Genomic DNA, 72,089 nt, shown 5'->3' on the forward strand with positions numbered 1-72,089 from the left:
AATCAACTCCTAACATTTGACGCATTGGAAGATTTTTTTTTCTCAACAAACCTGATCTATTGCACAAGGGATGAGACAGGGTATGTCAGATCTGCCATTAAAGATCTCTGGAAAGGAGGAGCTGAAGCTCGGAGAAGCTTGGATAGCGGGGAAACTTATCTTCCCAATGCAGTCACTGTCACCAAAACCAAAGATTCCCTTCACTTGATTGTAAGTCACCAGCTTCTGTACCCGGCACATGTTTCTGTAGAAAGCTGGACTATTCCTGGAAATTAAAGAATTCTGTGTATATGACAGTAACCTCAGACCATAATTTTACTGCAAGAATAATTTACCATTTTAAATATTAATATTATTGCAATACATGTATTAGGCTTAACATTTATTGAAGTTCCTTATCATTTACCTTAAATATTCATACCATCAAGCAAAAATCAACTTTTCATAAAGTGGAAGTACATATATTGACATTAATTTCTAAATGTTATAGTATTGCTTAATTGTGAAACATCGGGGCTTACGATATAAAGTCTAAATCACTGAAAATGAATGTCTTCTCAATATCAAATCCACAGGCTATAATATCCTTTGCATTCTCAATGGCCATATGATTAGCCTGTTCAAGAGTAAGGTCCTTCCACAAGTATTTCTCATCATCTGTCAGCTGTATAACTAGTGGTACATCAAATGTGTCTTGCAACCACCTGTAATCAGGAATAGGTAGTAATCATTAGTAATTATGACATGTACATATACATATAGCCTGACATAGTCATTTATAGAGGTTTACTTTGAAAGATTAGTAAAACAAAAAAAAAAATTATGACAAAATCTAATAGAAAAGCAATTTTTTTTTTAAGAAAGTACTACATGTAAATCATTACTTTTTCTAACAAATATTGTTTTCAGAAATAACCCTGGTGATCTCTTATTTTACAAAATATGATCTGAATGTGATTTCTGAAGATTGCAATATTTTTTTACTTTGTTAAAATCATCTAATTTTTTTTTGCCTCAATATAAGCAGAGACTTAAATAACAGAGATTCCCAACTGTTCGAAACTCACAATTTCTCAGAGGCTTATAGTTAACTTTTTTCAAACCTTGCACTGTTTTTAAAAATCACATAAATTCTTAAAATAATAAAGGAAAAGAAAGTAGAATCTTTTTTTTCATATCAACAAATTATTCGGAAAGTAGAATCTTTTTATTCATATCAACAAATTATTCGGAATGACACTGTCATGATAGTGTAACCTGAAGTGGTCACCCATCCAAGTGTTATACAGGCTCGCCATTGCTAAACTTGCCTGAAATAGAGGGAAACTCTACCGATCACTAAAAGAGCTAGCTGACTAGCGAGGCAGTATAAGTTCCCTATATACTGTCTGCTACAGTAGCTCAGTCGGTAGAGCGCTCGCTCCATAATCAGAAGGTTGCGGGATCAAATCCCAGCCTTAACTAAATATACATGTTATGTGGAGTTGCAAATCTCTGTTACAAAATTTATGTTTTTATAAAATATATGTCAAGTTGCTTTATATCAAATACATGTATCATTAAAGTTTAGTGCATATTAACTTCAATCTGATGAAAAAAATGTTGGGGAACTAAATATTTTGTAATAAATATGTTTACGTAATACATGTATTTCAATCAAAGTTACATAAAAACTGTTTCTTACTTGGTGAAGATAAATGGAATAAGATGACCCATATGCATTGCATCAGAGGAAGGCCCTCTTCCTGTATATAGATAGAAGGGCTTCTTTTGTTCATACATGTCTAGGATAGAGTGCATATCCCTGAAAATATACAAAAAATATTTTTAAAAAACCCATTTTTTCATCACATCATAAATTAATTAAATAAAAAAGTACAACATATTTTGAAATACATTACAAATCATATTTACACAATTAAGGCTCCTATAAACAACCAATATGATTAATCAGTTGAATAAATACGTTTCAGTAACTACAGTTGAACTTTGGTATCTGGAACATAATACAGTTAAACTTCGTTATCTCGAAGTTGAAGGGACCGTTGATGAACTTCGAGATATCCGGGGGTTCGACATATCGAGGATTATAATTCTAATGAACTTCAAATAAACTTAGTGCAGTGAACATACACTTAATAGTAGAAACATGTCAAATTCCTTCTTGTTTGAAATTCTGTATACGATTTCTTTAATATACATGTACATGTAATTAGCATTAAAAACATTTTTGCATCCTCTTTATAATTCACAAAATAAAAACTTTGTATAATATGTACAGAAGTATAATCCTTAAACCAACCCGGCAAGTCAACCGCTAGCATCGTTTACCATGTATACATAACCGGATATCGTCTATGCATTGTAAATTTAAAACCGGTCGCTGTCAGAATAACGCAAACGAAATATACATTTTTTTTATTGGAAAAACATGTTCATACATGTATAATCATTTAAATAAAATATTTTACCATAATAAAATCAAATGCAAAAGAAGAAACACGCACTTTTGTCTAACTACAGATGAACACTGAATCACAGGACACTATAGCAGAAGCTTGCTCACATGATTGTGTAAATTCTGTGCGCTCATATAGGAAAAATAAATTCTTATTGCATTAATTACAGAATTTTGTTTCACTTTCATGTTTATAATTTTCGCTTTCATATGCATAAACTATGCAAGCGCGCATATTACACATAGCATTAAATAGTAATTATCAAGATAAACGTACCCCAGCCACGAAAGAATTAACGTGTCATCCACGCGTATGCATAAGACTAATACACACAACCTTTGGCTTGCATAATTAAAATCAAGGTAAGCCATACATACACCTCAAATAATTATCGCGCTATTATCTGTTGATCACAGGAACACAGGTAACCCGTGCGTGACAGATGGGTGGCTGTTGTCAATAGAGCGTTCAGTTTACCTAACGGACTTGATCATCAGAGCGGAAAATTATCCTGACTTCGAGATAACGCATGTGATTTTAATGAATGGGTACACAATTTTACTTCGAGATAACCGGGGTATTCGACATTACCGTGTTCGAGATAGAGGGGTTTATTTTAATCATTTATAAAGCAAATTTCGTCGGGACCGCGGTCTTACTTCGATATATCCAGGGGATTCGAGATATCCGTGTTCGAGATTTCGAAGTTTAGCTGTAGCTTAAATATCATGGATATGTCAAAGTGAGATTTGCAAGTCCCAGCAACTTTCTCTATGCATTTAAGCCTCAATATTTCAAACTCCCAGTTATCTTCAAGTTTTTCTTTGCCCAAATAAGTCCAAAATAATGATATTTGAGTGACTGCATTAATCGAACAAACCTCTGAGAGAAGAACTTCCCCCTCCTGAGGAGATGGTGTACAGGCTTTCCTGTGACCCTCTCCATTCTCTCTATCAAGGCATCATCTATTTTGGTGCTTCCAAACCTTTCTGATGAAAATAATATAATTTTAAATTAAGAAGGTATAAACACAAATGAATAATAAGGTATAACATTACAATCAAATCTAAAGTGGAACACACATTATGACAATATTATTGCAAATGCAAATAAATCATTAGGATTCCTTAAACGTAATCTGAAAATTTCAAATACAGAAGTAAAATCCAGAGCCTATCAAGCAATAGTGTGCCCTAAAGTCAAGTATTGTTGTAGTGTTTGGGATCCACATACGACACTGTATAGACAAAAACTTGAAATGGTTCAAAGAAGGGCGGCTCGCTATGTACATAACAATTACCACAATACCAGTAGCGTTACAGACATGATTAGTACACTACAGTGGCCAACACTAGCTGAGCGACGCCTCAAAACCAGATTAATAATGTTTTACAAGATAGTTAATCAACTTGTTACTATACCCACAGACATACTCATACCTACAGATGCAAGAACCAGACAAAATCACACACAAACATACATACATTTACAATCAACAAAAGAAACATACAAATGGTCCTTTTTTCCACAAACTATAATACAATGGATTTGCTTCCCCAGTCTGTTGTCCAAGCCACTAAAGTAGAAATTTTTAGAGAACAGCTAACCCCAGCTGTTCTCAACACTATCACGTAAAAAGTAACATTTCTTTTAATCACAAATGTAAATAAAAGCAGTTTTTTTTTTCTTTATATTAAGTTTGCTTAAGTCACGCATGCACACCAGCAAGTAATCTTCAGCGCTCTGAAGTTTTGTTGTAAATAGAAGAAGGAAGAAGAATACTAAAAATGTACATCACTTTTAATATACATGTAATAATTACTTTTAAATCAAAAATTCAAATGTTTTTATTAGATAAGTTGTGTATGTGTGTGTGTGGGGGGGGGGGATGCGTAAATATATTGATAAAACTCTTTTATATATTAATTTAAACATATTACAATAAATCCCAATCTTTATACAAAATGCCTACTTATCAACTTGTCATAGTCCACCCCGGTTGCAGAGGTTGAAACCACTTCCCATGGATTCACGATGAAGTCGTCATCGCCAGTCCCTAATTTGTCTTCTTCTTTAATTGACATATTCTCCATTTCTTGTGCTATATCAGTCATATTTCCGCAATTTCACACCGTATGTTTGAAGGCTATACTTTTCACACGTGTTGCATCACGTACTTTCAATTTCGAGACTGAAAATGGTTTGACTAATGCACGATATTGCTATTAATGATAGGTATAAAAGATTGATGAAATAAATAAGAATTCTGGCTGTGTGATTATTTACATTCTTATTATATATATTTTTTGTATTAAGCAGAAGAAATAAAATAATGAAATATCTTTCTTTTTTCCTTCAAAATAATTTTTACTAGTATTAGCCTTCCCAGCATTCTGTGCGACCTTACAATATGTCTGCGCCCATGTTTTGTTGATGTTTTATCAAGCCGGTGCCCTGAGTATAGTTGTATATTGTTGTTTGGACTTATCCTTTTAAGAAATAGGTTCATGTAAGGTAACAAATGTTCTATGTTAGAGTTCCAGCAGGAGTACTGTAATTACTTCAAAAGATACACTAGTTTTGGTCCATTTTTTCTATAAGACTAGATTATTCTAAGATACACAATTCTGTTTATTGGTTTCTGATTTAGACAAACGGTGTTGCGATGGTTATTAAAAATAGAAATATCTTTGAAATTCTTTTAAAACGATACTCCTCCTCCTATAGTCTTGACTTAATGCACAAGTAGTCTGTACCAAGATACATAACTTAAAAATTAATTCAAATTATGTTGTTCAGCAATATCATCTTCCTCTGAAAATATTTTTTAATCATGTTATTTAGTACATATAATGAAAATTAAAACCGTAAACTTTATTTTTTAAAAATTACTCTCTGCAATACTGGAAATAGTTGCTCTCCTTAGCAATACTTGAAAGGGTTATTCCCCCTTTGTTGCTTCTCCTGTAAATAAATATATACCAGTATCTTGTATTAGCAGGGATTGAATCTCAATCTAGTACAGTTGAACTAAATGAACTTTGGTATCTCAATCATCAATATCTTAAATACCATGGATATATCTAAGTAATTTAGAAGTCTCAACCACATATTCCTTTAGCATTTTACTCTTGATAGATCTTGAATCCTCGGATATCTCAAAGTTTTTTTCTTGGTCCCATGGAGTTTGAGATATCAAGGTTTGACTGTATTTCTAAATTTTTTGAGCATTGTAACAATTATGTTGCTAATTTACTCTGGTGTTCTGTCTTGCATTGAAACAATATCAAGGCTGTAATAATATAATTTTCCACAAGAGATGTTTGAAAGTGTAAGCTTTCCAAAACACAACAAGTTTTAATACTGACATTTGACTAAAACTGTCTATTGAATTCATCAGCCAATTTTTGATTTATTTTGGAATATGGTGGAAAAAAGGAAAGAAAACATTGTGTCATTCTGAACTACTATAGTAACTCCTAGCAAAGCTACATGTAAGGCTGGTAGATGTGCTACTGTTACCTTGTGTAAAGAATACTAGCTTTGAACAAATGATAACTGTAGGAGCAAGTAAAATGTAAAATGTCACCTCCTATGAAAAAGGACACACAGTAAACTGCAAATTTACAATATATGTAAAGGCACAATAGGATCATATCAATAATATCAATACTTGCATTCCCTCCCCTTAAAAAAAATCTAGTTTTTAATGTTTTGTTGTGCATAGAAATTTTAGAAAGCATCATACTTAAAGGTAAATATGTGTTATAATCAGAAGGAATAGATAAGGCCATCATTAAAAAATTGTTTGGTTGTCCCCTTCCAACCAACTGGCTAAATTGACCCAACTCAAAACTTTTTTTAGCTCACTTTGTCAAAGTTAAGATGAGCTTATGCTATACCCCCCCGGCATTGGCATCAGTGTCCCGGTTAAAGTTTATTCCCAAGTATCGGTAAGCCCTACCTGGACCAAACTTGGATGGTGCATCTAGGGATGGACACTTATACACTTGCTTAGGATGCTGGATCTTGCCCACATTTTCCAGATGAGTGACCAGGTTAAAGTTTTTTGAGCAGTTTCATTCCCAAGGAACTATAAGACCTACCTGGATAAAACTTGTATGGATGAAGCATCTAGGGATGGACACTACCAGACTTGCTTTGGATGCTGGGTCTGACCTTTATTTTCCAGTTGAGTGACCAGGTTCGTTTTTTGAGCAGGTCCATTCCCAAGTAACTATAAGCCCTACCAGGACCAAACTTGCATGGATGATGCATCTAGGGATGAACACTACCAGACTTGCTTTCGGATACGGGTCTGACGTATATTTTCCAGATGAGTAACCAGGTTAAAATTTTTGGAGCAGGTCCATTCCCAAGTACCTACAAGCCCTACCTTGATAAAACTTGCTTGGATCATGCATCTAGTGATGGGAACACAAACCAATCTGCTTCGGATGCTGGATCTGACCTACATTTTGAAGATGAGTGACAAGGTTAAAGTTTTTGGAGCAGGTCCATTCCAAAGGAACTATAAGACCTACCTGGACCAAACTTGTATGGATAATGCAGGGTGAGCACTACCAGACTTTCTTCAGATGCTGGATCTGACCTACTTTTTCCTGATGAATGATCAGAATAAAATTTTTGGTGCAGGTCCATTCCCAAGTAACTTTAAGACCTTTCTGAACCAAATTTACATGGTGCATCAATCTAGGGATGCACACTACCTAATCTGCTTCAGATGCTGAGTGAATATTTGCCCTACATGGCATGGATGATGTATCTAGAAATGGACACTAACAGACTTGCTTCCAATACATCTGACCTAACAGTGTATTTTCCAAATGACTAACCAGGGTATTGTTTTTGGAGTAGCTCTGTATATGGCCTGTTATTAAGGGACTTGCATGGATGATGCATCAAGGGATGGACATTACTAGACTTGTTTCGGATGTTGGAACTAACCTATAATTTATGGATGAGTGAACAGATAAAAGTTTTTGGAGCAGGTCCATTCCCAAGTAAGTATATGTCCTACTTAAATCAAACTTTTTTAACTTGCATGGATATTGCTATCAGGATGCACACAAACTAGAAAAAAATTTGTTGTGAGATTTCCCTTACTTATGGATATCATCAAGGTGAGCTTCATAATCTTTGATTACCTATGTTTTTAACCTCCAGGAAACAATATTTTTTTATGCATTCAAGAAAACAGATTTTGAAAATTCAGCATTGATGTTAAAATTTTCTTGGGGAAAAAATTTCCCACTTACCTACAGACCCAATGTTTTCATCCTTAGTCAGGAGAGGGAAAACAAACATTATTTTAAAGTTGGCCAAAGGTAACTTTGTAAATGCCTGTGTCATTCAGACAATTATAGAATTTATTTTGTCGAAGGGATTACAAAAGATGATGAAAAAATTTACATTTTGCTGAATAGATATGTTTGAGGTCATTTATTATGGTAGATCTATTTTTGCCGATCTTTATGTTTTAGTATTTTCTTTAAGATATGCATGATAGAGGTATTAAAAAATATGTCATATACTTTTAGTTAGGAAATTTTTTTTATCCTTATGTAGGTAAACTTTGCTAAATTGGTCATTTATGGAAATGTCCATATTTCAAATAGCACATATTTTGGGTGGGCAAAAAATAAAAATATGTCTAAAATTTAGACTATTGGGTGAAAAAATTAACACATTTTAATTTGATTAGCACAGATTTTTCTATTGTCTTTTAAAGATATACACGCTATAACTTGCGTCACTTAAAAATAAAGTTGGAAATTTATTTATTTCGTTTACCAAATAAAGTTACGAAAATATTGTAAATTACACAATTGGAAATGAACGCTTTATAAAGATCTCAAATTATAATTATTTATTATCCTACTAGGAAAATAATGCCTCTTTTTAAATTTCATGCATCATGTGACACCGTCGCTACTTTTAGATTGATAAACAAAAATGGCGTCAAGAAAATGAGGTAGGCCGTTTGGTATACAAAATAACTTTTGATATGGATGGCATACATTTTATGCTTAAAGATACTTATCTTTGAAAACAACCAGTATTAACCATCTACTCTGTAATGACAGATATTAACTTTTATTCAAAATCATAGTCAAAATGCAACATACCTCGTTGTCTATGATTTCCCGCGGACATGCGTGTCTATATACTGTTTACGCACTTCCTTCATCAATATTCATGAATAGGCTGAATTTTTAATTGCAGATCTTGCTTATTTGTTTTGTTATTACAATAACTTATTTAGTAAAACTTTGTGGAAAGTAATTATTTTTAATTACATATCATGTTTCTCTAATCATTTAATCACTTTGTTTCACATAAAAAATCGCATTTATATAGCGTGTATATCTTTAAATGGTAATTTTCATGAACAAATGGCCTAAAATTGATTGTTTTAAAGATTACACAAATTCTATGTTTTGAGGTCAATTATCATGGTAGGTAATTTTTCCGAGCATGTTGTTTTAGTATTTTTTTTAAACCTATGATGGAGGTTTCAAATATAATAGGAATATGAAAAACAATGACATATCTTAAGAGATACATGTATATTACTCAGAATTTAGGCAAAATTTGCTAATTCGGCCATTTATGGAAATTCCTTATTTCAGGTGGTCCATTGGGGGTGGGGGTGGGGGCCAACAAATTAAGATTTCATTGTTAGATTTTTTGTGTTAAAAAATTATATATTCTAATTATATTAGCACAGATTTTCCACTCATCTTCTGAAACTGTAGTAATTTTTATGAAAAAAATTACCTAAATTGATTTTTTTAAAGATCAAATATGAGGTCTGATAGCAAAATGATAGGTGGCACTTCATATGACACCACACCTTCAAATATCAAAAATTATTTTGTATTCGGAATTCTTATGCCTAGTATCAATATGTATGTTATTTATGTAAAATATCAATGATTTTGCTGAAATATATGCTTGTGGACAGTTTTGCATGATTTTATCTGAGACAAGTTCTTCAGATGTACCAGTTTGCACAGCCAGTTGTTTACAATATGTAGGCCTTTTTCGGAGTAATTTGTGTGATGATTGCTATTTGCTATAGTGTCTTCATTGCAATTTCAGACATAGACAATGAATTAGCTAAATCCTTTGTTTAAGTTGTACTGTCAGTAATATTTATCATTTTAAGTAATGTAAAACTTTTTATATATTTGTATTTTTAGAATAATTCAATGGACCTGCTAAAGAGCTACTCTGATGAAAGTGAAACAGAAGACGAAGGAGAGGAAAAGCATGGTGAGGAAAATTCTGAGAACAAAAGCAACTGTAACAAGACAAAGTCAGACAGTGCTGAACAGTCCAATGTTGTTGATTTCTTTGGTTTAAATGATAATTCTGATGAGGAGTCTCAAGAGCCCCCACTAAAGAAAACCAGGAAGTACCAACTAGGGTCACAAAAGGGCACAGATAGTTACGTGGAAGTTCCTGATAGTAATTTCTGGAAAAACTTTACTCCTCAAGAAAATCCAGATGATCATAATAGTTTTTTGGAGAAAAGAAATGTTGAGAAAAGTGTACATGCAGAAAACCATCAAATAAGGACGCAGAGAGGGCAAGTTTATCATCAAACCCAGGTACATCCGAGATCTTCTTGCCAGACAAACAGGGGTAAAGTATCGGGTTATAGAACAAAAGGACATGATCATTGTACTGCCCCTAGTGATCTTACTAGTCAAACTTTTATCAGAACTCACCAGTCTCAACAGAGTTTCAGTTCCAGCATTGAATCACAAACACAAAGGCAACTTTTCTATGTACATTCAAAGATAGCACCTCATTTGATGAAAAGCAATATGAATAACAGGTATCCACATCAGGTGGAGAAAGAACTAGAGGACCATACACAGACGGTAAACAGGGTGATGTGGAATAATCCACCTTACAGCCACCTGTTCCTGTCTGCTTCTATGGATGGAACTGTCAGGATCTGGAATATCTGGACTCAACTGTCACCTTGTGTTAAGCTTCTCAATATCCATAAAAAAGCAGTAAAAGATGCTGTCTGGAGCCTGGATGGAAGACATATTCTCAGCTGTAGCTATGACAAGACTGCAAAGTGGATAGATTTGGAAAAAGGTCTGTATAATAATAGGAATTGTTAATTTACCTATGCTATTTTGTTGATAAGGTTCATATATTTGGTTTATAGTTAGTCTTTAATACAAATTACTAAAAGTTCTGAGAAATTCTAAAACAGGCAGTCAAAACCTTTGAACTTTTGTATTAAAACATGACTTATTGCTAATATATTTTATTTACAGGTTCAGTATTGTCCACATTTAACAACACCTCCTTTGTCACAAGTTGTAAAGTTCACCCCAATGACCCTAACCTCAGCATCACAGGATGTCAGAATGGAATTCACTGCTGGGACACCAGAAGCAGTCAGTCCCCTTGTAGAACATACACATATAAGGATTCCTTTGGCCAGGTATGTTTTTCAGCAAGTCATCATGGAATTTTAACGAATGCTACTGTCTCCCTCCATAATACAGGTTTTTTTTTGTACTATTTTCTTCTTTTGACCAAACATCAGTAGTTTTTTTCTTTCAAAGATGGACTTAATAACTGGAAACAAGAGAATGTATTTTGAAAGAAGTGCATTTATGGTTTTTAGCACACTTGAGACTAAGGCTCAAGTGAGATTTTCTAATCAAAATTTGTCCATCGTCTGTCATTGTTATAAACTTTTCTCAAGTTCATCTTCTTTTCAAGAACCACTGGACCAATTTTAACTAAGCTTGGCACAGAGAATCCTTGGGTGAAGAGGATTCAAAAATATTCAAATGAAGGGCCATGCCCTCTTTCAAGGGGATAAACTGTAAACATACTTTTTTCCTCAGGGTCATAATTCTATCATCTTTGCTAGCCAAGGGTTTATTGGGAGCGAGTGGACTGAGAACCCTTGGCTAGCAAAGATGAACTCTATGGAATCACAATTTCTGTTCAATCTGTGAGTAGAAAATTATGCGGATTTATTTGATTGCCCTTGTTTGTCTTATATGCACTTTACGCCATGACTTATTTCTCCCGAAAATCTGTGACCACGTAGATAACGTAAATTAATCCCATGTGGAAAAAAAACATGTCTATAGTAATTACAAATTAATGAAAATTTAATGACATCTTTCAACGTCTTCTTCTCAAGAACCAATGGGCCAAATAAGTTGAAACTTATGTGGAAGCACTATTACATAGTGTAAATCTAAAGGCATTAATCATATTTATATCCTTAGGCAGTGTAGATTCAAGTATATTCAAATCATATTCTCTGGGGGTAGGGTGTGGCTACAATGGGCAATCAAAGTTTAATATAGGAATATTTAGGAAAAATCTGTGAAAATCTTCTCAAAAATATCAAAGGCATGATTAGTCACATTTATTTGAAGGCATCCTCAGGTAGTAAAGATTCAAATTTGTTCAAATCATGACCCTTGGGGGTAGGGTGGGGCCATAATGGGTGATCAAAGTACATAGGAAAATATACATGTACTGGGAAATCTTCTTAAGAACAGCAAATGCATGATTAGTCATATTTATATGGAATCATCCTCAGGCAGGTAGATTCAAGTTTATTAAAATCATGAACCCATGGGGGTAGGGTAGGGCCACAATGGACAATTGAAGTTTTACATAGAAATATACAGGGAAAAAAATCTGCTTATGAAGAACAACATAGCCCTGTGACTCAGAACAACATGTCCATAGTGACTCAGGTGACTATTGTGGCCCATGGGCCTCTTCTTTAATTGGCAATTGATTGCTCAGAATTGGAAGAGGTTTTGTAGTTTTTTGAATGTTCTTGCTTTACAATTATAAATTAATATTTCAGGTTCAGGACCTTCTTTTCAACAGAGATGGAAACACATTTTTCTCAGCAGGAAGTGAAATTACACAAGACTCAGCAGATAGAAATATCATGGCCTGGGATTTCAGGTCAAGCAGTGTCTTATCCAACCAGATCTATCAAGTAAACTGCTTTCACATTCTGAAGTTTAATTGAAAGGCTTTTATGAATGATTTTTGTTATACAAAATGCTGAATATTACAGCCTTGCCTCTTAGAGTTCAAAATACAGTGTATAGTTTATATACAGGATCTCCAATGGTTTATGGTTGGATATGACTTTTATCCAGCAAGTTGTGTTTTTTAGCCACAAGTCTTAGCAAGCAGGTTGTTTTTTTTTTTTATCCACAAGCCTGAACAAGAAGATAGAAAACACACAAGTTGGATAAAAATCATATCCAACCACAAACCATGGGAGATTCTTTGTATCGCATTTTACACTGCTTTTATATATGAATCCTCATTTATAGTACTGTAGATCACTAAATTTTCATGACACCTGATTTTCGTTAGATTGGGGTTTTTTTTTGGTATTTAAAAGCAAAACAAAATTTTCAACAATTTGGTTATTGCTCTAGATATAATCTTTAATAATAGAATTATAAGCAAGAATGAAATTTTCATGACTATACATTCTCACATAATTAAGAGAAAGTAAAGTTCTTGCAAGTAAGTGATTTTCAAATGCTAACTTAATATGCCTTCACTTTTAGGCAAAAAAGATCATTGTGATTTCACAACTGTTGAATACATATATCAAAAAAGTATTACATGAGAAAAGGTGGTATCCACTGGATATTAAGGGAGGCATGTGATAGAGAATTATGAAATTATGAAAGGAAGTCAATAGTCAAAAGTGTAATGTCACAAGGTCATTCTCTGTAAATGTATTTTATGTGCACCTTGTGTGAAGCAATACCTATGTAAAATACCAAAATCTTGCCTCTCACAGTTGGAAAAATAGTAGGTAAACGCTTGGCAGATTGCTAGACAAATGTCAAGAAAAAGGATCATTAAGTGTTGTTCTGCTTTGCAGGTGACACAAATGTGAATCAAATGAGAAAAATCAGTGATTTTTAGAAATGATAGTCTCTACCACTCTAAAGCTGCAATACACATTCAGTAGTGTTATCAGTCACTACTGTCAGACATTCAAAACCTCATATATCTTCAAGATGATACAACTTTGAACCTGTAGCTGATTATCCAGAAAATAAATTATTTCTTTGAGCTGCACTGTAATGTTATAATTTAACAAAGCTTTTTATTAATAGAGTATACATTGAATCTAGCTGCAGAATTGTACCTCTCTGGGACAGAAAATTATGACAGACATACCAGATTCTGTCCATGTCCTAGAGAGCTACGTTTCTGCAGGTACATTGAATCTATCAATGTCAGCCCAAAAACTACCCAAAGTTCAGATACCTTACTTTCAAAGTCCATAAATTTATAGAAAAAAAAAATCTTACTTCATAAATCTTAATGTTCAGTTACAAAGTTTGACTAACAATCTCTATTGTTAATGCCTTTATAGGAGAGGTACAGCTGTACTAGACTGAAGCTTCATCCAACATCTGGTCATTTCCTGGCACAGTCACATGGAAACTACATTGCCATGTTCTCTGTTAATCGGCCATATAAGATGAACAAAGCAAAACGTTTTGAGGGTCACAAGGTGGGTACAGGTGTACTATAATTTCAATTTGGTACATACGTGTAAAACATACTATACAAAATATTACCCCACAACACTGCAAACCAAGCTGATTGCCCATTCTGTTTACTTTCTTGCAAGAAATGCTTTGAAAATATCTAGCATGATAGGGCATAGAAAAAAATCATTAATATGCTATCTATCAGTATTTCCATATAATAAGAACTATATATCATTTGGATTAATTTCGAATTCTATTTCAGTTGTCTGGTTACTCATTAGGATTTGATATTTCTCCTGATGGATCTCTGGTTTTAAGTGGAGATGGTAATGGACAGCTATTCTGCTATAACTACCAATCTGGGAAGATCATCCAGAAGACTCCTACAAGTATGGATATACTCATGGATGTCAGCTTCAATCCAGTTCTGCCTTCCACTGTTGTGGTCTGTGGATGGAACGGAAAAATCCAAGTTCTGAATTAGAATCCAAATCTGAATTGTTTGGAATAATAACATATAACAGTACCTGATTTGTTACCCGTTTTTGGATAATTCTTGGAGGAGCAGCAGAGGAGGTGTGTTATTTGAGGTTGCCAGTGGCATCTCTACATTTATGGAATGGAAAACAAGCATCATATGAAATCACCAATTGTAAAGTAAGACTGGTCACTGCTTTATATAATACTGCATAATAACAGAAAGAGGACAACAAACATTGCAGAAGCTCCTAATTCCTTGAAATGAAAAGGTAACTAAATTTGTGTTCAAAAATATCATAAAGCACAGTATCTTTAATGATCTAGGTATCAGAGGTGCCAGTACTTTTCATTGATTGAAACTGACACGGACATTAACATTGCAATTTCTTTATTTAATAGCATAATTAAGTACAACTTTGGCACATAAAAAAAACACTTAGGATTTACCCCAAGGAAATTTTGGTTTAAAAAATATGGTAACAAAAATGAATACCGGTATATGACATCAACAATTTTAACTTCCATCATCATGAACCAAGGTCCAATCTGAATTAATATTACTTTTGTACTAATAAAAATGTTTTTGTAAAATCTTGTGATAAAGTTCAAACAAATTCCACCATATATGGTTTTTAGAAGAGCTACATTCTTTTTTTAATTATCAAAACTAGTACCCCTTAACCTTCATATAAAATCAAACTACTTTTATATACATATCATTTGGTAACTATTAAACCAATCCTGATTTGAACAAATCTACTCCTAGTCATCAACTGGTTTTGTATACATTGATTATCTACCTAGGTGTTTTATTTTCATAATGAAAAGTGTCTTTACTCTTGCATGACTGTTAAAGAGTCTTGCTTTATGTGTTACTATGTAAGGCACTCCATAGGAATGAAGTACACTGTACTGTAAATAAATCACAATGAATAACAGGTTATGTACTAAGATATGTATATCTTAACTCTATCTATGGCTCCTTTGTAAAATTTTCCAGACATAAAATTTTACATGGTAAAAATATTCCATCATGATTAAAATGTCATTTCTTTTGAAACCCAGAAAAATTAATCAAAATTGCATTATGCTGCACTAATGTATTAAAAATCTATGTTGAAACCCATGTACCCAATGTATTGACTTTGTAAACAACTTTAAAAAAAATTTCTATTCATCCTCATTAGTAACTTCTGTTTAACTTTCTCTTTAAGATAAAGTATATAAATTAAAAAGATAATAGCTTCACACTTCATCCAGAAATTTCATAAAAATGTTGAAATGGCAACAAAGGCACATCAACAATGTAAAAATATGATACAATGTCTAAAATGCATGTATATCTGTATTGAAAGCAGATCGAAAGTTATTCACATAGCTTTACCCATTAAAAGTCTTAAATACAGTTTTTTAAAAAAAAGTTCTCTTGCTTTTTTAAAATATGGTTTCCAACCTCTGATCATAATCTGTTGTTCTGCAACATTATATTATAACTTCAAAACAACAAAAATATATGGTTAAAGGATATTTAAACACCAGATTAACCTTCCTGGTTGGTCGGATATCTTGTGAAAATAATGCCAGGAATTTGACCTCGCTTTACTCCTGTGCCATTGCCCATTTCCTGCGAGTCAAGAAAGCTGAAAACAATGTCATGGCAAGTTACATTTGTCACTCCCTCCTCACTCCAGTATGTCTTTGCCCCTTTCATTTGTAAGTGGATACAATATCTCTTATTTGCTTGAGCGGTTGCAGGCTTTCTGAAGAAGACCTGGTAGGATGTCCTGTCAGGTGTTGTGGACAACTTGGTGTGAAAGTCTGCAATCACTTCATCTGTGTCATGTTTCCTCAGCCATGCAGATAGCTTGTAGTTAGACTTTTCCTGTCTCCCACCATATACTTCAATGCCATGTATTTCTATCTTTTTGGACACACGGAAGTCTAGCTTTTCAACTTCCCCAGTTCTCCATCTGAAGTTTTCACTGTTTGCTTTCTCTACAGCTCCTAATCGTGAGCATGTGATGAAGAATGGTTTTCTTTGATTTGTCACAAATTTGGTATCTGATAATTCTTTCTTGCTTCCTGCCATGTATGTGTACAAATCAATTTTTTCTTTTTCAGACAAAAGGTTGCATGTTTTGGCCACATTGTCGGCAAAAAATGTGAGATCCATGATGGGAAACCGAATCAAGTAAAACAGGTCACCAAGGACAACTCTCTGGTTCTCTTCAGTGTCTGCTAGTCCTTGGCGACTGCATTCCCTCTTAGCCCAGTTTGACATGCACTCCAAGATGTGATCTTCATCCACTGGAAGATCATCTCTTCCAATGATCCTAGTTACACACTGTCTACAAAGTTGTGTAAAAGCCTCAGACTGAAGACTCTCAAAGGCATGTTTAGTGATATAGTCGAGGCACATTTTGAAGAGTTCATCTTCATCAAAGATGTGTGCATTTTCTGCTATGACGCAAACATTTTCTGGACTTATGTTCTTCTCCAGAAAATTTCGACATTCCACAGTAACCTTGGAGATTCCATATTTACGAGCAGCATACAGAATGTGTGTAACATTGTCCTCTGTGATTAAAATTTCCTCACAGTACATAAACCTATTGATTTAAAATATACAAAATATAATAATTTCTTGAAACGTTGAAATCATTCATCATGGCACTATTTTTAAAGCATTTACAATTTTCTAAAATTGTGCAAAAATCATTTTATATATATTGGAGAGTAATAAAAAATATTTCTTAATCATACTGTAAATACCTTAGAATTTGTTCAAAAATGTCTTTTTCAATGTCAGGAATTTCAATAGCTTTGTCACTTTTATCAAATGGTCCATACAGCATTGCAAAGAACACACTACTTCGGCTAGCCAGCATGTATCTGTGAGCATGAACTTCTTCTTTAGACTTCCCCAAAAGAAAAGTTATATCACAGCCAATTTTGTTGTGCAGCATGTACTTGTTGCTTTCAGGTATGCTAAGATCTGACTGCCAGTCCCCTATACTCACCAGATCCATTCCTCTCTTTTACAATGCCCACTGTAAAAGATGCAAATTACTAAAATTTCTTTAAAACCTTTGGAATTAAATACAACTCGGTTAGCATGAATTCAATAATAAGGCATGAGGCCACATTGAATGTTGATTGTTTTGCCTCATAAATTAAAACGTCTGTTAAACGTCAGCTGCAGTTGGAACCAAATAATCACAATTTATTGCTTATTTTTGCGCGAATTCGATGATCTGCTCTATCTTTTGGGTTTATTATTTTCTTATATTTAGCATTTACCTTTAAATACTTAATGATATGCAGTTTTTATCCTCTAAATATGAGAAACTATAGTTTGTTTACGTTTTTGAGGGATGAACAGGCATTCATTAGCTCGTTCGTGAAATACTCTTATGTCGATGGTAATTTGATCCTCAAATAGGTTTTGACAATAGACATCAGAGTTCAAGTAGTAAGTACTTAAAAAATAGTTAATAAAAGATTTGAAGGCACAATTGCACAATTAATTATTTATAGTATCAGAGACCTATTTATATAATGACCAAATTGGAATAAGAAATTTACTTGCAATATATTCGAATCAGTGTGACCAAATAAGCAGGTGGTGCAATATCGCCACGCTTTCCTGGAACTGGACGTGCGTAAACCAATCAGAAGAAAATGATTATTCTAGGTCACGTGACACATTTACAGTACTTTGGACACTGACCATTATCTTGATGTAATCCGTTAATCCTCTCTGTTTATTAGCAAGTAAAAAAATGAAGGACTGACAAATTGGTTTGTTGATACGTATATTATAACATGATCCAAGAATACAAGGACTCATCGCCCATCAACAGATTTTCCAAACACAAATTTTATCACTAAGTAAATGCAAAAGATTAAACTCTTCTCTTGGTTACATTTCAAGATTGCTATTTGGAAAAAAAATATACATAAAACTAAGCTTCATGAGGCTCTAATTTTATTTTATTTTAAAGCAGAGTTACACTTAAACGATAACATTTTTTCGGGGGGGGGGGGTCCACATTTTTTGACAAGCAAAAACACTGGCGGATACAGGATTCTTGAAAGGGGACCAGTTTTGGGTTGGGGTGGGGCCCAAGGGGCGAAGCCCTCGAAAGCTTTCGGGTAAAAACTTAATGCAATATCCCGCAGCAAAAAAATTGATTTATTAATCTTATGTATATTTTTGGATACGAAAGGGGGAGCTGGGCCTACCTCTTTATAATCTACCAATGAAAAAAAAACACGTAAACAACTTTCCCAAATCTGAAAAAAAAAAAAAAAAAACTATTGGGGTGGGGTGGGGAGGTACAATGTTGACACTTTCCATAGTCAATTTTCTTCTTCATATATATATATATATATATATATATATATATATATATATATATATATATATATATAGTGAAATTGTAGTAAAAGTCCACGGTATAGGTAGGTTATAAATTAAAATAAAATCCAAGATAAACAAACAAGTTCACATTTAATTATTACACTAAGCGCTTTCGCCGTGAGGCTCTTCAGAGTGTAACAAAGTTTATAAAAACAATACAACTTGGTTGTTATGACGTCGTTATTGTGACGTCATAAAGGCAGCATTATATATTGGCGCAGGTAAATGTCATTAGGGCGCCAAAAGTAGAGAATTGAACATATGTACATTGTGATGAAATAGACTGCTAATTTTAAGCTATAATGTTCAATTTACATTTAGTTTAGGTTTAAATAATTTAACAAAGTAATCTTCCTTGGCTCTCCGTAATTGTTCATTATTTTCTAGAACTTTATAAAAAGGAAATATTAAAAAGTTTCCATTCGCACATGAATCAAAATGTTCACTGCATGGCGTATTCCTGACAGAAGGGTCCCGTATTTGTTGTTTATGGACTCTTATGCGGTCAGCTAGTTTGTTACCGGTCTGTCCAATGTAGTTTTCCCCGCATGAAGTACAAGTCATACAGTATATTAAATTTTTAGATTTGCATGACATATTCGCATTTACGGTAAATGTTTTACCACATTTAAAAGTAAACGTCTCTCCTGTTTTTAAATAAGGACAGGTTCCACATAGGGGGTCCATACATTTGGCCACTGTGCGTATGTCTTCATTTGACGAAAATTTGGCTCTTGTAAGGAGTTTCTTCAGGTTTGGGGGTTGTCGCCGGCTATAGATTATGTTCTTCAGGTCAATTAATTCCTTTAGATTTTGGGATTGTTGTAGAATGGGGAAGCACTGTTTTACGGAATTATACATATTAAGGTTCCGGGGGTTATGTGTAACGACAAGCGGGATTTCTTTATTGTTTTCCTGGGCCCCTGCTCTTGTAGAACTCCGGAGATCTGTAGTTGGTATTGACTTGGCCCTTTCAATAGCGACGTCTATTAGATCATTGGGATATTTTTGTCTAAGTAAAAAAGTTTTCAATTCCTGTAGACGGCTGTTTCTTCTGGTTTCATCTATGACAATGGTACAAACACGTCTTGCCATATTAAAAGGTATGTTACGTTTTACGTGTGAAGGATGGCAGGAATTAAATACAAGGTATTGGTGGGAATCCGTTTTCTTGTAGTATAAATCTGTTATGATTTTACGACCCTCCTTAATTATAAGGATATCTAAAAAAGGTAGTTCCAATCCGCTTTTTTCCACCGTAAATTTAATAGACGGGTGTAGATTGTTAAGAATTGAATGAAATTCTTGTAAATCTTCATTAGATCTGTTCCAGAAAATGAAACAATCATCTAAATATCGCTTCCAATTAAAGCGTATATATTGGGCAAACTGATTTCCAAATCTTCTGTCTGTTTCACTGATCAATTTTTCTTCTAAAAACCCAAGTACTAGGGTGGCATAGGTTGGGGCAACTTTTGTGCCCATCGCTGTTCCTTTTATTTGTAGAAAATTTCTGCTGTCAAAAACAAAATGGTTATTTTCTAATACTATTTTTAATCCTTCTAGGATAAAGTCTTTGGAAAATCTTTCATTTATTTCACTGCGGTATTTATCGATCCAAAAAGCGATTGCTTCCAGTCCAAGTGTATGTGGTATGTTAGTATAGAGGCTCGTTACATCAAAACTAACCATCTCTGTATTTATTTCAACTGTATCTGGGATGTGGCCAAGAAAATCCATATCATCCCTTACATAACTTGGTACAAGTTGGCATAGAGGCTTTAGAAGTATATCCAACAAGTTACTAATCCTGTGCGTGGGGCATGCAGGGCCAGCTACAATTGGTCTAAGCTTTAAATCTGTTGGTCGAGGTAATTTTATATATAAAGCGTTTTTACCTTCGAGTCCGTCCTGTATTTCTTTGGATTTGTGGATCTTTGGTAAACCATAAAAGTTACTAGATTTATTTTCGAAATTTGTTAAATAATCCACTTCTTTCACGGTTAAATTATCCGCAAATTTAGAAGTTAATTTCTTAATCTTGCATATGGTTTTACTGTCCTCATTAGAAACTAATTCTTTGTAAAAGTTGGTGTCCATAAGTTGGTCTAAAACCATTTCTCTGTAATGATCCATATCCATAATGACAATTGCTCCCCCTTTATCTGCTTCCTTTATAACAATAGAATTATCACTTGCGAGGCTTTTGATAGCTTCTCGTTCCAGTCTATTGATATTATCTTTAATACGGGTATTCATACAGAAGTCATTATTTCTTGCGGAACTTTGTAAACATTTAATAAATTCATCTAAATGTTTATCTCTATTAGGTGGTGGTTTGAAGTTACTTTTATTTCTTACAAGAGATTCGTCTATATTTTCTTCATTTTGAAAATATTCTCTAAGTCTAAGTTTTCGACAAAACTCCTCGGTATCTTTTATGAGATCCACATTATCCTGTTTTGGCGTGGGTGTGAATTTTAAACCCTTTTCTAGAATAACAACCAAGTTGTATTGTTTTTATAAACTTTGTTACACTCTGAAGAGCCTCACGGCGAAAGCGCTTAGTGTAATAATTAAATGTGAACTTGTTTGTTTATCTTGGATTTTATTTTAATTTATATATATATATATATATATATATATATATATATATATATATATATATATATATATATATATATATATATATATAACTCTCTTTTCCATTTCAATAGAGATCCGTGTTTCCCCCGTGGGGAGGGTTGCAAAGTCATTTTTTCGTCATTTTTACATACAAATTAATAACTCTCAATTCCTCCCAATCCCCCTCTAGATCCGAGCATGTCAGGGCCACAGCATACCGGTATTGCAGGCGGGAGGATTTAAACAAAAATTGCCTAATCCCCCCCCCCCCCGCTTTTGAAATTGGCACAAATTAAAACCATTCAAGACTCCGATTTATCAATATAATTTTTGGTCATACATGTAGGTCAAGCGGATAGGGAGAAAAGTTTTTGGCCTTTAAATACAAATATTGAGGCCCAACCCTTGCGTTAATCGTAATTTGCGAGCCCTTACTGGTTTATAGCAACTTTTTATATTTAATAGAGAATATTACATATTAAAATCCATATCATTATGTCCTATCAGCCCGAGTGGCCCCATATCAGCTCGAGGGCCGAAGGCGTAAGGGCTAATATGGAGCCCAAGGGCTGATATGACATATGATATGGATTTTAGTATGTAATATTGTTTTTATTATAATATATAAAATATTTACGAGTATTATGCGAGTCCACTCAAAGTTATTTACGAATTTAATGATTCGTGCTTTTTCAGTTTTTTTTCCTTTAAAAACTTATCGAACCAATTTTAGGTCATTTTAAAACTAATCAAATTTAAGTCAACAAATTTTAGTACATGAATTGTATAGCATATATATTTCAATTAAATTACAACCGAACCGATACGTGATATGGGTTTTCGGGCCGGTCTTTGATAGAGGTTTTGTGTCGTCACTCGTATCCCACAGTGCGGAATCGGTGTAAATGATAAAGTACGTATCTTAACACTTAGTAGCATTTTCAATGACTTTTATATATTAATGGCGTTTTTTTCTTCCCAATCTCCCGTATTCATGTTTAACCTTTTTTCTATACATCCAGTGAAGAAAGGGCTTGGGCGGGCGTTATGTTGAAATTGATAAAGAAATTAAACGAAGACGTCATATATTTCGAATACATGTATATCTTAAAATGATAACATGGACTCAAGTCGATTTGATAGGGACGGGGAGGAGACGTCCACGATGTAAACAATTTACCTATTAATTCATAAAAGTATTGAAAAAATACAATAAAATCAATATCTAAGGAGCAAATCTACCAATTTTAGCGGCGAGGGTTTACATTGACTCTTCGATTCACCGTCTCTAGCATTACCTCTACTTCTATAGAAACTCATTTAAAATATAAAAAACATAAATTCCGATTATTGTTAAAGATTTATTACCAAGAATACATATTCTCTATCTGAAACACGGAAAAAACGTATGGTAAAAGTATTAATATAAATAAAACAAAAATAAAAGATTAATAAAATTAACACAAAATAAAAAATGGCAAAAAAGTTATTTAGGACAAAACAAAACAAAAAATGCAACAAAAGATGTAACAGAAGGAAAAACAACAACAAAAAGCCCTGGAAAAAAGTCTCAAAGTGCAAACAAAAAAAATAAAATAAATAACGATAAAAAATAAAAAGAAGATGGTAAGTAATTGACCTTCATTAAGTACAAAGAACGCACCACAAAATAATACAACTTTGATAAAAATCAGTTCATATAAAAGTTTCGATGCAATCAGAAATTTTTGCTGCGGGCAAGTATCAAATAAATGTGTATAGCCGTCATCCGTGTATAAATGCTTAGTCTGTATGCAGTATCACTTTTGGCATTTGTGACAGTCTACACGCTTGTAGCATACTCCTCGACGATGAGTTGAACAGAAACAAATGGCGTTGCTATAGAAATATCAAGGAAGTTAAAAAAGAACTGACCATATTACTAGTAGAAATGCTAACTTTCCCCCACCTGTGTTATAACAAAAGTTTGCCTTTTCTATCCCATTTGTAAACAAAAATTGCATCTGTTATTGCTCAATATAAACATCTGTATATAAATGTAAACTGTCGGAATTAATAAATTAATCTGCGTATAAAACTTGGTTTTGAATAATTGTCGATCTATCACGCAAATATAACGGTTAACTTTGCGTGTCTCTAAGCACTTTGTTATTTAACAGAAAAGGTAAATTTTGTCCAAGTAATTTGGCATCAATTGACACCTAGCACCTTTCAAACTAGAAAATCGATACCGGCAGGTGCGTGGCAGAGTGTGGGAATTTGGCGGGGTTTTTCTGTCGGAATGTCACGAGGTTTTGTGATGTAAATTACACACTTGAAAATGTCAATACATGTCGCAGCATCGAAGTTCATTGCAGTGTTAAATCTCGCTCCTTTCGTACAATTCCAGCAGTGTCGGTTTAAATTGCTTGGTTGCATAATACTTGGCGAGGACAAGTGAGGACAAGGATGAAATTATTTGTAAAGTTGGTCGGCAAAGTGGTCGAGGGTCCAAGCAGGCGGCAGCCAAGTCTTTAAGTTGCATAGAATAATAGCCGAATTCTCCGATGCAACATTTATTTTCTTGGGTAGTTTGAGCAATTTGAGACGTCATTTCATGGAGGATTAGACCTAATCCCCACACTGTACTCTCTGGCCCGACGTATCCCCAGCTCAAAACCTCAGGGGGTACATAGGTAATGGAAGAAGGAGTTTGAAATTGAAAGTTTGACCCACTTTTCACCGGCAAATAGAGCAGCATGTTTTCTATTAAAATCCTGCCACGTTCGCCGATAACAATGTGGCGAGGTTGACACAGTTCCCACGGGTATACCCCATGGTTCCCCAAGTATATCAGAACGTCTGATAGCTGCAAAATGGTCTCCCAAATCAAAACCTCTGGAATGTGTCGTCCTTGAAGACGTACTTTGAAAAGAAGTTCTTCCAAATTTATGACTGAAAAATCGAAAATATGGAATATCCGATTGCTCTCGATCGCGCACATTTTCAGGTGACAGGTCATTAAATTTTTATGCCTGAAGGTGGCCCACATTTCCCGCGTTTTTGCATTGGTCATTTGTTTTGACCCGGATCCATTGCATAATGAACATATTTCATCCTCTTTTTCTGATTTCATCAATATATTTGTCCCTGAGAAAGTACACTTCCCTGGATAAATCTGATGAACTTTGTGATGCACATGATTTGGAAAATTGAAATTGTATTCAACAAACAAATCATCCAGAGTAAAGTCCGTTGGAATGTGAAACGTGCATAGAAATTCTTTGATCACATTTGGCAAAGGAAGAGTTGACACTTTATGAATATTGTCTATACCAATCCGTTGTAAAATCTTGTGTCTACAAGCATTCTGCAACGATGTCACACCAGTTTTAGTTGTTACGCCGAGCGCGTGTGCCCTTCTATCTGCTTTCATTGTCGTTACTAAAGTGATACCGATAAGTGAACTGACTGCTAAAATTAGCGACGTTTAGCGCCATTTTCGCACCAGCCAATTGCCGATAAGCAAAAGGGATTCCTTGCATGACGCATATAATGTAGGGGTTTTCCAATTTTTCCCATGGTTCCACATAATAATATTGAAAAATTATTATGAATGTAAACTATGGCTGCTAAGCATGAACAGAAAGGGAAATGGTCGGTTATTTGGCCGAAAAAGAGGTGAAAACAAGAACAAAGGACCTCAACGACAAAGAGTGCCGTTCTACAGACGAAACATCGGCATAGCAGCTAGCCCGTTGCTGTTTATTTTCGGTTTGATTCGGCAACTTGCCTTTCAACTCTGGTTGGTACTTACATTGGTTGTATGCAAGTCTCGAGATTTGACGCGAGGGCAGTGCTATCGCCGTTTGAGAGCTGACGTCTCGGTGGACGCCGAAGCAGCTATGACGTCACCATCCAGAGCCAAGTCGCCCTCCCCTGCAGGACCTTCTCTGAGTCAGCAAAAACATTATCATAGAAAAGCGTTTGAATACATCTCAAAGGCGCTAAAAATAGATGAAGAAGATGCAGGTTATCCATCATTTAGTTTCAGTACCTCAAATTATAAAACGGCGGAAAAATAATAATCATAAGTCTCCCTGCACTGAATACAGAAACCATTGCTTTTAGATCTTATCTCTTGCATGATAACATGTATCATATAACACAAGCTTATTTAATCTAATTACCATTACAAATGGTTTGATAGATAGACTGTTACATTTATTTTGTTTGGTCTTTGATGTCATAATTGGTTTATCTTAGGCACCATGTATTGCTTGTGTAAGAAATATTCCATGTTAACAGTATTAAGTTTTCTTCATGTCTGGGTAACTTTTGTTTGTTTTATAGGGAGGAAGGATCAAGCAATTGAGATGTACAAGAAAGGCATTGATGCTCTCCAGAAAGGCATCGCTATAGAGGTTGCTAATGGCCAGGGTAATGATTTAACTTCTTTATCAATGACATCAAACCATTCTAGTGAACCAGGGCAACAATTCATACCTTCTCCAACTCCTCCGTTTCTTTAGTACTCTTTTTTTCACGATCCCACCTCTATGTATCTAAGCACTCATAAATTTATCATTGCACTTATTTTTCGTGCCCTGCCATGGATAGCATATAGTGTTTGTCATGTCTGTCTTCTGTCCTTATGTCCTTAAGTCTGTCCTTTCTTCACACTTTCTGTTTAGCTCAATTTCAAAGAAACTATTCAAGATATTTTTATCAAACTTCAAATGCTGAATTGCTGATACATATTGATGACAGCTATTCAGTATCATCAACACTTTTTGACCTTGACCTTTTTGAAAATTTGTGTTTAGCTCAGTTTCAAAGAAACTATTCAAGATGATTTTATCAAACTTCAGGTGCTGATACATGTTATATAGTGAAAACTATTTAACTTCATCAACTTTTTTTTGAGCTTGATTTTCCCTTTGACCTTGAACTCACTTTTCTTAAAGTTGTGTTTAGCTAAGTTTCAAAGAAACTATTCAAGATGTTTTTATCAAACTTGATTCATGTTGGTGAAATCTAATCAACTTCATCCACTTTTTGGACTTTGTCCTTTCCTTTGACTTTGACCTCACTTTTCTTAAATTAGTGTTTAGCTAATTTTCAAAGAAACTCTTCAAAATATTTTTATCAAACTTCATATGCTGATACATGTTGGTGAGAACTATTCAACTTCATCAACATTTTTTTTTACCTTGACCTTTCCCTGCAGCTTGACCTTACTTTTCTTAAATTTGTGTTTTCCTCAGTTTCAAAGAAACTATGGAAGATGTTTTAATCAAGCTTCATATGCTTATACATATTGATGAAAGCTATTCAATTTCATCAACATTTTAAACATTGACCTTTCATTTGACTTCATTTTTCTCAATTTTGTGTTTAGCTCAGTTTTAAAGAAACAAATCAAGATATTTTTATCTGATACATTTTGGTGAGTGCTATTGACCTATATCAACATTTATTTGACATAGGCCTTCCTCTTGACCTTGACCTCTTTTTCCTTAAATTTGCATGTAGCTTATCTTCAAAGAAACTATTCAAGATATTTTATGCACTGATACATTAATTGGTGAGAATTTATCAACTATGTTCAATTTTTTTTTACCTTGACCTTCACAATGATAATTTATTGTGTCTAAAACTCAGTTTTGAAGAAACTATTCAAAATATTTTCATCAAACTTCATGCGATCTATGTGAGCAGATCAAAGAATCTGATTTTAATCAGATTGACAGTAATACAAATTTTCATGTTCCATCACTAATGAACCCTAAGTGGGGCATTCTTGTCCTATGAACATATTTCTAGTTGTACATCAAATTGTCTTTTTACATTTATACATATTCTTTGTTTTAAAAGTAGACAATTCAGTCTCACTGACAATGTTAATTTGTTAGTTAAAATAAATGCTCAAATCAAAATTAAACTTTCTGAAACTCTGGAATCCCCCCCCCCCAAAAAAAATCTTAATCAAGGGAAGCATATTTACTCTTCATATTGCACGGCTTCTCTGTTTTCCTTGATCTTAATTAACTCAGTTATATCATGCCATTGAAAAAGACTGACATGAATGAATTTGATTGATTGAATAAGCCATCATTGGCAGGTGACTCCTGGGACAAGGCGAGGAGACTACAGGAGAAAATGATCACTAATCTAGTCATGGCCAGGGACAGACTCGAGGTGTTAGGTAAGAAATATTTCTGAAGAATATTTAAATTTTAAATCTGTTCTGTTACATTTTCCCTTCATTTTTAGGTTAATTAATCAAAGAGTAGAAGAGCTTATGCATTGCAGAAATTTTAATTTGTCTGTTGTCCATCTGTCTGTCTGTCCAAATCCATCATTTTTTTTTTGTTTGAAATGCTTATTCTCTTACTGTTTTATCTGATTTGAAAACAATTTCAAATACATGTAGGCTTGATTAAAATACACGTATCTGTTAAATTTTATCATACCTGTATTTTTTGAAGAAAGTTTGAATGTACTGTAACCTCTGTCTTTCTCACTTGTCATTGGAATTCCTCACTGTTTCTTGCACTGGGACTCTCTACATTTTGCTTTTGAAGAATTTCATTCTGTGTAGAAATAGTTGAGCTAAGTTTGCAGATTTCAGATGAAATGTGTTTTGGACAGCTGTACCAATAATTTTAAGAATTTATTGATCAATCTTCAAATCTGGATGAGTGGATTTAAGACAAGATTTTTTTAGTAGACTTTATCATGGGAAAGTGAGCATAAAAGACATCACTGCCAATATCTTATACTAGTAGCTGATTTAGCTAATGTTCAAAACATGCTCTTTGTACTGTATAAATGTAGACTATATTATGATTAATGATTTGGTCAATCAAATGAATTCCAGTGACTGGTGTGTTTTGCTTCAAAGCTTTTTATTTTGCCAATGCTGATAAATAAGTTTAAAATGCATATGTGTTAGATGTTTTATTTAGACTAAGTGTAGAATAGCATGCATTTCTCTTCTTTTTTAAAAGTCTTCTCTTTTTGGTTCAAATTTTGCTCTTATTTTCCTTACTTCTGTTACCTTACTGTGTTGTTTTTGTGTAGAAAAAGCATTACTCCTCTCTGTACAAGAGAATATTGTGTCCAATACTCCTGAAAGATTAGACCCCAACGCAAATATCCGTGAGCGGCGTCCAGTCCCCAGGGACACTGATGCCCAAAGTGATAGAGCAAAACCATCCTCCACATCCGGGGAGGTAACCAAGAGAAAGGTCTCTGACCGCAGGGAAGAGGCAGCAGGTACCTACTCACCAAAAATTACCCATTGACAGGGCCAAAGTTTTTTTTTTTGTATTTGTGTCGAATATTTAGATTGGCGTAATGTTTAGTGTTATTGAATAAAATATTTATACTCTCTCTTTAAAGCTGAACACGATTTATAAAAGGAATTGAGTTATCTTGTCCACCATATTAGTTTTCCTCAAGGCTGTCATTTTCCAACTGCTATATAAGCCTCAGCTTTGTTCACGGTTCAATGTATTTTGCTTCACGAATTCTACCTGAGCACACGTCTCCTTCATTATCATTGTGATATACTTGGGCACAACAAAAATGACTTCTGTATGCCTCTGCCATGTCAGGAAAAAGTTTTCAAAAGATATTCGATATCACTGTACAGGTCAGTGCATTACAGAGTGAAATAAACAGAAATATACCTTCAAAGAAATAAAACGTAAACAAAAAGGACAACTACATACCGCAGTGACCATGCAGCTAAAAGCAATCAGATGTAATGAATGCAAATGGTGTATATACCCCAGTGCTGATATAGGAGATGGGGAAACTAATATGGTGTATGCCTATTTATGAGTCATGTTCAGCTTTAATGTAGTGCTAACAATCCATGCACCTGTATTTGTATATTTAGTAAAACTATTTTTAAATACCACATTTGTTATCAATTTTCACAAATGTGCAAATAATGTAAATTCATTTTTTGTCAGGGTTCATGGAAAATAAGAAACAAAACATTATAAAAAATTTAATGCACCCTATAGTCTGATCACAGACAAAGTGATATTTTACATGTTATATTTGTTGCATCACTATGAGCTCTCATAACTTAAATATAGATATTATGAAAAGTACAATTTTTTTTTCTTTTGATGAAATCGTTAAGCAAAAGATTAAAACTTTTGGTTATACATGTACACATATAAAAATTATTTCTATGTAAGAATTTTACACAAACTTGCACTATGCTTGAAAATTAAAAAATAACGTTTTATTTTTCAGTGAACAGCAAATTTAACAAGCCAATAAGACAGAAACCTATGGCCATTCACAAAAGCAATTCCATTCCCAGAACAAACCCAGGAGGACAAAACAAAATAAACAGTCCGGCAGCAGCCAGAGAGTATTATAAACAGACACCACGACTCAATGTAAGTAATAGTCACAGCCAGAGAGTATTATAATAGACACCATGACTCAATGTAAGTAATAGTCACAGCCAGAGAGTATTATACACAGACACCACGACTCAATGTAAGTAATAGTCACAGCCAGAGAGTATTATTAACAGAAACCATGACTCAATGTAAGTAATAGTCACAGCCAGAGAGTATTATTAACAGACACCACGACTCAATGTAAGTAATAGTCACGGCCAGAGAGTATTATAAAGAGACCCCACAACTCAATGTAAGTAATAGTCACAGCCAGAGAGTGTTATAAACAGACACCATGACTCAATGTAAGTAATACATTGGCTCCCGTTTTATCCAGTAGTCAAGTTGTCAGTGTAATTTTATCAGAATAGCCGATTATTAGAATAGCCTATTGCTCCATACCGAGTCCAAAGATAGATGTATAGAGCTACATGAATTGATAATACATCGTAGCAAATTTCAAACCACGGCTCAATGAAAGTAATAGTCACAGCCAGAGAGTGTTATAAACAGACACCACGACTCAATGTAAGTAATAGTCACAGCCAGAGAGTGTTATAAACAGACACCACGACTCAATGTAAGTAATAGTCAGGGTCAGAGAGTATTATAAACAGACACCACTGCTCAATGTAAGTAATAGTCACAGCCAGAGAGTGTTATAAACAGACACCATGACTCAATGTAAGTAATAGTCAGGGTCAGAGAGTATTATAAACAGACACCACAACTCAATGTAAGTAATAGTCACAGCCAGAGAGTGTTATAAACAGACACCATGACTCAATGTAAGTAATAGTCAGGGTCAGAGAGTTTTATAAACAGACACCACGGCTCAATGTAAGTAATAGTCAGGGCCAGAGAGTATTATAAACAGACACCACAACTCAATGTAAGTAATAGTCACAGCCAGAGAGTTTTATAAACAGACACCATGACTCAATGTAAGTAATAGTCAGGGCCAGAGAGTATTATAAACAGACACCACAACTCAGTGTAAGTAATACTCACAGCCAGAGAGTGTTATAAACAGACACCATGACTCAATTTAATTTCAAGGCCAGAGAGTATTATTAACAGACACCCCAACTCAATGTAAGTTAGAGTCAAGGCCAGAGAGTATTATAAGTCAAGGCCAGAGAGTATTATAAACAGACACCATGACTCAATGTAAGTAACAGTCACAGCCAGAGAGTATTATACACAGACACCACGACTCAATGTAAGTAATAGTCACGGCCAGAGAGTATTATTAACAGACACCACAATTCAATGTAAGTTAGATTCAAGGCCAGAGAGTATTATAAACAGACAGATTATCATTTTCTTATTTTTATGATTTCATCTGAACTCAAATACACAAGACAGCTTATGATAATTATTCCTTTTTGTTCTTCTTGAACCAATCTTTCTCTGACCCAGTCTTGTTCACACTTGACACAGTCTGGTTCACACTTGAACCAGTCTTTCTCACACTTGACCCAGTCTTGTTCACACTTGACACAGTCTGGTTCACACTTGACCCAGTCTTGCTCACACTTGGCCCAGTCTTGTTCACACTTGACCTCACCTTGCTCACATTTCACTTATAGACAACATCTCTGGGTAACTTGAGCAAAATTCCAACTCAAATGTAAATGTCACAAGGTTTTTTGCTCTTGGCACTGTCTTTTTCTTCTTTTTTTGTTTTTAAATGAATACTGACCATTTATGTGTTAAGTAGTGAACTCTGAACTTATACGTTGTTTTCATGTTCTTCAGGCACCAGGAAATAAGAAAAGACCAGATTTGTCCAAGATTAAATTAAAGAATGTTGACAAAAACATAGCAGAGACAATTCTGAATGAGATTTTGGATACAGGACCTACTGTCACATTTAAAGATATTTGTAAGTAAGATGACAAGTGTCAAGGAATATTGTGTAACATGCCATAGAAAACCAAGAATGTATGACATAAAGGTGTAATTAAGAAAGCTGCCAAACAAAGGGTTGGTGGTGTAATTATAGCAAGATCATGTGACATTACAAGTTGTATCCTTATATAAGGCAGTGCATCTACAGAGTCTCTTTCCCACTAACTTCAGCTGAGGTTCCTCCTTTCTAGAACCTGTCTGATCAAGGAGGTGAATACACCTTGTAGAATGGAAATAGACAGTAGTCTAATTAGAAGAAAAAAGTTTTAGTTTTAGTCATGTTCAATTTTACAGCACAAGAACCTTGGTGTTAAAATGAAGTTCTACTTCAAAGCAATTTCAGAACAAAGGAATTATCTCTATTTCTGATTTTCATACTAAGTATTTACAATGGATGAATTTCTTTGACAGCTGGACAAGAGGCATCCAAAGAAGCCTTACAAGAGATAGTCATCCTACCGGCCTTAAGACCAGAGGTAACACTACATACCGGTACATTTTTATAGTAGATTGCTAGAGCACAGAATTTGTCCAGCAGTGAAAGAGAGATATCAAAAATGATTAAAATTTAAATTTGTTGACATTTTAACGTGTACTTTTTTTGTACCTCTTAACATTTTTATTACAGTTATTTACAGGACTTAGAGCTCCTGCTCGTGGCCTCCTGTTGTTTGGTCCACCAGGAAATGGTAAAACTATGCTGGTAGGTTGATGTCTTTTTGTAAATGTATTTCCCTCAAAGAATTACATATATACTTGGTAAGGTTTTGGGAAAAGAATTGTTTAAAAAAGATGCTTAAAATTAGTAAAGTAATTTCTGATATGATGGTTGGTATTATGTTGTGTTTAAAGTCATTTTGGCTTCTTTTTTCAGGCAAAGGCTGTTGCCAATGAATCCAATGCAACATTTTTCAATATTAGTGCCTCAAGCCTTACTTCAAAATGGGTAGGTATTGAGTTCACACAAAATGACTAGGACAGTAGGACTGCTTCTGTAGACTTTAATATCTCATCATGATCCAGTGGTTAACAATGATAGGATTTTTTCCATTTCCCTTGTCTTTATGATATCTGTAACCTACAAATCATTTAATTCAACAAATAATGAATGTTCATGACTTCTTTGTTTTAATTTTTGTAGGTTGGTGAAGGAGAAAAACTTGTCAGAGCAATGTTTGTAATTGCAAAAGAGCTTCAGCCTTCAGTTGTGTTCATGGGTAAGTGATCTCTAAAGCATGATATACATGTATATACAGTCAAGCCCCCCAAAAAAAGAGAGAGATATATGAGGATTCAGGATACATAGGTTAAAATACATAAAGAAAAGGTATTTGGGACTTCCACTTCATTTGACAAATCTTGGTATTCAAAATACATGTCTCCAAGTTTAAGATTCTGAAGTTCAGTTGTACTTTTGATCTGCTAAAAATTGTTATCTAGAAAATTCAGATTCTGTCTGAATTATATAATTCATCTTGCAATTATTTCTTTGACATTTTAGATGAGATTGATTCATTGTTGTGTGAAAGAAGAGAAGGTGAAAATGATGCTAGTCGCAGATTAAAGACAGAATTCCTTGTGCAGTTTGATGGGGTAAGAATTCAAAATCACTGAGAAAACTCATGGTGCATGATTAAGAGACTAGATGAAATAGCTGATTTTGTTCACTTATTTCCCAGGTGTCAGGGAGTGCTGATGACAAAGTACTTATTATGGGCGCAACTAATAGACCTCAAGAACTGGATAATGCTGTTTTAAGGTAAAGCTCTCGTGTAATTAAAAAACTATATTTAATAAATGTTAAGCATTTCTATATTCATAAAGCCTTTATAATAAATACTGTGGAAACATTAGATTTCAAGGTGACTCAATATTCATGGCATGTGTGGGTACCCCTTATCCACAAATTAACATCCTTCATGAACTAATAAACTAGGGTTTCAGGGTCATCTTTCCTTTTGTAGATCTGAGTGAATACACAAAATAACGTCCTCACGAACTTGTAAAATTTGAGCAATTCATAAAAATTGACACTCACGAATTCTAATGATTCCACAGTAAAAGCTACATGCTTTGCACAAATATTCATGTTTCCCATTTTATCTTAACAGGAGATTTGCTAAAAGAGTTTATGTAAAGATGCCTGAAAAAGAAACCAGAAAAGATATGTTGAGTCATCTTCTGTCCAAACATGGCAACCCCCTTTCTAGTCAGGAATTGGATAATATTGCACAGTCAGTTTTATCTCTCGCATATTAATCTTAAATAAAGAGTCAATTTTATTTATCTAGATATGTGTATTACAGTTTTCTAACAGGATTGATTTTCTTCAGATTGACAGAAGGCTATTCAGGCAGTGATCTTAATGCTTTGGCAAAAGATGCGGCACTTGGTCCAATAAGAGGTAAAATGACTATTGATTTGTGTAATCAAAAGAAACCATACACACTTTTCTGATGCTTGACATACCTTTGTAATGGAAGTAAAATTGTGCATGGTTTTTTCTTCTTCTTCAAGATTTATCAGCAAAAGAAGTGAAGACTGTGGATGCAAATCAAGTAAGTCTAAAGAAAAGATTCAGAGGAAATTGAATTCATTGTAGTTTGAAATTTTTGTTGCCTAATTCTGTTTTCTAAACGTATACATTAATGACAGAATTTAATTGAGGCAAGTGTTTTTTTTTTTGTTTTTTTTTCTCGATAAATAATATTTATATCTATGATACATTTATATAGCATTTAAATATTTGTTAGTAACTAAGGTAGATGTATTTTGAATGTCTGCACACAGGTACGACATATTACAGAAAATGACTTTTTTGAGGCCCTCAAAAGAATTCGAAGAAGTGTTGCACAGGAAAGTTTACAACAGTATGAGACCTGGAATTTTGAATATGGAGCCGTTGGTGTATAAAGCATGTATAAATTTAATTTAAAATTTACATTCCAGACATCAGAAACCTTTTTCTACATTTTCATTTGTATCATTGAAGTTGTAACTCAATAGGTACTAGCTAATAATTCAAGATTTTTTTAACAAGCCAATAATTTCCTATGCATATACATGTTATGCACTATGAAGTGCTTTAATATATGTACATCATGTTTATGACATCCTGTTTGTTAATTTTAATATTTGTAAAATACAGTTTGTCTTATAAGGGCATTAACCTTAATGGTGAAAGAATTGATTCAGACACTCAGTTGATAAGTGTACAAAGTACCAATAATTGGCTTCAGTGGCCCTTTTCACAAAAATCTTAAGATTTTGCATAAAAATGTCTTATACAGTAAATAAAAATCCTAAATGCTTTTCATGAATGCATTCATAATAGGTTGAACTTTTGAATTTTGTTTATGATAAACTTTTTTCTGTCAGAGATCACAATATGCTCTATAATCCTTTAAAAAAAGTGGGTGAGAGTGAAAATGAATCGAAAGTTTACAAATCTGGTAACAAAACAGATCATGGATCACAGGTATGGAATGCAGTCAGTGGAATCATCAAACGTGTAGGAAATCTGATGTCACAATTACAAAAATAGGGCATAAGGACAATTTAAGAGAAAATGTCAGTTTAAGAATTTTCCAGAATAATTTCATTTAATGTGAAATAATATATAAAATACCGTTAAAGTGTGCATAAAAAATTTCAATTACATGTACAGGTAAAGCAGGTATTTTGGTTTTTTTATCCATATATATGTATTTTACATCATATACAGCTCTAAAATAGATGTAGTTATGAGAGAGTTAGAGCTCTTGCAAAGTCACAACAAATTTTTACACATAAGAATCTCCCTAAGATTAAAGAATTTTATTTTTTTTAAAAAAAACCCAAATCTGATGTTGTCTCTTACAATGAGAATTAATCATAAGATTTTTGTGAAAAGAAGGCTACTTGTGGAAATGTTATTTTCTCATTTTTTAAAGTTCTGAATGTAACAGTGTACAATATGGAAGTAGAATACTTCCGAACATCTAGTTCTTTGATGTTGTCAATTTATCTCCATATGTAAAATCTTTGTAAAGAACTGCATGTATAAAAGTGATGCTTTGTAAAATGCATGACTGCTGATTATGGTAATTCTTTGAAAATTGTTTCATAGTCAAGAAAGTTTACTTGTTTCAGTTTGTTATGGTTTTGAAGCATTTACATATAGAATAAATTGTTATATGTTCTTCAAGATTTTTTTCTCATTTTGTTTTAGTAGCTTTATACATTGCATGTATTATCATTTCATTATTTAAAATGATGGCCACACTAAAACAATGTTATCTGTGATGAAGAGAGGAAACCAATTTCCCTCATAAATACTCACCAGTAAAATGATATCGTTATTATATCATTACAATAGATATTAACATACATTTTATGGTCTTGCTGATTTTGTTTTCAATTCAGTTTGAAGTTTAGAAAAGCAATAAAGTGATGCCTGTAAGGATTATCCCCCCCCCCCCCCCCCATTGAAAAAAAAAATGTATACCTGACTTACAGGTGTGGAATACAGTTGTACTGAAATAGCCACAGAGATAAAATAGAGGTACTACGAGCTAGCTCACAAAATTATATTCCCCGCTGCAATTTTAAAAAAGTGCCCACATAATTTTCTAAAAGTAACCTTTAACTTAAAATTACAATCTGGTCATAAGTAATCTTTACTTGAAGTATGGCCTAATGCTTCTCCATTGGAAAGTTGTGGACTGAACACAAATTTTACACTTTTTAACCTGTGTCAAGTATCAGCTTCCAATTTTTCTCCATTAGAGAGTCATGGTCCAAAAAATAAATGATACACTTGTTCTGCTAATGACCTTTAATTTACCCAATGAAGTTGGTCAAAGCCATGAAACACCCTCAGGCCATGAACAATGTCTATTTTATATATTGATTTTCAGTGTCTCTCCATTACAAGATATGGTCAGAGAGTTACAGGAAATTACACATTTTTCAACCTGAACCTGACGAAATAACCTTTTTTAAAGTCATGACATAAGCATTCTTTGTATGAGATGTGAATCCAATATTCCTACTTTAGAAAGTTATGGTTGGACACAAATTTTTAACTTTTTCTGCCAGTAACTTTGAACATGCTAAAATGACCTTGAGTCAAGATCATGACACCTTCAGGTCATAAGCACTCTTTGTGTCAAGAATGAGCTTTTGATGTTTCTCCATACAGAGTTGGGGTCTGAACACGATTGCACAGACAGATAGACAGACAAGGTGATTCCTATATATCCCCCCTACTTTGTTTGAGGGGGTATAATTTTTTTTAGAGTTGTATTATTTAAATTGGTTAACATGGATGCAAGTCACAGGCACTTGTTTCTGTAATAATTTTTTTTACACATAGTATAATTGCACTTGTGTCTGTAATAAATATTTTAACCCACAGTATAATTATATTGTGGGTTAAAAAATTATTACAGAAACAGGTGCCTGTGATGCAAGTACATGTATTTCAAAAGTAGTGTTAAACATTGAATATTCATGTTGTTCTTTTCTTGGCAAAATCAAGGTGATTTGGGTGAGTAATGTGGCTCATAGGTCTTTTGTTTAAAACAGTGTAGTCTAGTGGCCTTGATATGTCTGCAGTCATGATTATTTTATGAAAGGCAGCATTCTTATTTGTGTCTTGGTAGTTTAGATTTTTTATTGGCCTATTAATTGATCATTTTTCCTTACATGGTAAAACTTTGTTACAGGAAAGTCATGAGGACTTGTGAATTTACTTTGCTTTATCCATAATATATATTCAAAATACATATAGGAATTTGTTAAAGTGCACATGTATATTGCAGTACATGTATATGTTTTCCTTCTTATGACTACCAAATATGTTCATGAAAATGTAAAAAACAAGGCTTATATTTGGGAACTAAAGTTTTCAGCTGAATTAAATTTCAAATATAAATACATGTGTACTTATGAAAAATAATGTGAGTTCAATATTTTAATTTTTGTGGTCTTCATCATAAAAGATGCAAGTCTCATTATTTTTAACCTATATGGGGACACAAAATCAATTCAGTTTATCCATAAATTAGCTATATATCAGAGTTTGCTATAGCCATAAAATTTTACAAGGAATTGTTAAGAATTTTGCCAGGAACCACCAAAAATTACCCTATAGCTGTAAATTTGCTATATTTGTGTCCATACTAAATACTTTTAATTACTGTATTGGCATCCATATCATTATTTGATGAATTGGTCACACTAATAACTTACTTAAATTACATCAAAATATTTTTACTAACACTGTCTACCCAGATATCTATGAATTTACTTATATTTGGTGCCATTTCATTTGATTGTGCATGTTTAAATGCAACCTGGCACATGTACATGAATCTATTAAAACATACAACATAGTGAAAATATGTACCGGTATGCATAGTGCACTGAACATAATCTCACTTTATATTTAAAAAATGTATATGCTACATGTAGCAGAATTAATCATCATTTCCTATACTCTGGCATACTGTACTTTTTTCTGCATGGGATTAATTTTTTCTGTGTATGCGGACACAGATTTTCTGTGGAAAACTTATAATAGCATACTTATAAATTGCATTTAAGAAATGCAATAGCAAATTAAGAAAACCGCATAATTTACAGTCCACACATGGAACAGAAATTTGATTCCTCTGAATACTTTGTGGAAAAAAGTAGGTTTACAATATTTCTTACCCATTAATTCACATACACTAAGTCTACTTTGGTATCTCGAACACTGATATCTCGAATATAATACCATTGATAAGTCAACTGATTTGGAAGTCCCAACTACTTATTCTTTAAGTATTTTACCCTCAATATCTCAAATCATCAGATATCTTGAAGTTTTTGCTTGGTCCTGTTCGAGATAACGAGGTTTGACTCTAGTTACTGTATTAAATATATGTCAACCTTTTGTATTATACAATAAGTATTACATGTACATGTATTATAATTGTGATTTAATAAATAATACATTAACAACTTTGAATTTTAAGTTTTATTAGCTCTTCTGAGCCAAAGGCTCAAAGAGCAAATGCTATGGCCATTTTGTGCGGTGTGCGTAAACTTTTTAGAATATGGGCCATAACTCCAGAACCCCTTGGCCAATTATTGTCAAATTTGTCACAGGGTATCCTTGGCCCAAGGGCTCCCTTTTATACTAAAACTAGGGTTGTGACCCTTAAACAAGGGGAGATAATTAGGAAAATAGAAACAAAAGTACTGGTTACTAAAAAATCTTCTCAAGAACCACTGGGCAGATTATCACCAAACTTACACAAAAGGATAAGGATATGTTGTAGATTAAAATTTGCATGGGGATTTACCCTGGGGCAAAGGGCGTGGTCTCAAGATCACTTCAAAGTTGACCAAAAATTACATTTTATTAAAATGTTGATATTTTGCTTACTATCAGGACTAGGATCATCAAATCTTGTCAATTGATGCATCTAAGGACCTCATATCATGTTAACTCAAAAGTAGGTCATGGTGACCTACTTTTTAAATTTTGCGGCTATTCTTAGAGGCATATTTCGAACAATTTAAGGCCTATGATCATCAAACTTTGTCAGTTGATGTATCTTGGGTCATCGAAGTACGTCAACTAAAAAGTAAGTCACCTCAACCTACTTTTTGAACTTTATGGCTAATCTTTTTCAAAACAATTAAGGTCATTAATTCAAATACCGAGACGTTTAGAATCATTAAATCTTGTAAGATGATGCATCTTGGGGCCATAAAACATATTTATTAAAAAAGTAGGTCACAGTGACCTACTTTTTGAACTTTGTTGGCATTCCATTTCAAAGCGTTTTAGAGGCATAATTTGGACATTTTAAGGCCTATGATCATAAAACTTTGTAGTTGATGCATCATGGGTCCTCAAAAAAGGTCAACTGAAAAGTAGGTCACCTTGACCTACTTTTCAATTTATATGACTATTATTAAATATTTCAGGTACTAATTGGCTTAGAATCATCAAACTTTGTCAGTTGATGCATCTTGGGTCTTTGGAGTAGGTCGACTGCAAAGTAGGTCACGGTGACCTACTTTTGAAAATTTATGTCTTTAATTAAATCTTTGGAGAAGGTCAACTAAAAAGTAGGTCACTGTGACCTTCTTTTGAAAATTCATGGCTTTAATTAAATATTTCAGGTACTAATTGGCTTAGAATCATCAAACTTTGTCAGTTGATGCATCTTGGGTCTTTGGAGTAGGTGGACTGCAAAGTAGGTCATGGTGACCTACTTTTGAAAATTTATGTCTTTAATTAAATCTTTGGAGAAGGTCAACTAAAAAGTAGGTCACCGTGACCTTCTTTTGAAAATTTATGGCTTTAATTAAATATTTCAGGTACTAATTGGCTTAGAATCATCAAACTTTGTCAGTTGATGCATCTTGGGTCCTTGGAGTACAACAAATGACAAGTAGGTCACTTTGACCTACTTTTAAAATTTTATGGTTATAATTTTGAAAAATATTTTAGGTATTAATTGGCTTAGAGTCATCAAACTTAGTTGATGGGTCCTCAGAGAATGACAAGTGATAAGTAGGTCACCATGACCAACTCTCAGGTACTAATTGGCTTAGAATCATCTTGGGTTCTCAGAGTGTGAATTGGAATTTCAAGGGTTTAACTAAATATACAGGATACTTAGAGGCTTCAAATAGAAGTGATAGGTTGTACAGTTTATCAGAAGAGCGATTCAAGGTCCTTGGGCCTCTTGTTTTTCATTCCAGACACTTGGCTACAAAATTTCTAAGAGACTCCAAAATTATATAATGCAGTCACTGTATGTTAATTATGACCTTCAAATTTGTTTAAACTTCTTTTTCACTGTCAGTATAAAATGTATAGGAATAGGATTTGTAGCAAGCTTTTAGGGCTATTTAGTAAAATTTAAATGAGGTGGGTGGAATGTCAGTATTTTTTTTTCTGTTGATGGGTGGTTGTTCATTTCTCTTTTTCCTAGGGGATGTGTGCAGATGATTTATTTATTTGCTCTTAAGTCCATTCACCTTTGACCTAAACATTGAACAAACATAAAGTGAAACAAATTAAAGACTAATTGCAACATTGAATTTGATTTTGTTTCCTTTTATAAACATGCAAGAATTATCAATCCAGGAATAATTAAGGGCTTTCTTCAAGCAAATTGTATAGAGATTATTTTCTAGCCAAAACCTTTGCAATGGATGAGTTCATTGGCAGTAAAGGACTGAACCCTAAAATTATTTTCATTATTATTATTATTCTTTTTTATGATAAAGACCATGGATCAGCTGCATCATTCATTAGTGCTTAACAGACTCTGTATGGAACCAAAGAAAATTACAGCTGAAAAGACCATGTTATCCTAAAATAAATGTGATTCATGTGTCTGCAGTACATGATCATCTGATACCAACTAACAATTTATTCTCTCATATGACCAAAAAAAATTATAATCTTGGGAAATAATTATTTCACTTGCAAGAAGATTGTAACATTAAACTTGAATTAAAATACTTTCTAATAGAACTTTATCATTCTTTATAGGTGATGGGGAAGGGTAACACAGAATTGAATACTTTTGGGAGTGGGGTTCTTCTTTATTCTAGTGGGTAACAAGGGGGAGAGGTAAAACATACTAGTGACATTCAACCCAACTTGATAAATTATTAGTACTGGAATAGCCCTAAAAATAATTCAAAATTTCATTAAGCAAAGATTTTAATAAAGAATCCAGCACCAACTTGTATGAATTCACACAGAATTCAAAAGTCTGTTTGGATTACAATGTACTTGGTAACTATTCAGCTTTTTCATGTTCCAGCTTAATATCTTTGACAATAATATTAATCTAGTATGATCAGTATGATATAAAAAAAAATCTGACCTTTATTAAACTCACACAGTTTATTAAATAATTAGTACAGGTACTAATATATAGCATTTTTAAACTATCAAGACTTTCATTAAGCAAAAGAAAGAATCTAGCTTTGTATGAATTTATACAGAGTTGAAAAACTGCAACTTTTTAATTGGGTAATGTTCCAGCTTACTTAGTAGTTTTATCTCTCAACAGAAAATGAATGAATGCCAACAGTTTGCAATTTTTGTTATTTGTTTTGAAGTAGGAATGTGCAGTCTGCGGATGTTCTTGATTTTTATTTTATATTAACACATTTGATATTTTATCTACAAAAGTACACATTCATGACTTGAAAAGGCACAGTTAGTCTAATGAAAAAAAAATTCTATATGCCACAAGATTTAGCAAGGAAGTAGCTGCACCGATCATTTGTGGTATGGCTAAAGTCATATTGCAATAAGCAAAAGTTCTCCCTGGGCAAACATGCTAAGATAGTATCTTTCAACCTTTGAAATATATTTTGTTAAATACAAATATATTCTCTGTAAATCTCAAAGTAAATGAATGCTTTGCTTATTATACTATGTTCACCTTAGTCTAGCTGAAGAGAACAAGATTAATGTCCATATATGGCTAACTAGTGGAAAGTTGATTGCATATAAAAAAAAAAATTCAAAATATCTACTCTTGCTTAAGGTCAAGATCTAGTAAATGAGTTTAGACTTTCTTCTTGGTGCTAGATTCATTATGATGTCATAATTGAATTAAACTTAATTTTTCCCGTACTTTACAGCTTCAATAGAATTATGAAGAAAATAAAGCACTTTCATGGATTTCAATTTGAAATCATGTCAAATGTAACCCCGATACTCTTATTCCATTTAATATCATTTTAAAGTAGAGATCAAGAAGATATGAAAACCGTTTTCTGAGAGACTGTAGGCAATATTGATACATTTCCTTTGTCCGAGATGGAGAGAAGTCCCATTTTTATACCAGACTTTCTTCATTTTTCATTGAAAATGGGCAGTTTTTCCGATGAGTTTACCCTAAAATTATGTCCGGATACACCTAATTTTACCAAGCTATATTCGTAAAGGATCATTAAAAGAATGTGTATCTCAAATTTGAGAAATCTATGGGCACCTTTCATTCACTAGATCTTGACCTTAAAAATAAACACAAATTAAAAAAAATAATAAAAAGGCAATATCTATGAATTTATGTATAAATGAACTCTAGAGAGTAATGAATGGAAGAATGCTTAAGCGTAAAATGAGAATGCTCTGGAAAGTGGTTCCACACTGATTTTGTAAATACATGTATAAAAGATTATTGAAACATATAACATGAATATCTAAGACAACAATACACAAAGTATTTTTCATCTAGTCCATATTTCACAGATCAATCATGAATGGAATAAAATTCTTCCTAGCAAAATGACACTAATTTATAAATCCTTTCTATAAACAGATGTTACTGACAATAAAATGCAGGTATATATACATTGCACACATTAAACTATATTAAACAGTTTATCAAGGGATTAATATAGCATACAATTTATGTTACATGCATACTTTGACACCTGTGTTGGATAACAGTATCCAAATCCCTTCTAAAAAATGTGAGCAGAATAATAGAAATTACAAAATACATACACTATCATGTGTATAAGCATTACATTTCAACTGCACTAGTAAGAAATGCATTCCTACAAAATGTTTAAAATAGATTTTGGCAAAATGTTAGGGCACAAAGAAATAGCAAAATATATGAACTTCCACATGTGAATAAGCAAAAAAAAAATGGAATTCAAATTAAGTTAACATTGAATTGAACATCTATTATTTCTTCTAAGGAAACCTCCTTCAATTAAGGTGTTAATGTTTTTCTCAAATGCCATTTGTTCCAAAATGAACTATGATATGTAGGGAAAAATTCAATAAAAGTTTGTTTTTTTTGCATTTTAATTGTCAAATGATTTTTTTATTAATATGTAACATGGTTGCATACCATGTTTGGTGAATCAATAAATGGTATAAAATTGTGTTAAATATTCCCCATGATAAATCTCAGTGTTGCACATACACAGATCACTTCAATTTCAAACTCTGAGTCATCCTGATATAGCTTAGTCTCTGCTTCTTATGCTTCAGACTAGTAAAATACAATCTCTCACTCTCTTGAAGATCGAAGTACTGATGCAATTCCAGTCCATATGCATTCAGTCTTTTGAGTTCACTGAAGCGTTGCCGAATGTTCAAATGGCTGATTTCTTCCCAGAGGGATAAGTCAGAGATCATCTGGTCCACACCCTATTGAGAATATAAAATTTATAGAAATATTATGAAATCAAAGGATTAAATGCACTATTGGACATATTTTACCTCATGATGAATGTGAATTATTTTTTAAGAAAATATTCATTCAGGCTTGGGCTTTTAAAAAATATGTCATTTTAATTGTTATGATATTCCTTTGCCAGCTAGGCCACAATATTGTCACCATACAATGTATTCTCTTGAAAGAAAGCATTTATAAAACATTCAGGTGAAAATAACAGGCAAAAATGTCCCAAGTGAAGAGTATGTGTTTAAATATGCAAGTTAAGTCACATCCTGTCTAACTTTCTTCTCAGTAGATAATAGGAATTTTTATGCCCCCGGATCGAAAGATCCCGGGGGTATATTGTTTTTGTCCTGTCTGTCTGTTTGTCTGTTTATCTGTTTGTCTGTTTGTCTGTTTATCTGTTTGTCTGTTTGTCCGTTTGTCTGTTTGTCTGTCTGTCTGTTGTCAACTTTAACCTTGCCCATAACTTTTGATTGGTTGGAGCTATGACTTTCATATTTCACATGTGTATTCCTTGTGACAAGACCTTTCTTTGGGTACCATCATATTTGACCTTTTGACACTGACCTTGGAGTTTGACCTACTTTTGCAAAATTTTATGAGACTTTAACCTTGGCCATAACTTCTGAACAGTTGGTGCTTGGGGTTTCAAACTTCACATGTGTATTCTTTGTGACAAGGCCTTCCTTTGGATACCAACAACTTTGACCTTTTGACCTTGACCTTGGAGTTTGACCTACTTTTGAAAAACTTTAACCTTGGCCATAACTTTTGAATAGTTGGTGCTTAGGGTTTCAAACTTCACATGTGGTTTCCTTGTGACAAGACCTTCCCCTGGATATCAACCACTTTGACCCTTTGACCTTGACCTAGGAGTTTGACCTACTTTTGAAAAACTTTAACCTTGGCCATAACTTTTGAACAGTTGGTGCTTAGGGTTTCAAACTTCACATGTGTATTCCTTGTGACAAGACCTTCCCCTGAATATCAACCACTTTGACCCTTTGACCTTGACCTAGGAGTTTGACCTACTTTTGAAAAATTTTAACCTTGGCCATAACTTTTGAATGGTTAGAGCTAGGGCTTTCATACTTCACATATGTAATCCTTGCGACAAGACCTTCCTTTGGATATCAACCACCACTTTGACCTTATGACCTTGACCTAGGAGTTTGACCTACTTTTGAAAAACTTTAACCTTGGCCATAACTTTTGAATGGTTGATGCTAGGGCTTTCATACTTCACATATGTAATCCTTGTGACAAGACCTTCCTTTGGGTACCAACCACTTTGACCCTTTGACCTTGACCTAGGAGTTTGACCTACTTTTGAAAAACTTTAAACTTGGCCATAACTTTTAAATGGTTGGTGCTAGGGCTTTCATACTTCACAAATGTAATCCTTGTGACAAGATCTTCCTTTGGACACCAACCACTTTGACCTTGACGTTTGACTTTTATTTAAAAAACTTTAACCTTCGCCATAACTTTTGAACAGTTGTATCTAGGTCTTTCAAATTTCACAGGTGTATTCCTCGAGACAAGACCTTTCTTTGGGTATCAACATTTCTTATCTTTTGGCCTGGATTTTGAGTTGCATTTGAAGAAACTTTAACCTTTGCCATAAGCTGCCATACGGGGGCATCAGTGTTTCACAAACACATCTTGTTTTCCATTGTATTTTATAAAGTAGGTCTTGCACAAAAACAACAGAAAAATAACTGAAACATATTACAAAATCTGTTCAGAATGCATCTAATACAGCAAACATGGGAAGTCCTCTTGAAAATTTGTACATTTTGAAATGTACCAAAACAAAATTACAGTGGAAATACATGTATATACAGTCAAACCTTGTTACCAGTACCTCAATATTGATGGGACATAGAAAAGCTTAGAGATATCTAAGGATTCAAAAGATTGGGTTTAAAAATACATCAAGAAAAAGTTGTCAGGATTTCCAGCTCACTTCAACATATCCATTTCATTTGAGATATCAATATTTGAGAAAATGAGGTTTAACTGTACTTCTCATCTGAACCAATCCTCATTTAATCTTATGAATACAGAATAGTCTACCCCCCTTCCATCAATTTTCTGATAAGGTGTGAGCACATTACTTTGGTACTTAAGAGCATTCAAAATTACTCTGACATTTGGCCACAATTAAAATATTGTTGGTTTGGCGTTGCCAATTTAGTCTTTATACGTTTGGGTCGGTAGGTAGGGAAAATATTTTTTTATTTATTTCAGAAATGGTACATGTTGTTAGTATTCGAACATCATGGGTTTCTGATAGTTTAACAACAACCACAGTCCAAATTGATTCTCAGTTTTGTCATTGATTTTCAAACCCTATTAATTTTAAACCTTTAATATACATAGTATTAAAAATCACTGACATTAAATTAGTGTAAATTCGAATCATGTGCACGAATCCAAGCATGGCAGCTAGACTAGCAAATCGGACAGGACATTGTACCATGAAATTTCTATTTTGAACTGGTATATCTTATTCATCAGTTTACTTTTAAAACCACATTACCACAGAGAGTCATCCCATCAACTTCTGTTATACCGAGTTTACATTTTACCCCTTTCAACAGCCATGTTTGGATTCGTGATACGCATTTATTCAACATCACATAGATGCTTATAAATGAAAACTGTTTGATCAGTCAAGTGTTTACATGATTCTTTCCCATTCTGTATATATTACGCAGACGTACAAACACCTTAATCTGGATGAATATAACGAAATAAAAATTACGATCAGTATCTGTTGAAAAAATTCTTCGGACCGCAACGATTTATGCGAGTGGCCAGCAACGCCAAACAAAGCTAATTTTATTTTTGGCCTTAAAATAAAGTTTTACAATTCTTCAATTTACCTGAAGGACTGCAGTATCTAGAATGATTGACAGCAACTCCCAGAATTCCTTGTCAATGTCGGTGTACAGGAAGTTGTATGAATCAGCCTTCAGATATCTGAACATGGCCTCATTTAGTGAGAGAGTCTGTACATTAGTAACAAAGTTTCTGAAATACAAGCGAAACTTGGTATGACTGTTATGATTAAAAAAAAATTCAACACTGACAGTGCATCCATACTTCCATATCAGCAGTCTTGTTTAAAGTTGTCATTTTGTAAGTTCTGTGGTCGATACAATGACCTTGTCAGCAAATACAATTTATCGTAAAGTTAAATGCTGACTGACATTTTTCATACTAACTGTTAAGCCATTATTTACACACTGAATTGTCAACGGATATTTCCGTTATCACCCGATCATGACAAGGAGCACACGGCGGGTGTGACTGGTTGACAGGGGATGCTCACTCCTCCATGGCACCTGATCCCACCTCTGATGTTTTAGAGGTCTGTGTTTGCTCTGCTCCAAAATTTTTATTGTATAATGGACTTTTGAGCTTGAATACTGTTCGTTATCTCCATATACTTCATGGCAACAACAATACCAGTAAATCATTTTGGTTGTTCATGTAGTTCACAGATAATATCATCTCTGAAAAGACATCCCCCCAAAGCAGTTTTTGTCACTTACCCTCCATTATTGGTCCTGAAGACTGTAACGTCCCCTTCCATGCCCAGCTCTGACCCCTGTATCACGAACACATCACAAGAGACCTGGTCCTTAAACTGCACAGTAATGGGGGATCTTGACTCCCTGAAGAGGAATAGCTTCATATTCAGACATAGACTCATGACTTTATCAAAATGCTTTCAAGCAGTGCCCTTGAATTATATCAAGTTTAATTATACAAACAGTATCAAAATCAAATACTGATACAAAATACTGATTACTTATATCTAGATTTTATACTTTTATAGAAATACTTAATAGAAATCATTCTTTTCACCGTAGTTAAGCTTTTAATACATTACCTCTTTAATATACAGAAATGTTTATTCTTCTTTATTATATACAAATCTTAATTCTTATAGTTGTTGATGAAAATCCACTATTTGAGTTACATGTATTCTTACTTGATGATGACAAGTTTACAAGGTTTTCGCAGTTTCATGACATCCATACAGAGATCTAGAATGGTTTTGTCTGATATGCTAACATGATTGACCTCTTTGCATTGAGAATTTTTGTTGTCCAAATAACCTTCCAACCTTTTCATCTCATTTTCATAAGTACCTTGTAATTAAGAGAATTCAAGAATGCACATCTAAAGATATCATCATTTGCATCAGAAATAAGTGCGATTTCTGTCACAAGGAAAAAAATTTTCCACAATAATTATTGACAAATACTTTTAGATTTGAAAAGATGGCAACATTATCTATTAACTTTAATAGATCATATGCAAGTGATGTATTGTTTAAAGCTAACGAGACAAAACATATAAATATCTGACAGCCTTACCATCAACAGCGGGGGGATACATGATGAATGCCCTTGGACTTGGAGACTTGATCCAGGACATGTAGTACAGGCAGGACTCCATGAGAGTGACCTGGAGACAGAGTTGATTTGATGTAGCGGTGTGATACAACCTAAAGTTGGCCTTATGAAACAGATTGTAGAGAGTTCTGTACCAGGCATACAAGTAGTCGTCATCTATCTTATCTAAAAAAAAATTCAATCAACTGTGTTACAACTTACATTTATAGAATAATTACATTGAAAGATTTTTTCCATTAACTTCAAAAATGAAGTTGCTTTCCGTTCGGTGTCTTTCTCTTTAAAATATATAATATTGAATATTGTTGTTCTAAAGAGATCTTGAAATAACTAGAGATGGTAGATCCCTTCAATATGAAATAAAACTCTCCTACAGAATTCAGGTTTTTGCTGTAGTAATATTGGAGCTCTTAAATTTCTGTCCATTTCTCTATTCAATGGTTTTGTAAACTTCCTTCATTATAGTATACATTACAGATTAACAATATATTTGAAACTGTTAAAGTTACACATACATATGAGCTTTAAAATTCATGAAGCATGGAAAATCACAATGGATGCCCTAGCAACTATCAAGATTCTCTCATGTCCTCAAGTGATTTATATTTATATATTTTCTGAAATTCAGACTGGCAACATTCTTACCATGCTTACCTATTAAAACCGAGAAGTAGACCTGACTGACTTTCTTCATAATGCCATCTTTTATGAGATAATACAGCAAGTCATAGGAACGACTAGGGTCAAGGACATGCTCTATTTTTAGAATATCCACCGATTTATGCTTCAGGATGGCCAAAGCATTATTCAATGTCTGTGTTTCATATGAGTTGCGTGAAAAATCAGATGGATCATTTGGCACAATTGCAGATCGAATGAAGTGAGTGTAGTTCGATTTGGTCATGAAGAAATCTAGTGGAGGTTTTTCATGGGAGAAAATGTACACATTGCAGGAAATATTTCTTGCTATTGCCTCCTCAAAGTCATAATTTGAAGGCCTGAAAAAATTCACGTAATTGAGTATCATAAATCATAGTTGACATATTAAACTAGCATTTCACACAACTGAGCCTCAAGTCTTTTTTTAGTACTATATTAAACTTCAAACTCAATGCATATAAAATATTTCAAATTTTACATTTTTTATCAAAGAAAAATACACAAGTATATATTTTGGGAAAAGTATGGGTAAAGGGAGGCTTTTTGATTAAACTAGCAATTATTATAAAAAGAGTAAGGAGTGTTTATCTACCCTATGGAATATATAACTTTTGGCAATGATGTATCCATGTTGATTCCTCCATCTTGTTCAATACAGATAGGCCAACTAGTGGTGTTAGATAATGTCAAAGTATTGTTACACATGAAGTGGTATGCTGTAATGAAGCGCATCAGCCTCTTAGCTTCACTATGTGCATCTGCCAGGACCTGAAGAGGGCTGTAAACATCTTTCATGTACATCACCTGCACACCACAGTACACAATCACTGCTAGGCCTATCAAGTAGGCTAGTGTCTTCTTTCTGCGATTCATGGTCAACACCAAACCACACCTCTGCGAATTACTTCAGCCCATAGTTTGATCAGTAAAGGATTCTGAAATGAAATTGTTTGAATGAAAAAATTTATAAAAACTATATCAACCAAAAATGTCAAAACTTTCTGTAAAGAAAGAGAGCTGATTATTGATGTGATATGTAATTTCACATTATGCTAAATAAATAAAAAAAAAAACATAGTCTAATAACGAGTGCAGCGAGCTCAATAGACTAACATGTAAGAACAGAGGAAATTTTGAATGAAATCTGTACATTCTTCAGGCAAATTTTCTTGTGCAACATTCCCAGAATTCCTTCGCTACCAGGATTCCATGCGAAAGTATTACAAAACATACAAAAGACCAAGGATAATTGTTCCTTACCTAATCTCAGCGAGATTCGTTGAAACTAAAAATTTTGGACAGACGTTTTTTTTCTGTCTGTCCAAAATATTTAGTCTCGACAAACCTTGCTGAAATTATTCCTTATCAAGAGATGTGTTTACTTTTCTTTCTTTGCAAAGAGCTTGAAAGAAACAAAAATAACAGCATATACTCTATTACGCATTTCATTAAATATTGCACATTAAGACCTGTAGTCTCGTTCAACCAGACACTCAGCTGTCTCTGTAAATTCCGACGTCACAGTCTAGACTGTGTCTTGTGCAGTTTAAAGATCAACGTTACAAGTGTAAGCTGTGTATAGTTTTTTTTAAGGTACAACTGCGCTTGCCCCAACGGTCACACCGTAAAGCATATTAGATACATCTATAACACAATGTTACAACAAATGTATCGATGTTTTTGGATGGGAAAATTGTTTTTTTTTTTCATATCACTCACCCATTTTAGCGAGTAAACAGAGGGGTTCAGTACTTTACAGAGAGACTGCACACAAAACAATCAATAAGTTATTTGATTATAAAGACTGAAAATACCTGCCATTTCAAATAATTTCTTTTACTTGTAAGAAAAACCGGACTAATCCATTGTGCTAGGGAGTTGTGAAAGAGAACAAACGGTTGGGTTTTTTTTCTCTGAAAAGCTAATTTTTTCCAATTTATGCAAAACAGCTCTTTAGTATCGGAGATTCTAATGGTCGATGTAAAACTGAAAGTAAGAATTGTTGCACAAAACCAATCCTGACCCCTTTGATAATCCCGGATCTTCGTATTATATGGAAAATATTCAAAATTTCAATAACCTTCTGATTTCTAAACTGATTTCTGATTGTCTTTAAAAAAATAAAACACTAAAAAATGTGATGTTGGAAAATTAAGTTTTTTTCCATAAGGATTTTATAGGAAACAACATCCTCTGGAATCTTGCACAAATGCCTGGTAAAGTACCTCAATTTATTGCGAGTAAACATGTTAAAGTAGCAATACTTCAATAACAAAATCGGAAAATGAAAAAATCAAAAAATTTATTTCAAATGTTCATAAGTATACATTAGCATAAATTTCACACCCGGCTTTTATCAGAAATTTTTATTCCCATTATACATGGCCGTAGGAACCGGGGGGGGGGGGGCACGGGGGGTATGTCCCCAATAATTTTGCCAATAAAAGGTTACTATAGAAAACATAGCTACTATATGCTTGTGCTCCCTCAATGAAAAAGTCTGATGACCTTTTTTTTTTTTTTTGCTTGTCAAGGTAGTTGATTACGAAAGCCCATTGAGCTCATTTTCGTAGGTAAAAAAAATATTTTTCGCGTTATAACGCGAAACTTTCGCGAATAAACGCGTAACTGTCGAGTTATAACGCGAAACTTTCTCGAGTAAACGCGTAACTTTCCCTGTAAAACAGAGACATTTGCATAAGTCTACAGTTTGTTTTACTTTTTAATGATCTAGTTTATAAAAAAGTACCTTTGTGTGGAAAATTTATATGTGTCTTATGTAAATCAATTTAATGGGTAATGTTAGATATGTAAAAACATTCGTGGTGGTGGTGGTAGCGGGGGGGGGGGGGGGGGGGCGTACCCACTACGGTATATTTCCAACTTATATTATATACAGTAGTGCTCCCTCAATAAAGACGACTGTGACTTTTTTTTTATTCCTTGTCAAGGGAATTATGTTGGGTTGTCCCCCCCCCCCCCCTGCACGCACTGAAATTGCTTTTCCTTATCTGAGATCAACTGTTTTTACATAGAGTAAAAGGCCTTTATAATTTTTTTTTATTAAAATTTTTTATATAAATGCATATACCAACAAATATTACCCAAGATCCTACTAAAAGTCCCCCCCCCCCAATTTTTCTGACGTATATAAGCCTTAAATACAATACTAATTCCCACATTTCCTTGCAGCCAAATAATACAATAGATTTTTTGACGGGGGATATTAAAGGCTTATATACGTCAGAAAAATGGGGGGGGGGGCTTTTAGTAGGATCTTGGTATTAAAGAGAGAATACTCTTTAGTCCTATTTATTGCTTCCTTGCCTTCACTGTTTAAAAATTCCTGAATCCGCTAACTTTTGTTATCATTGTAATCTATCAAAGGGTTTATTCAATTAAGCATGTATATTAAAGATATTAAAGATAATAAAACAGGCAATATCATCTATGAGCAGTGGCAGTTGGCAGTAAGCAGTGAGCAGTTGGCAGTAAGCAGTTGGCTGTCGTATATGGAATTCCATACATATCAGATTTCAGGAGTGCAACAAAATTAGGTAAAATAGGTCACTTAAAAATCTAGTATTTTTTTGTACGAAAACTTTTATATCAAAATTCTTTTTTGGCTTAGATTTAAAGAATTGACTTAAATGGACAAAAAGTAGTGTTGGGAGGATTTATTGTTTCATATTCTTTCACATTAAAACTTTAAAACCAGAAGTGAAGAAAAATTGTAAAATAACAATCAAAAATTCAATTTCTTTCACATGTACACGAGAAGAAACTCAATCAATGTTTAGATCTAATTATTTATATCCCTGACGCCATTTTGAAGCAAACAAAAAAAAATCTGTAATTTCTTTTGATTATGTATTTTAGAAAGTCTTTTTACGATGTTGTAATATTTTCTTTTTTCAATTAAAGTTTTAAATTGAATTTCTGAAACTTTTTTTTTTTTTTGCAATTGTCTATTCTATTGCCACTTTAGGAATTTTAACTAGAATGCATGTACAATATGATGATATAAGTGAAAAATATGTTATGGTTAGTTGAATTTTTTCAACAAATCTCAGTTTGATGGTCATTATTTTTGAATTCACTCTTACATAGCCTTTAAACACACAAGTGACAACATTGATCTGGCAACTTCCTGGTAAGTGTTACATAAGGTAGTCAGGCCAACAAGTTAAGTTTTCCTTCTATAAGCTGCCTTGGTTGCTTGGGGTACAAGACCGAGCAAGCTGGTTCTTCTGAAATACATGTTGCCAGACTGTTCAAAAGGCATCATCCCTTGGTACCCTATGCTGCCGGGCCAGCAATATATATATTCTCCACTTCTCCATATATAATTTTTAGAGCCACAAACTGATCTGCTTTGTTATACTTTCACTATATGACAGTAATTTTATGATTACTTGCTTACTGTAACTACTGCTTCTTAACCTAGTCTGTTCATTGAAGTGTACAGCAGTTTGGTTTACCTTTATATTGCATGTGATGCTTATATTTCATTGTATGAACCATACCAGTAATTTAATTGTTAGTTGAGAACACTTGCAAGTGAGAATCAGGTCAATACTGCACCCAGTGCAGCCATTACTTGTTATAATCATGATTGTATTGTTTTAATTGTACATGCCCCTTGAGGGCCCTTGATTGGTGAATAAACATATTCTATAACAAGACTGTGGTGTGCAAATAAATAGATAATACCAACGTGTTTATCAACTCACAAACACCAGTAAATAAAGCCATTTTAATCACTAATTTAACTAATTAAACAAAAAATGCTTTTTTGTTTGTTTTAAATACTGGGATTCACGGTTGCGACATTGTTGAAACAATACAGAACCCGCGTAAATAGTTTTCGTATTTTTTCTTTCTGCAATAGTTGCAACTGTTAATGCAGACTCCGATCAGACGGGGCAGTAATGTATATTTTGTAAACAACTTTCAATTTCCACTTAAATCATCTTTTTTTCTTTTACATTGGGATATATTTTGCTAAAAAGTTGTTTATGGCATTTGGAAAAAAAAATTATCGTTTTCTTTGAAAAGTGCGGAAGTTCCTTATTAGATATTTACAATACTAAAATTGCATCAGAGGAGTTATTTTTCAAAGTGTTGCAAGTGTTAAAAAGTTTTTATTATTTTTTGCGTATTACATGTTTAAATATAGATTGTCTAAGACCGAAAAGATGGGCTGAAATTGTTCATCTTATTTTCATTTTTGTTCGTCCACATCTGTAACCTCAGTTGATGGTTTTTTCACTACACAAAAAAGTATTTTGTCAAGTTCAAGATAAAAACCTAATCCTAGGAAGGTCAAGGTAATGGATCAAAGTTTAAGGTCCAGAATCATGGAGAAGTAACTTTGGTTATGACATTTGAACTTGAAAGTATAAAAATTATATATATACTTACTTGGTCAAGATTATGACCAGGTCTTCATTCCATGTAAAAAGCTATGTCCCAACTCTAAAGGTCAGAAACTTGGTCACCAAAACTTAAATCTTATGAAATACTCAACTGGAGAGTATTTATTTGAGCAAAGAGAAAGGATCAAAGTCAGATAGCAATGAAAATCCGATCAAGGTCAAATGTGAAGGTCGAAATTCAAATTGTTGAGGCAGAAATATATGATTATATGGTTATTGTTTTGCTGAGCATGATCCATGATTATAATGACGAGTTACACATTGGATTTAAGTCTGACTGCCTGATTTTTAGCGATCATATGGATATACTACATGTATATTGTAAACTACACCAAAAATGTGTATTTTAGGAACTTTCCCCCATATCTTAAGGAGCCAAAAAAAAGTTGTCCTATAGTCGGAACCGTGGAAGTAATTTTACTTTCTTACCGGGGGTACAAACAATGCTAGTCTTAAGGGAGCCGACTAGGGTTTTATTGTGTGAAAACTACAATAGAAAAACTCTTTAATTTATTATTTCTCATTTATATAAATGATGTTGCTGAAAATATGATTTCAATGTGTAGATTGTTTGCGGATGATAATTCCCTTCAACAATCATCATACAATATATTAGATATGGAATACAAATTGAATCATGATTTACATAATTTGGAACTATGGTCAAACAAGTGGCTTCTTAAATTCAATCCATCCAAAACAAAGGTCGTTTATTTCAGTAAGAAAAACATTTCTGTTATGCCTAAGCTATTTTTTAAAGGCGATAGACTGGAGTGTGTTCCAGTCCATCGCCATTTGGGTTTACTATTGTCACAAAATCTTAGTTGGTCAGAATATATTGATGGTGTTGTAAACAGTGTTTATAAAAAAACTAGGCCTCTGAAAGAAATTGAAGTTCAAAATGGGTAGAAAAAACTTATCAAAATTGTATATTACGTTTATCAGACCTATGCTTGAATATGCTTCCATTGTTTCGGATGGCTGCTCTAAACAAGATTCTGAAAAGCTTGAAAAAGTACAATTAACCGCCGCTAGAATTGTAACAGAGAACTTTATTGACAAAACGGAGATGGCGATGGCGATGGATAGGGCATGTGTTAAGAAAGTCAGTCAACAACATCACCAAAGTAGCCCTTAGATGGACACCAGAAGGAAAGAGGAAACCTGGTCGACCAAAGAACACCTGGCGAAGGACTGTAGAAAAGGATATGAGAAAGCACAAACTAACTTGGGGAGAACTAAGATAGAGAGAAGTGGAAAAATCTAGTCCTTGCCCTATGTGCCCACGGGCATAACAAGGACTAGGTAGGTAGGTAGAATTGTAACAGGACTTCCTATTTTTGTGTCTAGAGAAGCACTATATTCTGAAACTGGTTGGGAAACTTTAAAAACCAGGCGATACATTGCAAAAATGACAACTATGTTCAAAATTCACACTGGAAGAGTACCTGAGTATTTGCATGATATTGTCCCCAATAAGCGTGAACATGTATCCCTATACAATACCTGTAATAAACAAGATTATATTGTTCCAAGGTGTAGATTAGAATTATTTAGAAACTCTTTCGTACCTGATGCTGCAAAACAATGGAATTTACTAAAAACAGAGGTCAGAGAAGCCATCTCAATCAAAACATTCCGAAAAAACTTGATAACAAAAATTAAAAATCCACCATCATACTTCTCTTTTGGTAAGCGATACACCAATATCATTCATACTAAGCTAAGACATTACTGTATACTAAATTATGATATATATAAACGAAACATTATAAATAGTCCTTTATGTTACTATTGATATAAATCTATTATTATGTGGTGATGTTAATTTGCCTTTACAGATAAATAACAGTATTTTTGCTGCTGTTCATAAATTTATTGACGAAACATGTAGATTCTCTAGTTGATATGCTATTTAATTGCTTTTTCACTTGTATTAATTGTATTACTTTTCTTCTAATTTGCATGACAAATTGTAATATATAAGAAGAGGAACTTTGTAAGTTGTAAAGAACTTGTTTCAAATCCTTTTGATGTATTGAATAAAATAGGTTCAAAACAAAAACAATACTGTTAATGCATTTCAATTTTTACAGAAAGTACATTGTCAAGAAAGCTAAACAAAATGATTTGTAAAAAAAAAAAGAAAAAAAAAAGCAAAACATTTTGGATACACTCAGTGAGAAATGCTGTTTTCAATAATAGATAAGTTCTTCAAACTAATCAAAAATAATATGGATGTTTATTGTGAATCGTTGATATATATTGAACTCTCTCTCTCTCTTCATTCTGGAAATTTTGCCTTGTATCAAAAAAATTAAATGATGTATGTGCCCAAATTAAAATAATTTGTTCTAAAATGAACATGACAAATCTCAAGTGATCTTTGAATGACGTACAATACCGCAGTTGAGTTTTGGCATTATTTACTTGGCTTTGGTTTGTGTCTAATGTAATCAAATATCTGGATTTAAAAATTATATATGCATAAAAAATGTTAATAAACTGTAAGCTTTTTGTTAAGATACTTCCCAATTTGTACAAATTTCACCCAATCCGAAACATCGAAAATAAATTCAGGAAATTAATTCATAATGGAATTGCATGGGGGGGGGGGGGGGGTGTCCTTTTCAATCTTGTAACTTGCAAGGCATTGCAATATATCTAATATTCATGCAAAATGCAATGACATTTACCTTTGAAAAATCATTTATCTACATACACATGTAAGTCTAAGGAGACAGTAAGAGCTCGCACGCTTTCCATTGATAGCGGTGAACGGTTACTGGTCATGTGATGACTAGAGTTCAGCTCACAAAACCGTTACTTTTCAAAGACTGCAACAATGATCTTAGATAAGCTTGTATTAAACTCTTTACAACAGAAAGAAATCGGGAACTTTTTTTTGGTTGTGTATAGTTTTTTAACTGCATTGAGTATGTGCAATTTTCCTCTCACACCTTTGCATTGGCAAACATTGTAAAGAATAAGTTTTCTTAAAACTATTTTGATGCTAGACAATTAACTCAGTCACAATTGTGATTTATACAGGTAACACTTTAGTTTGAAGAAAGGAAAATATCTTAAGATTTAAGTCAAAAGAATTTGCTCAATATGTAAAACTTAAAACGAGTAGGACTAATTTGATGAAGCACATTTGTTACACAGGTTACACTTGCAGTACTATGCATGTACGTGCAGGTACATGTAGCTGCATGTGCTTTATTGTCTGAAGGAAACAGCCGATTTCAGTTTGTAAATAACCTTGATACATAGTATCCCTCCACCACCCTCCAGAAATCTCGAATTTATACTATTCTCTCAAATGCTCAGCTGTTTTGTTGTGAAATTTGCATAAGGTAACTCTGGATGTACTCAAATGATCTCCCTTTGAACAACGTCAGTACAACGATCATTGGAATAAAGTTGATGTTATTAATGCAAGGGCCAAGTGACGAGATGACGAGAGTTCTTCTTGCAAAACAAATACAGTAAGACAGCAAAATTAACCTCATATTAAACCTTTCATAACAGGTAGAGATATGGTGCTTTATTTTTTATGAAAAAAAAAAATCAATTCTGTTAGAGATTTACTGTTAATGTATTTGAATTTTTACAGAAAGTACATTGTCAAGAAAGGTAAACAAAATGATTTGTAAGAAAAGCAAAACATTTTGGATACACTCATAAATAAATAAGTTCTTCAAACTAATCAAAAATAATATGGATGTTTATTGTGAATCGTTGATGTATATTGAATTCTCTCTCTCTGTCTCTCTCTCTTCATTCTGGAAATTTTGCCTTGTATCAAAAAAATTAAATGATGTATGTGCCCAAATTAAAACAATTTGTTCTAAAATATACATGACAAATCTCAAGTGATCTTTGAATGACGTACAATACCGCAGTTGAGTTTTGGCATTATTTACTTGGCTTTGGTTTGTGTCTAATGTAATCAAATATCTGGATTTAAAAATCATATATGCATAAAAAATTGTTAATAAATGAAATTGTAAGCTTTTTGTTGAGATACTCTCCAATTTGTACAAATTTCACTCAATCCGAAACATCGAAAATAAATTCAGGAAATTAATTCATAATAGAATTGCATGGGGGGGGGGGGTTCCATTTCAATCTTGTAACTTGCAAGGCATTGCAATATATCTAATATTCATGCAAAATGCACATGTAAGTCTACATACACATGTAAGTGTAAGGAGACAGTAAGAGCTCGCACGCTTTCCATTGATAGCGGTGAACGGTTACTGGTCACGTGATGACTAGAGTTCAGCTCACAAAACCGTTACTTTTCAAAGACTGCAACAATGATCTTAGATAAGCTTGTATTAAACTCTTTACAACAGAAAGAAATCGGGAACTTTTTTGTTTATAGTTTTTTTAACTGCATTGAGTATGTGCAATTTTCCTCTCACACCTTTGCATTGGCAAACATTGTAAAGAATAAGTTTTCTTAAAACTATTTTGATGCTAGACAATTAACTCAATCACAATTGTGATTTATACAGGTAACACTTTAGTTTGAAGAAAGGAAAATATCTTAAGATTTAAGTCAAAAGAATTTGCTCAATATGTGAAACTTAAAACGAGTAGGACTAATTTGATGAAGCACATTTGCTACAAAGGTTACACTTGCAGTACTATGCATGCACGTGCTGGTACATGTAGTTGCATGTGCTTTATTGGCTGAAGGAAACAGCCGATTTCAGTTTGTAAATAACCTTGATACATAGTATCCCTCCACCACCCTCCAGAAATCTCGAATTTATACTATTCTCTCAAATGCTCAGCTGTTTTGTTGTGAAATTTGCATAAGGTAACTCTGGATGTACTCAAATGATCTCCCTTTGAACAACGTCAGTACAACGATCATTGGAATAAAGGTGATGTTATTAATGCAAGGGCCAAGTGACGAGATGACGAGAGTTCTTCTTGCAAAACAAATACAGTAAGACAGCAAAATTAACCTCATATTAAACCTTTTATAACAGGTAGAGATATGGTGCTTTATTTTTTATGAAAAAAAATGAATTCTGTTAGAGATTTACTGTTAATGTATTTGAATTTTTACAGAAAGTACATTGAAAGGTAAACAAAATGATTTGTAAGAAAAGCAAAACATTTTGGATACACTCAGTGAGAAATGTTGTTTTTAATAATAAATAAGTTCTTCAAACTAATCAAAAATAGTATGGATGTTTATTGTGAATCGTTGATGTATATTGAATTCTCTCTCTCTCTTCATTCTGGAAATTTTGCCTTGTATCAAAAAAATTAAATGATGTATGTGCCCAAATTAAAACAATTTGTTCTAAAATATACATGACAAATCTCAAGTGATCTTTGAATGACGTACAATACCGCAGTTGAGTTTTGGCATTATTTACTTGGCTTTGGTTTGTGTCTAATGTAATCAAATATCTGGATTTAAAAATCATATATGCATAAAAAATTGTTAATAAATGAAATTGTAAGCTTTTTGTTAAGATACTCTCCAATTTGTACAAATTTCACTCAATCCGAAACATCGAAAATAAATTCAGGAAATTAATTCATAATAGAATTGCATGGGGGTGGGGTGGGGTCCTTTTCAATCTTGTAACTTGCAAGGCATTGCAATTGCAATATATCTAATATTCATGCAAAATGCACATGTAAGTCTACATACACATGTAAGTGTAAGGAGACAGTAAGAGCTCGCACGCTTTCCATTGATAGCGGTGAACGGTTACTGGTCACGTGATGACTAGAGTTCAGCTCACAAAACCGTTACTTTTCAAAGACTGCAACAATGATCTTAGATAAGCTTGTATTAAACTCTTTACAACAGAAAGAAATCGGGAACTTTTTTGTTGTGTATAGTTTTTTTTAACTGCATTGAGTATGTGCAATTTTCCTCTCACACCTTTGCATTGGCAAACATTGTAAAGAATAAGTTTTCTTAAAACTATTTTGATGCTAGACAATTAACTCAATCACAATTGTGATTTATACAGGTAACACTTTAGTTTGAAGAAAGGAAAATATCTTAAGATTTAAGTCAAAAGAATTTGCTCAATATGTGAAACTTAAAACGAGTAGGACTAATTTGATGAAGCACATTTGCTACAAAGGTTACACTTGCAGTACTATGCATGCACGTGCAAGTACATGTAGTTGCATGTGCTTTATTGTCTGAAGGAAACAGCCGATTTCAGTTTGTAAATAACCTTGATACATAGTATCCCTCCACCACCCTCCAGAAATCTCGAATTTATACTATTCTCTCAAATGCTCAGCTGTTTTGTTGTGAAATTTGCATAAGGTAACTCTGGATGTACTCAAATGATCTCCCTTTGAACAACGTCAGTACAACGATCATTAGAATAAAGGTGATGTTATTAATGCAAGGGCCAAGTGACGAGATGACGAGAGTTCTTCTTGCAAAACAAATACAGTAAGACAGCAAAATTAACCTCATATTAAACCTTTCATAACAGGTAGAGATATGGTGCTTTATTTTTTATGAAAAAAAATCAATTCTGTTAGAGATTTACTGTTAATGTATTTGAATTTTTACAGAAAGTACATTGTCAAGAAAGGTAAACAAAATGATTTGTAAGAAAAGCAAAACATTTTGGATACACTCATAAATAAATAAGTTCTTCAAACTAATCAAAAATAATATGGATGTTTATTGTGAATCGTTGATGTATATTGAATTCTCTCTCTGTGTCTCTCTCTCTCTTCATTCTGGAAATTTTGCCTTGTATCAAAAAAATTAAATGATGTATGTGCCCAAATTAAAACAATTTGTTCTAAAATATACATGACAAATCTCAAGTGATCTTTGAATGACGTACAATACCGCAGTTGAGTTTTGGCATTATTTACTTGGCTTTGGTTTGTGTCTAATGTAATCAAATATCTGGATTTAAAAATCATATATGCATAAAAAATTGTTAATAAATGAAATTGTAAGCTTTTTGTTAAGATACTCTCCAATTTGTACAAATTTCACTCAATCCGAAACATCGAAAATAAATTCAGGAAATTAATTCATAATAGAATTGCATGGGGGGGGGGGTTCCATTTCAATCTTGTAACTTGCAAGGCATTGCAATATATCTAATATTCATGCAAAATGCACATGTAAGTCTACATACACATGTAAGTGTAAGGAGACAGTAAGAGCTCGCACGCTTTCCATTGATAGCGGTGAACGGTTACTGGTCACGTGATGACTAGAGTTCAGCTCACAAAACCGTTACTTTTCAAAGACTGCAACAATGATCTTAGATAAGCTTGTGTTAAATTCTTTACAACAGAAAGAAATCGGGAACTTTTTTGTTGTGTATAGTTTTTTTTTAACTGCATTGAGTATGTGCAATTTTCCTCTCACACCTTTGCATTGGCAAACATTGTAAAGAATAAGTTTTCTTAAAACTATTTTGATGCTAGACAATTAACTCAGTCACAATTGTGATTTATACAGGTAACACTTTAGTTTGAAGAAAGGAAAATATCTTAAGATTTAAGTCAAAAGAATTTGCTCAATATGTGAAACTTAAAACGAGTAGGACTAATTTGATGAAGCACATTTGCTACAAAGGTTACACTTGCAGTACTATATATGCATGCACGTGCAGGTACATGTAGCTGCATGTGCTTTATTTTCTGAAGGAAACAGCCGATTTCAGTTTGTAAATAACCTTGATACATAGTATCCCTCCACCACCCTCCAGAAATCTCGAATTTATACTATTCTCTCAAATGCTCAGCTGTTTTGTTGTGAAATTTGCATAAGGTAACTCTGGATGTACTCAAATGATCTCCCTTTGAACAACGTCAGTACAACGATCATTAGAATAAAGGTGATGTTATTAATGCAAGGGCTAAGTGACGAGATGACGAGAGTTCTTCTTGCAAAACAAATACAGTAAGACAGCAAAATTAACCTCATATTAAACCTTTTATAACAGGTAGAGATACATGTATGGTGCTTTATTTTTTATGAAAAAAAATATCAATTCTGTTAGAGTTTTACTGTTAATTTTCTTGATTTTATAGAGAACCACAAAGTATGAGAGATACTACTGATTTATTTTTTAAAAATATCGGAAAATAATTTTGAGATTTTCAAATTCCTGTGTTTTAAATTTCAAGAGAGTATATATTATACTTTTTTTTCTTTTAAAACATTTTTATGACCCCTCTTAAAGAACTTCATTTTATCATAACGTCACAAACACACTATTAAGACGTCCTTTTACCTATCAGTTGAAAAATTGTTAAAAAGTCTTCTTTTTTTTTTTAAATTGGAATTAGATTGTTCAACCTGTAATTTTTTGAATTTTGTTTAACTTGATAAATTATGTGAAAACAGTTTTTTTGAAAGTGTAAATAAGTTTGATTTTACTATGTTGCGCGAAGTATTGCGCAATGAAAACCCCATTCGGCCCCATTAACTCGACTCGTTTAAACAATACAACCAAATTAAAGAATGCATTGGCCTACAATGAAAGAGTGAAAATTGTCACTTTAGTGCAGAATGTCAAAAAAAATTAGTATATTCCTTCACTTTGACGGAGCACAAACCTAGAAGTGTTTATTTGTATTCACATTTTGTGTCATCTATCTGTAACATTAAAATCTAAAGAGATTTTTTCCCCTACTATCTTGTTTTTTGACCAAGTGTTAAATTATTCTAAAGTACCAATCCTTTTATGAACAGTAAAATTCCTGAAATTTTTGTGGCATAATTTGACTCTAACCCTGAAAAAAAAAAAAAAAATTAATATTCTTTTTAAAAAAATGCATAGAAGTTTTAATGATCAATTTATGATATAAAACTTTATAAGCTGGAAATCGACGCATGTGCTTTTTTTTTTCGTTAAATCCATTTTTGTATCAATTATTCATGTACAATTTTATATCTATTTCATACTAACAATTCAAAAAGACCTTGTATAATTGTACTTCTTGTAAAACGTTAAGAGAATTAAAAGATATATGTACAAACATAATTTATTTCATATTTCCCTGCAAGAAATGAGATAAATCTTAATACGTACAAAAAGACCAACTAAAACACAAGAGTTTAATACGAAAGCAAAACCGAGGCACCAGCTTAAGAATTATACAGCTATTTACATAAATTTGTCCGACTCCTATCATATACCCATCCATGCATATCTAAGTCATATAACTCTCCTCTTAGAACCGATTCCCCATTTCCGCTAGCGGAATGCTCCCAGCTTTTATTTTGAAATATACCTAGCAGTTATTGTCAAGAAGCAAATATGGACCTTTAATTTACATAATTCAGCGATCAAATGGGTATGTCGACACTGCTTTGGCGCCGAACGTAATAAGGTCCGGCAAGATTCTGAAATTCTGCTTCGGGTTCTTCACCTTTTGCAACTGAAACAGAAAATGCAGACCGTTACAATTGTTAATTGCATGGAATTGGAAGACATCACAATTTCAAACATTTTAGAACTTTGGTCGATTTTCAAAACAGGAGGGTCTCTCTCTCTCTCTCTCTTATTCCGTGGAACGTTTTTAGCGTTTAGTTTGGGTTGAAGAAATCTCTAAAATTCGGTTGGTAATCATTGAAGTTCTACATTAAACACAAAGCGCCTTTTTGTGTTCTACCAGTAACTTGATCTACAGTTTAAGATGTATGGGATTTAGAGAACGCACGCCTCTGCCAAACCCTCCATTTTGACGACTCTCCTAGAACTCCTGATTTAAAAAAAAAAAAAAAGATTTATTGTTTTAGGATTTCCGAGGCACAAACCCTTGACACAAAGATGAAATGCTTTGTGAAACATATGTATGTGTGAAGAGCGTTCCCAAAATCTAAAGATTTCATTGTATTGAGAGTCCAAATATCCTTGTCATTTGAGCACTGTTGCTTTAACTTATTTCTTCTTTGAAATATAAGTAAAACTGAACTCATTTCCATTTCTTTTCCTTATAAATGAATAAAAAGAGGGACCCAGAAACTGATGACGAATTTTGCGTTTGAGTAACCTTGTGAATAAATTCCTACTTTCAGAATGTCAATCTTATTTCGTATACATACTTCACCAAAAACATCAAACTACATGTAGTACAATTTTGAATTAAATCTTAGAAAAGATGCATATGTACATTGGGAAAAGATTATTTTTCAAAGCATGTGTGCCACAGTATGCAGATGAAGGACTTTGTATTTCCAGAAAACTTCCCTGTCTCAAAGTTTAAGGAAAAGAATAACATTGAAATTTTAGCTTTTAGGATGAAAATGGTTTTCATGTTTTATTCTAGATAGGCGAAAACACTTTCTGTAATTAAAATTACATTAAAACTTGTCCTCCACATTCCCCAGGTGGTCTTTATCAGTGTGGCACATTCCCAGAGCAAACATATCAATGCCAAGTGCTACAACACAATCAATTTTCTGGCACCGATCGCTTCCGCATTATGAATACATGCGCATATATTTCTTCCCAACACCAGTATCCTTTGATGTATGAAGAATGGATAAAGTAATCTACTCTTCATTTATAAACTTAAGTATTATTTCATTATTGCTTCTCGAGACCTCTTCATGATGGAAAACAACAAGAGAAAGTTTAAAGTATTTTCTTATTTCAAACATGTTACATGCTTGTGCTCGAGCTAAAAATTCGGCTGATTTCGTGCTCAGAATTATATTTTCTATATAAAAAGAAAAGATTCAAATTGCATTCAAGTGAGCATGGTATTGTATGTTTAGAAACTTAGTTCTTAAAAATGTTGTGTTCGAATTGTTTTTTTTTTCTTTTCAAAATTTAACACTGAATAAAAATGAAGAAATAATAGTTCACAATATATAGTGAGCTCTGAATTCAAACGAATTAAACAATTTGTAAGCGCGTTGCCCTTGAATTGTAACATAATTCTACATATAAAAGGACCCCAAAACTATTTGTGAAAGAGGCAAAATCATTTGCATTGCAGATTTAATCTCAAAATTCGGTTAAACGGACAATATTACTTTATTATTTATTTCTTTTAAAGCAAACGGTTATTTTAGTTCGCAACCCCTTAACAAACACGATAATACGGACTTAACATTTCTTATTTTTAATTTACCATAATGTTAAACCAAAATACCATTAACTGCAAATGTTTATATTCTACATCAAGGCTAGAAACCAGTAGAAAGAGATTTGAAGGTAGGTCTTATCCTTTTGCTTTAACTTCCTTTGCCAAATTACATGGTTCGTACACTACTCAAGAATCAAAACTACATATACTTAGTATGAGTTCATAATTCGAGGTAAAAAATAAGTCTTCAACAGTGCTAGAAGTATAGGAAAATGTACACTGTCGATACTTACTAGCTAGCTGTACAAAATTCATTCCCCATAAAATACTCCAAATCCAGCCCACAATGACTATGAATGTCACCATCTGTAAAAAGGCCGCTAGGAGGTTCAGGAGAAATGCATTCATACGCTTCTCTATTTTTGTAGGACAACCACAGAATACGGTGAACGCTGAAATGAGGGTTCCTAAAAAACAAGAAAATAAATCAGCAAGTTTGAAATTTTTTTTGTTTGAATATTTTTTTTTTAATCATTAAAGTGTATGAGTCAATGAAATTAAAGCATATCTTGAAAAATTTGACTAGTGCCAAAAGCACCAGTACATGTTTTTGGACGACTTGTATCATCAGTAAATCACGGGAAATTCCAAGTTAAACTTCAATATTTTTATTTCATAAAGTTCAACAAATCCTGGAAATAGCATAAACTAGGGGATTTATTTTTACAATTTTGTACCAATCTTGAGCTACTCATGTAGGTAGAGAGATCTAGATAGAAACAGGAAATCTCACATTTGTTGTACAAGACGTCTATAAGTGCATTTTTTCCCCTTGCATTATAAAAAAATCAAACTAATGACGAAAGAAAATTCAATCATCTGCTCGTAAATTTTGAACTTGGAAAAACAAAGATGGCGCCACCAACCAAAAATACTAAAAAAAGGATATCCACAAGTACAATACTTTGCTTGTTCAAGTGTTGCCAGATATTATTTTCTTGCAACATATTGCACATCTTCTTCATAACAACACGACTGCATTAGCCATGTTAAAGAGCATGGTTCCTGACAATGATATGCACCTGAGGAACAAGTTCCTTTGTACACGCGACCTTGTTCCGCCGCTGAGTAAAGCCTACGTTTCCTTCATCTCTACATTCTTTTCTGAAGCACTCTCTAGACAAATCTGTAGAGTAAGTGCCAAACAATGGGTTAAAGTTTCAGGCAGAGGAGAAAAAACAACCTAAACTCCAAAAGATCAATTGACGAAAGCAAAAGAAGACGATTAAAAAGAGGAATTGGTGTTATGTACCTTCAGTGCATTTGTTGTTGATGAATTGTTGACTTGTTAATTAATGAAATAAATAACAGTTAATTATATAACAGACATTTATCATAAAATAACTGACAACTAATCAAATAATTCATAGTTAATCATGAAATAATAATAAATCTTAGGTACTCTCTACTGTCATTAAACAGAGGATTCCGAGAATGCCAATACGTGTTGAGCTTTAGAGAACAACAGATGCTGGCATTGAATTTTTTTAGTGTGTCGGTTAATGAATGCTTGTTAATTGTTACACTAACGCTCCAAGGTGATATACCTGCTCATCTTATGACCTGTATATGATGCATCTTCCTTCAAAAACTAATCTTCTAATCATAATCATTTTTCATCGGTGTTGCAAAATGTTCCAAAAGGTCAATTGCATTGATCCAAAAAGGTTCAATGAGGAGGCAATACTGCATAAACATATCTTTCAGTTAGGCTCTTAAAAATTTAACATTTATCTACAAAATTATATCAAATCAAAGTTGATGGCAACACCAGCTTCGTCTTCGACGCTTCATATGTAAAATACTGGCATCTGTAACATTCTTGAGTGAATAAAAAAACTGATCCAGTCAAATTTAATTTTGTTTATTATGTTGCCTAGCAGAGAGATTCTGGAATAGCATGTTTAAATTCATTAATTTTTGTGAATTGCTTAAACTCTTAAATTATTGCACATTTAGGAATCCTTACACTTTTCACAGCAAGCTCTCTGATTAAAATGGGAAAAAACTTCGACAAGAGTATAACATTTAACCAAACTATATGCCCTATATATAGTAAAACAAGTATAGCTGATTTTTCTTTCAAAAAGAAAAAAGGGAAGAAAAACTCATCAGACATAGGATATGTTTTAGGTTTCCTGTTTACGTATTGTTGCTGTATGATGGATGTAAGTTTTGGTCTGGTAGATTGATGAACAGATTAATGCGGATCCATGATACATACGATTCCATTTTTTTCGTCAATGAAAACTGAAGATAATGATTTTTTAAAGTCCATCCTCTGTATATAAATGCATTTAGGAAGCGTGGAATGTGGCTCTAATTACCAAGAAACATCTATTTCATCACGAGTTTTCAATTTTGTATATCAGAGCAAGGGATAAAGGCTTCCCAAAGCTATTTATTAAAGGGGAAGTAAACAGATGCGTTGAGTGACATGAAGGAGCCCCCAGAATGGCAGACGGCACTCGTGTCTGAGCCTCTGGGCTTGTTTACTTTTATTTCATTTGAAGAATATTTTAGTAGCCGATTTTTTGTACATCCACCTTTCCCTGGCGCTCGGATCAGAAAACCATGGAACTCTCACTTAGCATAGATCGTTAATTTTGACACACCACACGCGTTCTGTATTATGGCGTTCCTCAACTCAAAGAGTTTAATGAATGGAAGGCGATATAAACGGACTCTTGGTTTATTCTCTCGTTAACGATATTCGTTGAATTCTCAGATACTTTGTTCCTTTCAATGTGATGCGAATATATCTATGTTCAAGAGATAAAATCATTTTGAAGAAATATATGTATAAAGGCACTTTCAAGCGCTATTGCTATTGTACCCGTGTAAAGTTGTGAAAAGCGTCCCACATATAATTTAAGAACAAGAAATTTAGCATTATGTTTTAGTTGTTTACTTTCAAACCCTAATGAAGAAGACCATAATTAAAAACAATATAAAACAACTCGGAAAGGACATTCAAACTTGCAAGTCGAGATCCAAGAATAACGTGGTATCCACTTTTTAACCTTCCTCTGAGACTGAAGATGGCTCTCTGTTTTTCTTTATAAATCGAGGCAATATATGAAGAGTGTGGCTCCATGGTCAAGAAATACAGCTTCAATATTCTACGATAGGGAAACAACTGCAAAAATATACCTTTTCTTCAGGATGTCAGATTTCTGATAATCTTTAATCTCAATGAAAGAAATACGGTAATGGCTATATGGATGGTTGGTAAAATGTTCAATCTGTCACGCAATAAGAGTGCAGATTGATTGCAAAGGCGCAAAAGTCTTAGGCTCAAAACGCAGTCTGACCCAGAATATTTCGACATAACATACATATACGAGGGGTTATCAAAAAGTTCGTGGACTAGCGTCATAAAATTAAAACCGCTTTAGGTACATCAATGAATTTTTACACATTTAGTTAGCATCATCTTTTCTATCTATAGAATAAACCATAAATCATAATTTTTATTTTTTAATAAAATGTTAGTGTTTTTGTAAGCAAAAGTATGTCCAGGCGGCGCAACCTCTAATATGACGTTTTTTTCTACCTGAGTGTAACTGAGAAAACCTCTTTAGATATGAGTATTTGTCATCAAAAATCTCGTTAATTCAGGCATGTGGTACGACACATTTGTTCAGTAAAATTTGCAATTTTTACCCCATTCTGTAATTTCTATGAAATTTTATCGTAAATTTTATATGGAGTGTCCAAACAATTATGGGCTTGAAAATAACGTCAAAAGGGGGATGGGTTTCTTTTTCAAACACTCTATAGAGTTTCGGTCCTGGAAAAACTGGTATTGACCTAAGGAATGTTTAAACTGGCTACAGAAAAATAAAATGCATCCAGAGTACTTGTTTTTTAATGCCCAAAAAGATTCAGAGAGATGAAATATGCACAGTAAGTGTCGATTTGTAGTCAGGGTGTCAAAAATCAGTCACGTCGAAAAGTGACGTTGATCATGTGTGGTAGAAATTGAACTCCAACAAGCTTAAGTATTCTGGCATAATCAGGTGAGGATCTTTCCCCATATAAAGATCTATTTACAATATTATATGCATTGAAAACAGCTGCTCATGACATTGTAAATTCATATAAATAAGACGGGTTTAAGTCCTTACTTAACTCCAGGTAATCTCATCAAGATAAGTGTATGAGGTAGAGAGAGAGGACATTAAGAAACAATGACGTTAAGCGGATGTCATGACACTAAACGGCGACAGCGCCGGGTGATCACATAAAGTCTTTTTAATTTTAGAATAATTTGGCAAATTATCAACTTATTAAGCTAAAATTTTCAACATTTCTTAAACTTTTGTTGTTTTATGTTCCGCATAAATTTTGTAAGCAAAGACTACATATTATTAATTTTATCGCGTCAGTCCACGAACTTTTTGATAACCCCTCGTATACATTGATATATCTATTTTCTTCGTGTAAATTGTCACTCAAAGCCCCTGCTTCTTCTCTGATCTCTGGTTAAAGAATATAGGTTAAAACTCTCTTGGTATGCCAAAATTGACTTTTGTCACCACAAAGTCGTTTTAAGAGTAACTAGCAATTTTCCGAAGAATTCAGATTTTGAATAACAGAAAAAAGGTAGTGTAGTATATTGTTTTGATTAATGCCAAAATCACGTGAAAAGGAGACAGGAATAGTAAATCACCGACATTTTACAACTCTGACATTAAGGTACCTATATTTTGCTTTTATACCCAATAATTCGTATTAAATCTTACAAGTTAATAGTAAACTTTGTTCCAGTACATACTACTTAACAAGATATATTTGTTTTTATTATTTTTTCCTTTTCCTGGTAGACCTAGTTACACGTGTTAGCTGTCATTCCTTATTTCTTATTAATTTCCATTCTAATGAAAACCTAGTTGTTTTAATTACTGGCAGATAAAATGATTTTTTTTTTAATTATTGTTTGTATTTGATGACAATGATAAAGGATTCGCAGATCAAAGACTGTTTTGATTAAATTAGACGCTTACAAAATAATATTTTGGATGGAAACATCACTGACAAAATTTGATTTTACAATAAAGAGAATTCATAAAACTTCATACAAGAGGATTTGTTTTGCAGTTGTATTGGGCTTTGATTTAGTTGACAGCGAGCTCACTCAGAAAGATTGATAAGTTCTCAAGAATCAATTTAGATCTAAATACGCGGAATTCCCGCAACCTTTTGATACACAATATTTATGCTGCCCAGATGTACATACAACTTCACTTTGTTGAACATTTCCTACTTGATAAATTCTGACGGTTAACTTTGTCGAAAGAGAAAAAATTACGGCGAATTTGCTGATGGGATGCTGATATTGGAGAAAAGATTAAGTTTTATCACGAAGACATTTCAGTTGTATTCGAAGCCACACCTTCCCACATAGCACGCACCTCAGGGGTTTGCTGATATATAAATAAATTTTGCTGATTAAATACCTTCATCGCTTCTTTTATCGCCAATTCTAACATTGATAAGGGACGTGAATTCTTAAAAAAAAAATGAATATCATTGCGATTTGCGACAATCATTAACGAGAAATTAACTAGTAATGTTTATGTACCGGTACATCACCCTCGCACTCAGTCCTCGGGTAGCAAACTCGATCACTGGTCGGGTAGCTGAATATATATCAATCGATAAAGAGTGTCTATTAGTTTATACATTAGAAAAAAAAAAAACTCTGGGATTGTTATCTTTGTATTTGAGAAAACTGATCTATACCTTCTTAATACAGTTCTAGTCTTTCCAAAGTAATTGCATATTTTGTGTCGCAGTGGAACTCAGAAGAGCGTTTATCTGCTTCTTGCTGTCATTGTGCATAATCGTTAGATCATCCAACTCACAGAACGCACGAGACACGTACACATACATATAGCTCCCACTCACAGCTGATTACCATATTCTTATTCTCTTTTTCGTATTTCTTGGTAGAAACCAAAAAACAAAAACATAACAAAACAAAACAAAAAAAAAAACAAACAAACAAACAAACAAAAAAAAAAAAAAAAAAAAACAAATAAAATTCTTCAATGGGGGAATCTTTTCTCCAAGAAAATAACTGAAAAGCGGTTTGAAACCATGTGTAGTCCATCTGCTCTCAGTGCAGAATTGTATTTTCTTTAAAATCTAACGCAAGATAAAAAAAAGTTGATGCATATGCAACTTCCAATCAATTGTGTGTTTCGGAAGCATGTTTACCAGGTTCATGAAAAACTAGGATATTCTAAGTAGAAATCTTGATTAATGTAGTTATTGACGATCGCATTCCAGAAAAAAAACAACAAACATACCAGTAACT

General features: G+C 33.3%; 6 protein-coding genes across 10 annotated transcripts in view; 2 read left to right on the forward strand and 4 right to left on the reverse strand.

Moving 5' to 3' along the window:
- LOC133183857 (tryptophan--tRNA ligase, cytoplasmic-like) overlaps positions 1-4,609 on the reverse strand; it is a 9,341-nt gene extending 4,732 nt beyond the window's left edge. The window contains exons 1-5 of the mRNA XM_061318755.1: positions 4,432-4,609; positions 3,340-3,448; positions 1,685-1,804; positions 522-704; positions 52-265 (exon numbers count right to left, since the gene is read on the reverse strand). Coding sequence (XP_061174739.1) covers positions 52-265; positions 522-704; positions 1,685-1,804; positions 3,340-3,448; positions 4,432-4,573 — 768 coding nt within the window. The 5' untranslated portion in view covers positions 4,574-4,609. The remainder of the gene's footprint in view (positions 1-51; positions 266-521; positions 705-1,684; positions 1,805-3,339; positions 3,449-4,431) is intronic.
- Positions 4,610-4,918: 309 nt separating this feature from the next.
- Positions 4,919-16,713, forward strand: LOC133182959 (WD repeat-containing protein 25-like). Its single transcript, XM_061317855.1, has 7 exons — positions 4,919-4,973; positions 9,686-10,598; positions 10,784-10,953; positions 12,355-12,492; positions 13,906-14,046; positions 14,289-14,775; positions 16,628-16,713. Exons 2-6 carry the CDS (start codon positions 9,695-9,697, stop codon positions 14,508-14,510), a joined length of 1,575 nt encoding a protein of 524 aa, XP_061173839.1. The 5' UTR covers positions 4,919-4,973; positions 9,686-9,694; the 3' UTR covers positions 14,511-14,775; positions 16,628-16,713.
- On the reverse strand, positions 14,878-17,882 carry LOC133182960 (BTB/POZ domain-containing protein 6-like). The gene is made up of 3 exons (XM_061317856.1): positions 17,807-17,882; positions 17,279-17,556; positions 14,878-17,115 (listed from the first exon to the last, which is right to left on the reverse strand). Exons 2-3 carry the CDS (start codon positions 17,533-17,535, stop codon positions 16,047-16,049), a joined length of 1,326 nt encoding a protein of 441 aa, XP_061173840.1. The 5' UTR covers positions 17,536-17,556; positions 17,807-17,882; the 3' UTR covers positions 14,878-16,046.
- Positions 17,883-25,071: 7,189 nt separating this feature from the next.
- Positions 25,072-36,065, forward strand: LOC133182958 (spastin-like). Of its 2 annotated transcripts, XM_061317852.1 has the most exons (16): positions 25,072-25,565; positions 25,887-25,973; positions 27,658-27,741; positions 28,620-28,814; positions 29,811-29,959; positions 31,727-31,853; positions 32,291-32,355; positions 32,508-32,582; positions 32,754-32,825; positions 33,021-33,096; positions 33,381-33,472; positions 33,559-33,638; positions 33,991-34,113; positions 34,213-34,283; positions 34,397-34,437; positions 34,670-36,065. In XM_061317852.1, the coding sequence occupies exons 1-16, from the start codon at positions 25,172-25,174 to the stop codon at positions 34,790-34,792; spliced, it is 1,854 nt and encodes a 617-aa protein (XP_061173836.1). In that variant the 5' UTR covers positions 25,072-25,171; the 3' UTR covers positions 34,793-36,065. The 2 variants fall into 2 exon arrangements, with proteins under 2 accessions (XP_061173836.1, XP_061173837.1); XM_061317853.1 differs by lacking the exon at positions 28,620-28,814.
- Positions 36,066-42,025: 5,960 nt separating this feature from the next.
- Positions 42,026-51,111, reverse strand: LOC133182961 (uncharacterized). 4 transcript variants are annotated; one of them, XR_009720567.1, is made up of 9 exons: positions 51,005-51,109; positions 49,783-50,125; positions 49,185-49,528; positions 48,492-48,695; positions 48,104-48,263; positions 47,661-47,783; positions 46,989-47,136; positions 42,926-44,063; positions 42,026-42,446 (listed from the first exon to the last, which is right to left on the reverse strand). XR_009720567.1 is itself a non-coding variant. In XM_061317858.1 (8 exons), exons 2-8 carry the CDS (start codon positions 50,061-50,063, stop codon positions 43,842-43,844), a joined length of 1,482 nt encoding a protein of 493 aa, XP_061173842.1. In that variant the 5' UTR covers positions 50,064-50,125; positions 51,009-51,111; the 3' UTR covers positions 42,026-43,841. The 4 variants fall into 4 exon arrangements, 2 of the variants coding, with proteins under 2 accessions (XP_061173842.1, XP_061173841.1); XR_009720566.1 differs by having other exon boundaries at positions 42,026-42,432; positions 42,911-44,063; XM_061317858.1 differs by having other exon boundaries at positions 42,026-44,063; positions 51,009-51,111.
- A 12,523-nt stretch (positions 51,112-63,634) lies between these two features.
- The window catches only part of LOC133183859 (protein stum homolog), a 9,129-nt gene continuing 674 nt past the window's right edge, over positions 63,635-72,089 (reverse strand). Inside the window, exons 2-3 of the mRNA XM_061318756.1 lie at positions 65,998-66,171; positions 63,635-64,048 (exon numbers count right to left, since the gene is read on the reverse strand). Of these exons, the coding sequence (XP_061174740.1) occupies positions 63,957-64,048; positions 65,998-66,171 (266 nt within the window). The 3' untranslated portion in view covers positions 63,635-63,956. The remainder of the gene's footprint in view (positions 64,049-65,997; positions 66,172-72,089) is intronic.

Source organism: Saccostrea echinata, unplaced genomic scaffold (genome assembly GCF_033153115.1).
Source record: "Saccostrea echinata isolate AGI-Se365-2 ecotype Australia unplaced genomic scaffold, CSIRO_AGI_Sech_v1 ptg000009l, whole genome shotgun sequence".
Classification (NCBI taxonomy): Eukaryota; Metazoa; Mollusca; class Bivalvia; order Ostreida; family Ostreidae; genus Saccostrea; species Saccostrea echinata.

Coding starts and splice junctions, on each gene's coding strand:
- LOC133182959 (XM_061317855.1), top strand. CDS start 9,695: ATGGACCTGCTAAAGAGCTACTCTGATGAAAGTGAAACAGAAGACGAA. Junction 10,599..10,783: donor GTGGATAGATTTGGAAAAAG/GTCTGTATAATA, acceptor TTTTATTTACAG/GTTCAGTATTGTCCACATTT. Junction 14,047..14,288: donor AACGTTTTGAGGGTCACAAG/GTGGGTACAGGT, acceptor ATTCTATTTCAG/TTGTCTGGTTACTCATTAGG.
- LOC133182960 (XM_061317856.1), bottom strand. CDS start 17,535: ATGGATCTGGTGAGTATAGGGGACTGGCAGTCAGATCTTAGCATACCT. Junction 17,116..17,278: donor ATTTTTGAACAAATTCTAAG/GTATTTACAGTA, acceptor TTAAATCAATAG/GTTTATGTACTGTGAGGAAA.
- LOC133182958 (XM_061317852.1), top strand. CDS start 25,172: ATGAACAGAAAGGGAAATGGTCGGTTATTTGGCCGAAAAAGAGGTGAA. Junction 32,583..32,753: donor GAAATGGTAAAACTATGCTG/GTAGGTTGATGT, acceptor TTCTTTTTTCAG/GCAAAGGCTGTTGCCAATGA. Junction 33,639..33,990: donor CTGGATAATGCTGTTTTAAG/GTAAAGCTCTCG, acceptor TTATCTTAACAG/GAGATTTGCTAAAAGAGTTT.
- LOC133182961 (XM_061317858.1), bottom strand. CDS start 50,063: ATGAATCGCAGAAAGAAGACACTAGCCTACTTGATAGGCCTAGCAGTG. Junction 49,529..49,782: donor AAAGTTATATATTCCATAGG/GTAGATAAACAC, acceptor GAATTTTTTCAG/GCCTTCAAATTATGACTTTG. Junction 47,784..48,103: donor TGTAAACTTGTCATCATCAA/GTAAGAATACAT, acceptor ATTCCTCTTCAG/GGAGTCAAGATCCCCCATTA.